The sequence below is a fragment of the Solanum lycopersicum genome, chromosome 11 (genome assembly GCF_036512215.1).
Source record: "Solanum lycopersicum chromosome 11, SLM_r2.1".
Lineage (NCBI taxonomy): Eukaryota > Viridiplantae > Streptophyta > Magnoliopsida > Solanales > Solanaceae > Solanum > Solanum lycopersicum.
Genome location: NC_090810.1, coordinates 17,853,390 through 17,925,478, shown reverse-complemented (window position 1 = coordinate 17,925,478; position 72,089 = coordinate 17,853,390). Strand labels below are relative to the sequence as shown.

Sequence of the window (72,089 nt, the reverse complement as noted above, 5' to 3'; positions counted from 1 at the left end):
AAGTTACCAAGTTTAATGAACCAGTGAAGAACAGAAGAATAGAAGAACTGAAATTAATTCACAAATCTAAAATTTGTAAAACACGTACAAGAATCTGGAAATTTTTTTAATAGGAAAAAGATCAAGTCCACTGAATTCACAGTGTCCCCTTAAGGAAATTATTCCCCTCTAGTATCCGAGGTTTGATTTGGAATATGACCTCCCAGGGTAAAATGATCTCAATCACCAGAGTATAGATACCAAAAACTCCGGTGTCAGCAAACCACTCAATGGCAGTAAAGTACACTTAGAATACTAGATTTAGTAGTTGAAGAAGAAGTCAACGAATTCTATTTTAAAATGAGAGGAAATCCCTCAATTTATAGAAGACAAAGGGTGATGCGAAAAGGTTCTTATTGTGCCTTACCGGAAAGGTCACAAACCTTTGGAAAAGTCACAATCTTTCAGAATGGTCGTCACCTTTCATAAAAGTCACAACTTTCCATAAAAGTCACAGTTTTTCATAAGAATTGCAACTTTTCATAAAAGTCACCACTTTTCATCAAAGTCGCAACTTTTCATAAAAGTCACAACTCTTCATAAAAGTCGCAACTCTTCATTTTCCATTCACACCTTTTTTTAAAATCCAACAATCCGCCGCATGAATGGGGAATGACTCGAAGACAAAGAAACGGACAAGTATGTGTACTTTACAAGCAAGAATTAATTGTATCTGGATAAGTAGGTTTCACCTTGGACTTTCCGTAGTGAACATTTGTCGGATATACTAGGTCAATCGGTAGATGCGATATCTTTGAACCGTCAAACTTTGGTGTATACCTAGACAACCATATGTCACACAATTAACCCTTTACCATTTATGGTTCTTACGGTTGTGTTCGTTTTAGCCATGAACACCTCCTGGTTTCATGAGTGTATAGAGAGATGGGCTTTTGACAATCATCTTCTTTGAAGCGGCTTACACTTCACACTCACATAGGTGATTTCTAACCGTGTTATCGCGTAGATACACTATTTGGTCAACTCTGCCAAACTTAGCAAATCATTAAAACCATTAAGCTTTATTAACTCATTAACAAGCCTTAATGTTGTATCCTTGTCCCTGAGCATTGTCTTCATCATGAGAATGAATGGAGTTTATTGACAATGCCGAACCGTCATTCATAACTTTCTTTTTATCCTTCAATCTAGCTCTTGGGATCTCCAGTCTGCTAGATAGAGTTACCGCCATGATGACTTGTCCTAAGCCGTAAATTCATTCCCTTAGATGATCTTTTAACTTTCTCTCTAGTTAGGCCTTTTTGTAAGTGGATCTGACACATTATCTTTTGACTTTACATAGCCAATTCTGATAATTCCACTAGAGAGTAGTTTTCTAACAGTATCATGTCTATGTCGTATATGACAAGACTTTCCGTTATACGTCATGCTCCATGCCCTACCTATTGCATCTTGACTTTGAAAGTGTATGCATACTAATTCCAATGGTTTGGGCCAAAATAGAATATCTATCAAGAAATTCCGGAGTCTTTTAACTTATTCACCGACCTTATCTAGAGCACCTAGCTCAAAGATCATTGTAGAGCTAGTGATTCATGTCTCTTTTGAAATATTTCTAAGAGGTTGCTCCTCTACCAATAGTAAATACATATGCACTCGTGAATTTTACTTCATTCTTCCGATGATTCAATTTGCATCACTATATCTTTCAATATTGTTGGATATTGTTATGATGCAAGACATAGTTTTAAGTATTATTTTAAATACTCCAAAACTCTATTTATTGTCATCTAATGAATTTATTTGGGATCACTTGTGAACGCACTCAGTTTAAAATAGCAAATGCTATATCTGATCGCACACACTATATGATATACATCATGCTTTCCAAAAATCTTGCACAATCCAATTGTGATTCACTTTTGTTTTCACTCTTTTGAAATGCAAAGCTCACATTTATTGGACACTTGACAATATTGACATTCAAATATTTGAACTAGTTAAGTACCTTTTGTCACGACCCAAAACCGGGCCGCGACTGGAACCCACACTTACCCTCCTATGTGAGCGAACCAACCAATCTAACCTTAACATTTCAATGCAATAACAACAGAAAATAATGCGGAAGACTTAAACTCATTAGTAAAATCAATAATCAACTTCTATAACTCAAAAACTTATCATTATCCCCAGAATCTGGAAGTCATCACCACAAGAACATCTACAATCAAATGACTAAACTAAGAGTATTCTAAAAGCTAAAAATACATAAGAAGCTAGTCCGTGCCGGAGGTTCAAGGCATCAAGACATGACGGAGGAGATCTAGTCCAAGCTAGAAGTGTTAGCTCACCCTGAAGATTCGGTGTGACGAGACTGGCTTGAATTACTGTTGAGTCGAAGATGACGGCACGTTTGCTGCATTCCACAATTAATCAAGAAGAAAACAATAAAAGTAGGGGTCAGTACAAAACACGGGTACTGAGTAGATATCATCGGCCAACTCAAAATAGGGAACAGTATATATATCAAGTATTATCATAAATCAACTATAAAACTCAACATGTAACAACAACAAGTACTATAATCATCAATAAGTACCATCAAGTTCATACGTGAGGACTCAAGCCCCAATACCATACTCATTTGGGAATCATGTTCGTTAGATTGAGTATATTAACATCTTTCAAGATTCATTATCTTTATTTCTCTTGTGTCGGTACGTGACACTCCGCTCCCTCATATTCATTATTCCTCTTGTGTCGGTACGTGACACTCCGATCCCCTAAATCTACGTGTCAGTTCGTGACACCCGATCCCCTAATTCTACGTGTCGGTTCGTGACACCCGATCCCCTAATTCTACGTGTCGGTTCGTGACACCCGATCCCCTAATTCTACGTGTCGGTTCGTGACACCCGATCCCCTAATTCTATGTGTCGGTTCGTGACACCGGATCCCCTAATTCTACGTGTCGGTTCGTGACACCCGATCCCCTACATGTGTCGGTACGTGACACTCCGATCCACTAATATCATTCTGTAAATCATCAAGCCTTCTCTATACCAAGGCATCCTCAATCCCATTACTTTAATTCATCAAGCCTTCTTCTATACCAAGGCATCATCAATCCCATTACTTTAATTCATCAAGCCTTCTTCTATACCAAGGCATCATCATTAATAATGTATATTAAAGTTTCTTTTCAAGATTTGGGATTCAATATTTTCATCATGCTTATCTTATCACAATCACATAATCATATTCATGCAAACATACAATTAAGCATATAGTAGGGTTTACAATACTACCAATACATATCATTCTCTATTAAGAGTTTACTACGAAAGCATGAAAACCATAACCTACCTCCACCGAAGAATTGAAATCAAACAAGCAAGTTCCCAAGCTTTGTTCTTCTTCTCGTTTCTCCTCTTTCTCGTTCGTTTCTCTTTCTTTTTCTGTCTCTCTTTGTTCTTTCTATTTTTCTTATTCCAACCCTCTTTCTTTTACCCTAATTAGTATATAATTAAGAATAAAAGGTGGCAATAATACCCCACTAATTAACTTAGGGTTACCTCTTTTAACCCTCAAGAATTTGAGTTATTAATATAAACCCACGAAATCTATAATTAAGGAAAGAATAGTCCAAAAACGTCCCTTAAAACTTCACCAAAAATCCGACTCTTCCTGGGATTTGCGCAACCTGTGACGGGCCGTTGTGCCTGCGACGGTCTGTCCTGCAGGTCGTCGCAGAGTTCAGAGACCCAAATTTCCACCAAGGGTCTGTGACGATCCGTCACACCTGTGACGGTCCGTCCTGCCATTCCGTCATAAAGTTCAGAGAGTTGATTTTCAGTACCCAATTTCAGATTTTCTAAGTGTTTTGAAACGTTGGATCACGACGGTCCGTCACACCTGTGACGGTCCGTCCTTCCATTCCGTCACAAAGTTCAGAGAGTTGATTTTCAATACCCAATTTCAGATTTTCTAAGTGTTTTGGGACGAGACACCCTTGACGGTCCGTCGTGCCCATGACGTTCCGTCGTGGGGTCCGTCGCTTCTGCCAGTTTTTCCAGAATTGAAGTCTGTTGCTCAAAACGACTAAACGGGTCGTTACACCTTTTCAATGCAATGAGACCGTGAAAATGCTAAACATTATGGAGTTCTACCAATTCTTTTATCTAAGATCGCATCAGCAACTCCAATAATTTTCATTCCACTTGCTTTATAGCATACGTTTAGTAGCATTTATGTCATTAGTGTCTCTATTGATGATCAACATATCACCAATATACAAACAAACAATGACCTTATGATTTTAATGTGAACACATTTATCACTTCCATCATTCTTCAATCCATTTGACGACATGGTTTGATTGAATTATGTCATTGTTTTGGTGCTTCCATAATGTGACTTAACAAGTTCACATACTTTCTTTTATTTACCAGGTAGCACAAAACCCTCGGGTTGTTCCATGTAAATTTCTTCCTCCAATTCTACATTTAAGAAAGTTCTTGTCACATTCATTTGATGAATTTGGAGGTCATATACCACAGTAATAATTTTTGCATCCGAATGGATGTAATTCTAATTACTAACGAGTATATATATCGACAAGATCAAAATCTTAATTAATTTTTTTTTCTAAAGCCTTTGACACAAAGTCTTGCTTAATATTTTGCAACAGTTCCAGCAACTGTTATTTTTCCTTCTAAAGATTCATTTTGAACCCAAAGGTTTATTTTCTTGAAGAAGATCAATTAACTTTCAATATTGTTTATTGACACCATCTTTCCAAAGGATGAATCTACAGAAGACACAGAAAATGTTACAAAATCATATTCGAAGGAAGTAAATGTACTTAACATTTTACTAAGCCTCTGAATCTCTTTATTAAGTATATTATCCTTTTCATTTCTTAGGCCTTTTAGACCCTTCTCTAGACTACTCAAGTCTAATTTTACAGTCCACAGTCATAGGTCCTATTTTAATTCTGTTAGGAATAGGATCTTTGACTTTGACTAGATACCCCCACACTTTGAAATATTTCAAGTTGTATTTCCTTTCTTTCCATTTCTCATATGGAAAAAAATCATATTCTGATCAAACAAAATCGCTTTCTTTCTAAAAGGACAAAATTTTTTATTGATCCCTTTTCAGTAAGGATAGTTCCTCCGCACAAGTTTTGTGTAAAATCGAACTTATAAATTATGCATCCATAATTTCTTTCAACGTTCGATTTTTCATTAGATTGAGGTGAATATGGCAGTAGTTTGATATTTCACTTTCCAAACATATTTCTGTACAATGAGATTTATACTCTCCATTCTTATCACTTCTTATATAATTTTTTCACACTGATTTTCAACTTCGATATTACATTGTCTAGACATTCCTATTGCTTCATCCTTACCATTTAGCAAATAGACATAGTCATTTCTAATGCAATTCTCAATAAAAGTAACAAATACTTTTTCCCACCATGAGATGGTGTTAACTTCATATCATAAATTTCAGTGTAAATCAATTCTAAGGGATTAGAATTTATTTCAACAGATTTATAAGAATGCTCAACATACTTAGATTCCACAAAAACTTGACATTTTTATTTATTGCACTCAAAGTTAAGCAAAACTTCTAAGTTGATCAGTTTTTCTTAGAAGGTTTTGTAATTGACATGCCCCAAGTGTTCATGTCACAAACATTGACTCAAGCAAGTAAGAACAAATAAAAACATTGAGTTTGAAAAGCTCTTTGCGAGGTAGCTTTTTCCTCACTAATATTTTGTTCCTATTTCTTACAAGTTTTGTGTGATATAAACATTGTTTAGATTGTCAAAAATCCTTTTCAGAAGGACATTTTCCATAACTTTCAATGTGATATGAACAAAGTTTCATTGGGTTCAATAAAGACAATATAGTCCAACTGTTATTTTTTACAAAAAACATAACAAATGACTATTCACCAATATTCATGTCTATGCAAATACTTTTATTATAATAGACATATCTTTTCATGAAAAATCACAACATTTTAAGTGATTTTTTTTTCATAAAAGAACACAATTATTTTGAACAAGTATATATATAATTTGGATGTTTCATACTAATCACATTATATACTAGTAATAGAGAAACTCAACAACCACAATATCAAATATACTCCAAGAATTTTGTGGGTGTAACATAATACAAAAGTATCATTAAATTTCATATCTTTTGCTCCAAAGTTAAATTAGACACCAAGTCTAATCATAAGCAAATAAGCCCCATATTTCAAATGTGATCTCAAAAATATTTTTCAAGTATTTGAAAATAGTTTTTCCACATATTTTAATGTTGGAAACATTATTCTACGAAAGAATTATAGTGCTGCAATTATCTTTGGAAATGTTTACACAATGTCAAAGTTCATTCCATAGAAATACAAAATCACAAATTCTAATTCACTGGTATTTTTTCTCTATCATAAATAGACATACCACTTAGTATTTTAAATACTAACAATAAGGACAAAAAGAAATTGTACAATTTATTTCTATATTACATTGAAGTTTATAGAAAATCAAAATTACAACATTGACTTATTATGTGAAATTTTTATATTCTTCAAACCAATTGCATAGTCCAATTTATCCAGAGTATAAAACTACAAAAGTTTTTAGTCTACAAAAATCAGACACATTAACATTTCTCATGGAGTATAAAACTACAAAAGTTTTTTTTTCTCCAAACAGAATAACACATATTCTTTATCACATAGAAATGTTTTTCTTATCAAATAGTCTTCCAGCTATAACATTTTGACATACTATTTTATCAAATAAAAAATATGCATCTCTTATTTTTGCAAACTTAAGAATTTTAAAAGCAACAATATTTGCGAAGTAAAATTCATACCACAACATATGGTTTGCAGATAAAAAAAAATTAAAAACCAAAGATGATAACTCTTAGAAACTATTTTCCTCCTTAGATAATTTAATAAGAAGGTTACCTGGTAATCTTTAAACAGAATACCATAAAAAAAATTTGTTACATTCTCACTTCGACCTTGCTAAACAAAGCAACGAATTATGAAGAAGTAATGCATTTATCTTCTACTTCCATAATAAGATTCTCTCAATCAGTAGAATACAAAAATACTAACAGTATAATAATTTCCTTAAGATTGTTGTTCATGTTGTATTCCGAACAAAGTTTAAGAACATTTTCACAACTAGAAAATTAAAACTAGTAGTGAAACTAGAATCAGAAACAGATTTAAAAAAAAATATATGAAATATTTTTCTTAAAGAGGAATTGTTGTTAATATGTGTCTAAAGAATCTTACTGATTCCAACAAACTTTGGAGAAACACGAAGTTACCAAGACAATTCTTTCACTTTAGACACCATTTCACAATTGAGTAAACCTTTCATTTTACACTTTATTATAAACGAGAGAAACTACTTTCAATCATTTAATATGTGTACAATAACATACATACATAATTCAATGTCTTAGGGTTAAAGGATGAGGAATACCTAGCATCAATATCACAACCACACATTAGACATAGAAGCATTACTATCTGAGTAACTCATAACTCACAATTGAATCCAAGGAGAACCAATAAACATACCTTCTTGCCCTCTTCAAGAACCCTCATACTTTCATTACCAAAATATAAACAATTTGGTAAACAAGGAAAATTCATGAAGTATATACATAATTAACAGTAACGTAGTCAATCTACTGGTTCATCATCTTCATAATTCATCCTAATAATTCAACTTCATGAAATTGGGGAAAAACATGGGTCTAGGGAAATCATATAGGAAATAATCAATTAACCATCAATACATACTTAAAAAATCATCAATAAATACTTAAACAACATTTATTTATCACAATTCATCACAATTGATTCATAATTTCGTTTTTCAAAGAATACCCACGTGACAAGAAAAACCCTTGTTTTGAGGGATTTAGAAATCATCTTTTGGAGGGATCTACTGGGAAAAGGGATCCCAAGAGTTAAAGAAATCATACCTTCAAGATGATAAAGCCACGAAATTGAGTTGGAAACTTGAATACTTGACCTTCTTCTTGGAGCTCTAATGGTCTTCAATGGAGGATTGGAGGAAGAGAGAATTTTAGAGAGATGAGAGTGATTTTTTATTTCAACTTTGGGATTTGATTTGTCTGTTAAAAGTGACTTAAAACTGACCAAAAAACATTATATAGTCACCCTTTAAATTACCCAAAAGACCACTCACTTAATTGAGCCTTTTTGTGAAGTCAAATTCTCTTAAAAACGACGCGAACGGATCTTGGACTTTGTTGTGCGTCGCGAGGTCAATTCAACATTTTTTTTCAAAAATCCGGATTGAGGAAGTGGATTTCCCACATCGTGTGTCAAAAGTTTTCCTCCTTGTGCTAGCTGCACGACGCGCAGTGACCTCCAATTCTTGGCTGGTCGCTGGCTGCTTTGACAGCCTGCTCGCCCAAGTTTGGGTCCTCCTCAAGGACCCTCCCAGTGGTCCTTGGGAAGTCGTGGCTATACGTTTTGACCCTATATGCTATATTATACCTATTTAAAGTATTTTTATAAGTTTTAGACTTAATATGACCCTCCCAAACCTTTACAAAACATAGTAACATCTACTAGTTCAATTTCGCTAGTTTTCGAACGTTAAGACCTTTCTTTGATGTGTTCGCTATAAGACTTTGCAAAAAAGTTATTTACATTTATTTATGTATAAAATCATAATTATAAACATATAATCCCCTAGTATAGGTCATGGAATTTACGGGGTGTTACAATTTCCCTTTATGTTGATGATCTCTTGGTGACAGGAAACAATGTGCGGCTGGTAGAAGAGTTTAGAAGGAAATGATGCAAGTCTTTTAAATTAAAGACATGGGGCTAATGAAATACTTTTTGGGAATTAAAGTCAAGCAAGGTTGTGATGAATTTTTTATCTGTCAAAAGAAGTATGCTGGAAAGATACTTAAGAAAATACGTATGGAAAATTTCAAGGCAACAACCACACCAATGAATCAAAACGATAGGTTAAGCAAAGAGGGTGGAACTGATCAGATTGATGAAGGAAATTTCAGAAGCTTGATTGGATGCTTGATGTATCTCACTGCTACAATGCCGATTATTCTATTTGTTGTAATTCTTTTATCTAGATTTATGCATTATGCTACTGAAATGCATTTGCGGGTAGCAAAAAGAATTATAAGATACATGAAAGGTACTAATATGGTGTCAAATTTAAGAAGTGTGAGACATTCAAGTTTTATGGATTCTTAGACAGTGATTGGGCTGGATTTATTGATGACATGAAAAGTACATGAAGATATTTATTAAGTCTGGGATCAGGGATGTGATCTTGGTGTTCAAAAAACAATAAACGGTGGCACAATCCGCGACAGAGGCTGAATTCATTGTTGCAACTGCAACAGTAAATCAAACCTTATGGAAGAGAAGAATATTTTTTGATTTGCATATGGAGCAAAAGTTTAATACTGAGGTTCATGTTGATAATCAAGTTGCAATAGACATTTAGCATAATCCGATGTTCTATACAAAGACTAAACACTTCAACATCAAGTTGTTTTTCTTGAGGTATGTGCAGAAAAAAGGAGAAGTGATTCTTGTTTACTGCAAATCTGAAGATCAACTAGCAGATGTATTTACGGAATCCTTTCATGTTAGCAAGTTCGAGTCCTAAGGGAACAGCTTGGAATTTGCAGCTCCTAATGCAAGGAGGAGTATTAGTTAGTTGCTTTAGGACTGCAGTGTCTATTTCTAAGCTTCCTGTATTTATTTTTTCAGTTGTTTTAGAAGTAGTTACCATGGTTGGCACCGGCCATGATCTATTTTAATTTTCTAATAATATGTTTTATATATTTTCTGGTTGTTTTTCACAATAAGATAACTCTCTGCATAAGTTTTTCTCGTTGTCATCTTCACATTAATATTTCCTTGTATTCTCCTACTTTCCTTTCTATAACAAACTAGACATTGTCTTCATCGTGTTATCAGTCATCAGTCTTATTAAAACTAAAATCAAGGATAACTTATCCTATGAAGAGGTTCTGGTTCAGATTTTAGATCCCCAAATTCGCAAGTTGAGGACAAAAGAAGTTGCATCACTCAATGTCCTTTGGAGGAACCGATTTATTGAAGAAGCCACTTGGGAAGCTGAAGAGGATATGAAGAAGAGATACCAACATCTCTTTGAATGTGGAGAAAATGTATACCAAGGTACTAATTCTCTTCTTAGCACTCTTTGAATTATGAGTGAACATGTTGTTTGTTGTATTTTCTTGTTGAGTGTTTGAACTAGAAGTTACCTCCCTTAGCCTAGTAATAGAAATCTCATTCGAGGACGCATGTTCCCAAGAGGAAGATACTGTAACATCTCGCAAATTGAGATATCTAGGAAGAAGCTTAAAAGTTTATATAGTCATTTTTGGAAATATGACAAATCTGTAAAAATGTCTAAGTTAGGAAAAAAATGAGTTCTGATCCTTTTCAAAAGGAAATAACTCCTATCTCATTAGGAGTTACGTTTACTTCCAAATATGATTGTAAATCTCTTGAATGATCTTTCCAACTTCGCCAAGTTTGCGTATTTACGAGTTCGTATCAGTGATTTATGCCTTTTAGAAGTTTGGATGTTTGAATAAGGAAAGTCTAAATCCGGATTTTTGAAGTTTAGTTTGGTATTTTACTTACCCACCTTACTTAATTCGTTATTCGTAATATTTTTAGGGCTACAGTGATAGGATTCAGTTTACGCTTTTACCAAATATAGTTAGGGTTTTTATAGAAACAACAGAAGAGAAAGGAGAAGACAAAAAGAAAGATTCGTCGTCTTCATAAGGAGTTGATTGCGGATTTCTTCAAGGATATGATCATACAAAGTATGTGAAACTTTCATAACTTTGGGTTTGTTCACCATGTGCCAAGAATGTTTGACTCAGTGTGAATTCATTCTACAATTATTGGAATTTGAATGTTCTTGATAGTTGTTCTTGAATTATTTTCATTCTTAAGCAAGAGTTGAGATTTAGGAGTTTCTTGATGATTAGAGTGTAGATTCTTGAGTTTTTAAGTGACATCCTTGTGTATATTAATTGGATACATAAATCTAAGTGAATTTGAGAAAAAGAATAGAGTTTAATCTATTCAATATCAGAAAACTAGGCCAAAAGATGGTCTGATTTTACTTGAAGGAACAAGTGGCACGACCCCCCTTTCTCATAGTGCTAGGTAGGCTAAGGCGCGCACCTGGAGTACCCCCAAAATGAGCCTCAGTCAAAAGAGTTCACCGCAACACACTCCAGATGCACTTCGATCGGCGTTTTCTCCGAGTTTTCATCATTAATCTATTTAAGCCATTCTAAAGTTAATTAACACTTCATATTGATTCTACATACTCTAAATGACTTCTAAACATCTAGAAATCATCCAAAAACATGAATTATGACCTTGAATTCCATAATTTCAAATTCAAGGAAAGTTAAGACCCAAGTTTAAAAGTTCTTAGAGTCTTGTCAAATATTCTTTTGTGAACACTTCTAACTTTGTTTTAAGACTTAAAGTTGAAGATGAGTAAAGAGTAAAGAGTAAGGTTTTGAAGTTCATTTCTTCAAAAGAAGTATATGGGGACTATGTGTTCCCAAAGAGATTTTAATTTTTCTCACATTTAAATAAGAACGAAAACTGAGATTTCCAAAGAGCCTTTAGGCTAGTTTTCAGAAAATAATGATAGCTTTCTAAATGAAGCAAGAAGGGAAACTGAGATTTCCAAGATAGACTTTGAGCTAAGTTTTTGAGCACTAATCTCAAATCACAAAAAAATTTGTTTTTAACATATATGATCTAAGTATATTATTGGAAGTAGCATTGAGCACCGATATGGAGATTCGAGTTCATATTAATTCAAGTCTCTGTAGACCATGAAACCATCATGGAAATAAAGACCTTTTAGATGAATCCTATTCGCATAGACTAGTGGATCCACTTAATGAGTTGGCTTCTTATGCCCCCGGCAAGATATAGGATGGTCCTTGGCAACGTGAGGTAAAGTGTTGTATCATCACTGTAGCTCTTAAGTGATGGTATTCGACTCGATAAAAACCCAACAATAGTAATTGTATGGTTCACAAGAGGATCTTCTTAGTATGAATTGGGGTATGAACTTCATACTGCCATGCACAAATAGATTTTGGGAGGAAGCATGGTATGTCTTTTATTATGATTATGAGTTTACATCATGGTTTAAAAAAAATTCTTTTCCTTATATTACACTTGTTTTAAATAGCTTTATAATAAAATCAGTTCAGTTAAGTATTCATGAGTTGAGAAGAGCCAAGGAAGTGTTTCGTTAAGAATATCTTCAAACGCTACATTGCTTTAGCTTTCCAACTCGCATACTCGTACATTCAATGTACTGATGTCAGTTGTTCTGCATCGTCTTATGATGCAGACACATGTAACTAGGATCGACATTCCAGCACACCATTGATCTAGCAAGCAGTTCACAGTCAGTTGATGAGCCTCCTTGCATTCCAGAGGATCTATTTCATTTCTTTCCTGTTAGTTCATTAGAATGTTTTGGGGGGTTTTCCAAAATCCATCCCAGTTATTAGAGAATTCTTATATAGTCGGTCAGATATAATTTTATTTGTCATCATTTTGTTATTGACTTATGTTAAATTTTGAGTTACCGCTTTGGCTAAGTTAAATGTTTATTTTTACAACATTTTGATTTCCATTCCAGACAGTTGAGTTAGGTAGCCTTTTAATCCTTGTATTAATGCTTTGATTCTTCCTCTGAGTTATGTAAGCCAGACCAAGGGTTCGCTTGGGGCCAACAATGGTTCTCAAGCCGGCCACGTCCAGGGTGGAGTTTTATTCAACAATGCTTTAGTAGGAAGCATATTTTGGAGAAATGATTCCGTATTAGCATACTCAACCCAAAAACATTTTGGCAAATCTATTTCATGCAACATGCGCTGCAACATCTCCATTATATATCTATTTCTCCTTTTCCTAACTCCATTGTGTCGCGGAGTGTATGGATCAGTAAACTGAGGACTAATACCTTCTTCATCACAAAATTTATTAAATTCGTCAGAATTATACTCTTTTTCATTGTCAGATTGCAAGGATTGGATTCTGCAACCATTTCGATTTTCCACCATCTTTTTGAACTTCAAGGAAATTCTAGCCACTTGTGATTTATATTTTATAAGGAGAATGCAGCAGAATTCTGTATAATCATCAATGAATGTAACATAGTATACCATTAAGGAATGGTGCTCTTTTAGGTACTGCAACATCTAGGTGAATCAGTTGCAACCTTCGAGAAGTATGCCACGTCGCTTTAGGAAATGACTTCCTATTCTGCTTACCAAGTTGTCAAGCTCGACAACTTGGTAACTAATTAACTAGAGTTGGTAGTCCTTTGGTCATATCTTCCTTCTGCAACAATAGTGCTTGTACATGACAATGTTCAAGTCTCTTATGCCAGGTTTCTATTACACTTGCCTTCATGAAAAAGCTAGTTGCTCGTTCTTTGTTGGATCAAAGGAAAAACTCCTTCCTCTCATATTCACCCTGAAAATTTCATTTCCATTAGTGTCACTTATTTTAGAGTGATGATCTTCTAAGAAAACCCTGAATCCTTTTTCCATTAGATGTCCTATTCTTAGCAAATTCTGATCAATATTAGGAACATAAAGAACCTCTAAAATTTTCTTTGTGTCAATGCTCTCTTGAAAGCTATGATTCCAATTCCTTTGACCGGCTGGTGATCTTTATTTCCTATTCGAACCTTGGAAATTTCAGTGGGCTTCAACTCCTCAAATAAACTCTCGTCATGAGTCATGTGGTTAGTTTAACCACTGTCAATTAACCAACAATATGTTGAGCTCTTACTTAAAAAGCATGTTGCAACAAAAAGATGATACACTTCTTCTTGATCAGCAACTTGAGCATTTCCTTCCTCCAGCGGGGACTTATTCTTGCAAATCCCTGCTTCCTGTCAAAGCTTATTGCATTTCTTGAATTTAGCATTATGTTTTTTCAAGCACTTGAATGGTGCATGACCTTTTCTTCCACAGTGGTGACAAGGGGGATAACTTTTCTTCGCGCTTCCTCCCTTAGTTTTGTTGTTGGATGATGTTTATCCTTCACACACTACTTGATTCTTTTTCTTATTTTGAATTTTGTTAACCTGATTCTTAGTGAAAAGAGTCCCCTCTTATGTTGTAACCTCCAGTCTCATCAGTCTTTTTTGCTCTAGAGCTTTCAAGGATTTGAGCAACTATGTCAAACAAATCTTTTACAAATCCTTAGTACTTTCTGAGGTTGTAATTGTTGCTTCACACATTTCAGGAACTCTTACAAGAATCTTCTCAACAATTCTCAAGACTAAAAATGTAAAGCTGAGTAGCCTCTTTTTATTTGCAATATTTACAAGTCTATCTGAATATTCCTTCACTTGTTCAGATTCGTTCATTTTTTGCGATTCAAACTCCCTAATTATGTTTAACACTTACATACCTTTTATTCTCTCATCTCAAGAATACTCCTCTTTAAGATAATCCTGTACTTCTTTAGTAGTTTTCAAAGAAATTATTCGCGTGAAAACTGTTGATAATAGAACAACAAATAAACATGCCTTAGCCTTCGATTTCCTTGTCTTCTTTTCCTTGTGCGCTTTAATCTGAGCAATGGTAAGATTATTTGGTAGGGATGAGATATCATAATCGTCTTCCACAGCTTCCCAGAGATCTAAAGAATCCAAGTACGTCTCCATTCGTACTGTCTAAATCTGAAAATCATCTCCATCAAAGACAGGCGGAGCAATTCGTGAGAAACTTGCTTCACCATCTATGGCTTCTCCAACTCGATCACAGATCTCTTAAGATGAAAGATCTAATACCAACTATTAGTTTTAATAAGACTGATGACAAATAGCATGATGAAGACAAAGTCTCGTTTGTTACAGAAAGGAAAGTAAGAGTACAAGAAATCTAAATGTGAAGATGACTAAGAGATAAACAAATTCAGAGAGTTATCTTACAGTAAAGAATAACAAGAAAATGCATAAAATATACAATTAAAAACTGAAATAGATCATGGTCCTACTTTTAAGTCATGGTGCTAACCATGGTAGCTGCTTCTAAAATAACTGAAAAATTAAATATATGAAACTTAGAAATAGACACTACAGTCCTAGAGTAACTAACTAATACTTGATCCCAATATTTTCAGTTTCTATGATCAATGATGGATCTTCCATGCACTTCTTCAACATGGAGACATGAAACATCGGATAGACTGCTGCTAACTTTGATGGTAGTTCTAACTTATAAGCTACATTGCTAACACTCTTGGATATTCTGTAAGGAAAGGTATACTGGGAGCTGAGCTTCCCTTCTTACCAAATCTCACAACACCCTTTTTGGGTGAAACTTTCAAGTTACTCCATCATCTACCATTGGTACACAAAACCTACCTTGATATGTCAACACACAATCTCCCCCTTGTTCAATATCCATCACTTTTAGCTTATGAACCTTTATCTTTAATTAATGAAAGATAGGGTCTTGATCTTGCTCGCCTATTACTTCTGACACTAATGATTATTCAAACCATCCATCACCACTATTACTCCTTCTGTGGGATGCATTATTCAAACCCCTAATTGTGCAAGTATCTGCACATTTTTTTGCTAACTCTTTCTTATCTTTCTTAAAATGGCACCTGTAGACAACCTTCTCATACATAAACGACAACACTAGTCTTACATGGGTTATAAACAATACTCATTACATAATCTTTGAGTAATTTTAACCATTCTTTCTTTTTACGACTAAACTCTTCTAACTAAACACACCCTGAAGACTCTTGAGATCGGTGAACACATCAACATGAATACCATACAAATTGTAAAGCCATATTTTTCAAAGCGAATAATACAACAACCAACTCTAAGTTATGGGTTAGATAATTCTTCTCATGAACTTTCAACTGTATGGAGGCATAAGCTATAACCTTACCATTCTGCATTAACACACAACCCAAACAAACTTTAGATACATCAAAAAACACCACAAAACCTTGAGTACCTTCTGGTAAACTCAAAACAGGGAAGTAGTCAACCTTTCTTTCAATTCCTAATAGTTTTTCTCTTTATCATCAAATGATTGAAACTTAACAGTCTTGTAAGTCAATTTGATCACATAAAACCCTTATCTAGAAAATCATTCAATTGTTCTTTTAACTCCATTTGTGCCAAAGTATGGTGGAAAAGACATAACACGATTATCTAAAATGATGTATATGTTGAAGTCTATTTCTCTCTCAAGAGGGACTACAGGTAGATCATCTGGAAAGACTTCTAGAAACTCTTTTACTATTGAAACTCAAATTGACTTAATAAGAGTTATCTCAACACTAGTCATTAACTCGGACTAAGTGATAGACACACCCCTTAGATAATAACTTACTTTCTTTAATGTACGAAATGGAACAACCCTTAGAAACTGTTGAATTGATTTTCCACTCTAAGACTTGATCATTTGGAAACTTAAACTTGACAACTCGAGTTATACAATCTATTGATGCATATCAGACATCAAGAAAGTCCATACCTAGAATGACATCGAAATATATCATGTCCGACTCACTTAAATTAGATATGACACTCTTGTGATTAATGGTAATGGGACAATGAAGATAAACTCATTTAGCTATAATAGACTCATTAAAAGGTGTCGAAGCACTAAAGGAATCAATAAGTTGCTCAGGAACAACATGAAAGTACATAGCAACATATGGAGTTACAAAAGATTAACACGCTCCTAAGTCTAGTAAAGCATAAAATTTAGAGTTAAATACTCGAACCATACCAGTGATACCATATGACGAATCTTCTTTCTCGTGGCGATTGTTGATAGCATATAAGCGATTTTTTCCTCCGCTAGTACCTTTGGCCCTGATGACCTTGTGTCACACTACCCTGAGATGTTCTGGTCTAGCTCCAAATTTGTGTGACTTTCGGCCTGTATATTCACCTTTATTCCTAGGTGCAGGTTCACTAAGATATCATGGAGTACGTCCCATGTGTTCTTGTTGGAAAGATGAACTGTTGGCATTACTCTTCTGCAGCTCGAAGTCATTCCCTGTCTTAGTCCTCTTGTTATTTAACTCCTCTATATCTAAGCGTCTCTTCCTCTACCTGATGCAGATAGACCATCGACCTTGAATGTTCATGTCCCCAATAAATGTTGTTGTTCAGCCCTCTTCGCTTGATAGACGAGATAACCCAACAATAAATAGACTCAACCTACTCCTCATATCTGCAAACATTTACGGAGCATAATCGTATAGTTGGGTGAACTTCAACCGATATTCATGAACACTTAGAGAATCCATCTTAAGTGTGGGGGACTCACGTACCTTGGCCTTTTTCTATTCCTGATGAAAGTAACGTCCTAAGAAAGTTTCCTCAAAACATGCCCAACTTGCAGGTGGTGCATCATCAACTCTACCCTCCTTACACTAGTCAAACCATGTTCTAGAAACATTTGTCTATTCATATGCAGCCAGTTTAACTCACTCAGTGTCGGCAGCATGCATAACATCATGTACCTTCTTCATCTCTTAATAATGTTCTCTAGATCCTCAGTAGTTCTTGAACTAGTGAAACTTGAGGGTTCATCCTCAAGAATTTACGAATCCTTGAAGTGTCATCCTCTTCTAGGCTTGCCCAACCTTATAAGTCATATCTTGGCTCAACATCCTGATTAGTTCTCTAAACTCAGCATTAGTGACTTTCCCTTGAGGTTGCATTTAAGGTGCATTTGGTAACTCTTGTTTCTCAATATTCTTCCTAGATGAACGACCTCTTACTACTCTTCGTGGAGGCCTTATCCTTTGAAAACACGTGCAAGAATTAATATGAAGGAAAATTGTAAGAGATCAAACTCTAATGCATGAAATGAGTATGAAAAAAGTAAAAGAATTCCTAAATATTGCAACCTTTTAATTATAGATATGGGTTCTTCATATCGATAACTAGGACTCTACATACACGACTTCATAGACTTCCTAGTACTCTTGAACTCTAAGATCTGATACCAACTTTATCACACCCCAATCCTACACCCTAGGCGTGGCTGATATTCGAGACCATTGGTGGCCCCTAATGAACCCTTTTCTTGGCTTACTTGACTCAGCGAAAGACTCAAAACATTAATACAAGGATTAAAAATGTAAGTAACTCAATTGTCTAGAACTAAAATCAAAATGTTTTTAAAATAAATTTAATTCAGCCAAAGTAGGACCGCAAAACTGAACATATGTCAATAACAAAATGATGACGAATAAACTAACATATGACTGGCTACTTATGAAGCCTCTAATAACTGGGATGGATGTTGGAACGAACCTCACCACTTCCTAATGTAAACTTGAAAGCAATGAAAACAAATCCTCCGAAATACAGGGAGGCTCACCGACTGACTTTGAACTACTCACTGGATCAACACTACGCTGGAATGCCGATCTTAGTTACTTGTGTATGCATCATAATACAACGGAGGACAACTGGTATCAATACATTTAATGTACGAGTATGCGAGTTGGATTGCTAAGACAACATAGTCTTGAAAGAGATTCTGAAAAACACACTTACCTTAGCTCTTCTCAATTCATGAATATTTAACTGAACTCATTTCTTTATAAAGCAGTTAAAACAAGTGCAATATAAGTAAAAGAATTTTTTTAAAACATGATGTCAAGTCATAATCATAATAAAAGACATACCATGCTTCCTGTCAAAATCATCTTGTGCAATGCATGAATGAAGTCTCAAACCCCATTCATACTAAGTAGTTTCTCTTAAGGAACCATGCAACTAATGATGTGGGGGTTTCTATAACCGACAATCATCACCTAAAATCTATAGTGATGATACAACACTTAACCTTACGATTCAAAGGATCAGCTTATACCTTGGCGGGGGTATATGATGCTAACTCACTAAGTAGATCCACTAGTATATGAAAAAATGATTTATCTAAAAAGTGTGACTATATTATACCCATGAAGGCTACATGGTTTATGGAGACTTTAGTTAATATGAACTCGCATCCCCATATCGGTACTCAACACTACTACCAAAAATATTCTTAGCTCATATGTTTAAAAACAACTTCTTTCTTTGATTTCTGAATAGTGCTAAAAAACTAGCTCAAAGGCTATCTTGGAAATCTCGGTTTCAGTTCTTGCTTCATTTAGAAAGTTATTACTCTTTTCTGAAAACTATCACAAAGTCTCTTGGAAATATCAGTTTTAATGTCAAAGCAATTTAAATCTCTTTGGGAATACATATTCCCCATATACGACTTTTGAAGAAATGAACTTCAGAACCTTAATCTTTACTCGTTGCTTAACTTGAACTTTAAGTCTTAAAACAAAGTTAAAAGCGTTTGCAAAAGTCTTCTTTAAAAGACTCTAAGAACTTCCTAAACTTGGTTCTTAACTTTCCTTGAATTTAAAGTTATGGAATTCAAGGTCATTATTCATGTTTCTCGATGATTTCTAGATGTTTATATGTCATTTAGAGTAGTTAAAACCAATAAAAGTTTTAATACACTTTAGAAAGGCATAAACAAACTAAATAATGAAAAACTGGGTGAAAATGCCAATCTAGGCGCAATCGAGGCACGTTAATACACTTCACAAAGGCTTAAATGGACTCAATAACAAAAAGTGGGTGAAATATGTCAACCTAGGTGCAATCGAGGCACGTCGCGCCAGCCCTTTTTAACTTAGGCTCATTTTGGGAATACTGCAGGCGCGCCACCCCAACCTTTCTGGCGCTATGAAGCCGCGTCGCACCACCTGTTCCTTCAGGTAAAATCTGATAAATTTTTGGCCTCGTTTTATGATAATAAATTTATTTAACACGGTTTGTTTTTTCAAATTCACTTTAGATCTATGTACCCAATTTATATATGCAAGGATCTAACTTAGAGAATCAAGAAAAAACACTTTAATCAGTAAGAAAATCCAAAATCTTAGCTCATGTTCAAGAACGAAAACTATTCAAAAGTAACTATCAACAACATTAAAATTTCAATCTTTGTAGAATGAATTCACGTTGAATCAAACATGCTTGGCACGTGGGTGAACAAACCCAATGTTATGAAAGGCTCACATACCTTGTATAGTCAAGTTCTTCAAGAAAATCACAATCAACTCCCTACGAAGACGACGAATCTTGCTTTTTCTCTTTTCTTTTCTCTTCCATTCTTTTTCCAGAAACCCTAATTCTATTTGGTAAAAGCGTAATTTGAATCATATCAGTTTAGCCCCTTACTGTAAATTGAATCCTATGAGTTTAGCCCCTAAGCATAAACTAAATCGTATCAGTTTAGCGCCTATAGATCATCTCAACCATATTTTGAAGTACACCTAACTCCTCATGAGTTAGGAGTTATGGTTATTTGAAAATGACCAAAAATCAACTTTTTTTTAAACAAATTCTCTAGATTTGTCATATTTCAAAAAATGACTAATTTAACTTCTAAGTTTTTTCCTAACTATTTCAATTTGCGAGATGTTACAATAAGAGAGAAGAGTTGGTTATTGTATTTCATATTGGATTTGAGTTGAGCTGAGTATTGTCTTTACATTGTTATGAGATCATCTATATGTGTGTTAGTTATATTTTAGATGCTCGTACATCAAATGGAATGACATCATTCAATCTACATCTTATTTATTATGCGGATACCTGTGTTGGGTCTTTAACATGCGCTTTGTTATCCCATTTGCACTCTAGTCAGCTTTGGTGAGCCTCATTGCTTTCTAGAGGGCTTCACCTATTTTTTTCTTTTTTAAGTTTTCGGGGGTCTTGTACTGGCATCTATCATAATATTTAGAGCTTTCATATATAGATACAAATTGAGGAGTATCTCCCTATTATCCCATGTGATGTTTTGAGACTTTGAGTTGCGTTTCTTACGGTTATTTGAGTATTGACCAGAAATTCTTTGACTTAAGTTATTGTTGAGACCTTATGAGTTAAAATTTGCATTTGAGTTTCCTATTTTAGTTGAGTAAGTCTACCGTAAAGTAGTCAAACAAACTATTTGCTTTGCGACCAGCAATGGTTCTTGAATTTCGGCCACATTCAGGGTGTAGGATCGAGGCATGATAGCTTGTCCTAAAAAATTTAGAACCAAAGAATCAAGAACCTATTCACTTCAAGCACACCTATTATACCTTAAGCATAATTAAACAACATGACTTCGGTGGTACTACCAAAATAGTCACCACATGCAATACTTCACAAAAAGACTCCCCTTATTACTGCATCACAATTTCAAGAACCGTGAATAATCAAGTGGCAACAAATCAATATCAAGAAGTGACTCAAAATAATTAGTTCCTTCACATGATCATTTCACTAACTTAGGACTTTCCAAAATTATAACTTTCTCAATTTACATGCCCTCACAAGATAGAACGTCTTGAAATACTTAGAAAGTATTTAAAAAATGGGGGGCAAAGGCACAAACACTCACACTCTTTGCAAAACAGTGGGCAACGACACAAGCACTCACACTCCCAAAGAACATATCATGAACACAAACACCACACAGTAGGCCTTCCTTTATTTTCTATCATCATTGGCTCAAAAGCATTAGGCCAAAAATCACAAAGGACATTATCAAGCTTTCAATGTAGGCTTGTGAAAGGTTATTATAACATTTGGGTACAAGTGACTACGATATCCTTGAATACTATATAATAATATTTTTCAGTTTTCAACTTTACCACTTTCTTCATTTATCAACCCAATACATACTTTTTCTCATTTAACTCAAATGCCCCACATGCAACAATATCATACTTGGGAGGATTTAATTTTCTTTTATTCTTTTACTTTCTTTTTCCATGTTTTTCATTCTTTAACACTTTTTCCTCCATTCTTTAATTCAACTTTTTATTGCTTAAAATTTAAACCTCGTGTGATAAGAATTTCCTCTATGGGTTTTTAACAACACACCCAAACTTAGGCTTTTAGCCTCAACTTTCACAATTTTTGAGTTCAATAAAGGAAGGGTTCAAAAGATAATTACTTCTTTAAATTGGTAAAGGCTTGTAATGAGGTTTCCAAGAAAACATTATTAATCTCAAAGGAGTCGACTAGGGAAACAGTATGTGCAAAGCTTGACATTTAGGCCAAGTGATTTTCCAAAAAATCACATAAAATCACTAAAAATGCCAAGGGTCATTGCTCCAATCAAACTCAATCAAGGCTCACATTGAAAGACTAACCGGACAAGTTCTAGATAGTACAAGTGAACACAAGGAATAATTCAACAACTCACCACACATGGCATCCAAATAAAAAAAATCTTTCTTTTTCAAGTTCAAATGAATCACACTCAAAACTATTAACTAATAAAGTTATGCAAGACGGGGTGGACGGATTCAAAATTTTGCGGGTTAAACTCAACTCGCCCCGCCGCCATCCCTAAGCTCTATTGTTCGAGGAAGAATTGTAATGGGTTTTGGTGGCCCTAAAATGGTTATTTTCTAGTTAAGTTGGAGATGAAGGGCTAGACTGAACTATTTCTTCTAGGAAATTTTTCAGAAAAAGTATAGGAGACCCGAGGTCACTGATTTTATGCCAATGGGGATGAAATATGGGTCGCTCTTTTATACTTATGTACACGATATTTCTATATACAAAATTCTACATGTTATCAATGAAGGATGGGATCATTTAAATAGACCTCACTCTCATGGAATATTTTATAATTCTTAGTTGGTTTTTCTCTATTCAGTACTAGCTTAGATATTTTGTAGAACACTTTTTTGCAGATAAATGGGACAGTTCGGTTCTACTTGTGACCATGAATCGTCTAACTTATTGCTTTGGCTAAACCGTTAAAGGATGAAAACAACTTTGTGATGATGCCAAAAGATGGAAGATATAGGTTGTGCAGAGCTTATAACTCACTGACTAACTTATTTAATTCTACTATTCCATTCCTTAGTGCTTGCATGTAAAAGTATTTGAATGCACAAATAAGAGATTTTTGATCATCAAACTGGGAGATTTATTAGGTTCTATGCAGTTTGGATGATTGACAAAGTGGTATGAAACATGTATGTCAAGCTGGTTTACAAATACAATGTCTGAAGGAGCTAAATTAATAGAAAAATCACAAAAGAACAAAGACAAGTGTGTAATAATCAAAGAATAGATACTTGAATGAATATACCAAATGAGGCTTGGACAAGCTCTATAAACTTTCAGAATTTTCTGTTCACAAATGCGAAGGTTTTGAAGAAATTCATCATTATATCAAAGAGAACAAAGATGGAGAGCAGTTGCGGATCTAAATATTTGTTTCAACTTGCTGATAAATGGTTATGTTTCCCAAGATCCTCTACCAAGTCTATAATTATGTTTTTTTCAGGATTGAGCTTTCTATGATTAGATTGCAAGTAGACTTTAAAAAAAATTAAGATTTCTATTCAGTTTAACAGAGATCTTTGCATAATTAAGCTTTTGATTACTGTTGATGAAAATCATGAACTTGTCCATGTAACTAATAACTATTTTTTCTGTTATCATGCCATTATGACATGCCAAATGTTATGGTTATTTGGACTATCATTAAGCTTTTTATCGTGTCTCCTTGTTGATGTTGAAGACATGTTTTGGAGTTTATTCATTGGATTTTTCCCTTGAAATTTGTGAAGATTGGAAGATCTAGAAGCTACACTCTTCAATGATAATTAGGTCATCAAATGTTACCTTTCTCCATAAGACATTAAAGTATTATGATGATTACCTTTTTGCCGTTTCTTGGAAAGTATAGATTTGGATTGTTTTTTTTATCTCATGTGATATGTAGCTTTTTAAAAAGTAAAAAATAAAATAAATTTAAGCCATCACCATCACCGTGTGGGCGATTAGGCTTGAACCCCCTATCATGTCTATAGTGTAAACTCTGTTTTCCTCATGTGGTGCTTCATATTTTCTGACATTATAAATGACTATTCCCGTGCAGTATGGATATTTTGTTAATTGAGAAAGAGGTGTCACATATGATGTTGATTTTCTAGCCATGGTTGCAAAACAATAGAATAAACAAGTTAAAATTTTTTAAAGTGATAATGAGAAGGAATATACATGCATGAAAATTATTTTCTTGAACAGGGAATTGTTTTTCAAAGTTCTTGTGTTGGAACCCCACAACAAAATGTTAGGGTAGAGAGGAAACACATGCACATTTTGAATATAGCACGGGCACTACACTTTCATGGACATATTCCAATTAATTTTTAGGGAGAATGTGTGTTGGCTGCAGGTTGCTTGATAAATAGAACTCTTTTGATTAATTTAAAATGGAAAAAGTCCGTATGAAAATATGCATGGAAACCATCCTTTTTATCAAAACTTGAGGGTGTTAATGCTCATAATTGGGGAAGAAAAGGACAATTGTTTTTCAAAGTTCTTATGTTGGAACCCCACAACAAAATGGTAGGGTGGAGAGAAAACAATAACAAATCTTCAATATAGCACGAGCACTACTCTTTTAGGGACATTTTCCAATTAATTATTGGGGAGAATGTGTGTTGGTTGAAGGTTACTTGATAAATAGAAATCCTTCATTGATTTTAAATGGAAAAACTTTGTATGAAGTTTTGCATGGAGAGCGTCCTTCTTATGAGAGCTTGAGGATCTTTGGTTCATTGTCTTATGGTCATAGTCACGGAAGAAAAGGAGATAAAATTACTAGTAAGAGTCGTAAATATATTTTTGTTGGATACCTATACCGGAAAAAGAGTTGGAAATTATATAATCTTGAAACAAATTGAGTACGTTTTTTCTAGAGATGTTGTATTTTTTCAGAATGAATTCCTATTTATCCAACAAGTTCCCAATTCTTATGAGAATATTGAAAAAATTGTTGTTTATGGATTTGTTGATGATGATTTTAATATAGATATTGGAGTTGAGCCAGCGAACACCAAGCAGTGATTAATATGTTTGATTCACAAGTTAATGAGGTGCAAGATGCTCAAGAAATGAGGGAAGAAGACATGTCTTGTATCCAAGGGGTAGAGGGAAGTGAAGAACAAAATAATGAACCTCAATTGGGTCGTGGACATCGAATAAAACAACAGCCTGATCATCTATTATTATGTTAATAATATCATCCAAAAATTGAGTCCTTCTAGTTCATCTTCTACAATGCATACCTCAGGTACACCTTACCCAATAATACATTTCTGAATTGTGACAAATTTTCTTGGCGATATCAAAATTTTCTTGTAGCTATTACTACAGATCATGAGCCATCATCCTTCTCAGAAGTAGTGAAACATGAAAGGTGGAGACAAGAAATGCAGATTCAAATTGAGCCTCTTGAACAGAATAAGACATGGGTAATTGAAAAAACTACCAGCTGGAATGAAAGAACTCGGGTGCAAGTAGATTATAAAACATCACCACACAACCCAAAAATTCAAGATTTATTTGAGTGATTGTTTTCACATGAAAAATTTAGGTGCATTGAAGTATTTTTTGGGCATTGAAGTTGCGAAAAATTCAGAAGGAACTTTAATATGTAAACGTAAGTATGCTTTGGATAATATTTAGGAAGTTTGATTACTAGGAGTGAAACCTGCAAATGTTCCTATGAAGAAAAACCAGGAGTTAGCCTTAGAGGAAGGAAGTCCACTTGCTGATCTAGAGAGCTATCGTTGATTAGTAGGTTGTCTCATATATTTGTGCTTCATTAGACCAGAGTTGTCCTATTCTGTGCATGTACTATCCCAATTTACGAATTGCCCACAAGCAGAACACAGGGAAGCATCGCTACAACTTGTTCAATTTTTGAAACGAAAACATGGACAAAGTATATATATTTGCGTAGTGCATGTGATTTAAAGCTATATGAATGATGCGATTCAGATTAGGCAGGTTTTCCTTTAACATAACGATCTGTCACTCGATGGTTTGTTCTCTTAGACAAATCATCAATATCTTGGAAGACTAGGAAGCAACAAGCGGTGTCCAGGTCATCTGCTGGAACACTCTCCTTTTCAATGAATTAATTTTTTATTTGTCATGTTGACTGCTGGGTATGTAGCAAGAATTAATGGGAAATGGAGGAAAAATGAAAAGAGAGTAACTTGGAAAGTCCTTTTATGCTTTAGTGAAAAGACATTTGTCACTCATCGGCGGGGGAAAGAAAAATAGGAGAGTTAAATTGGAAAGAGGGACACCCCTCGCACCGTCTTCATCGTTGCTCGGCTCGGCTTTGCTTTGGTTCGGAAAATGATCGAGAGATTATTTTTTGGACAAAGATTGTTTTAATTATTTAGTTAACTAAAGTAAATTAAATGGCCAAAACATTTTTAGTTAATTAGTTGATAACATAAATTTTTTCATTTATTTCGTTGAGATTAACCGAAATGTTTTAACTTTTTAGTTGATTAACCCAACCCGACTCGGATTTCCGTGACCCGTTTTATTTAAAATCTTTCCCATTTTATATAAATTTCCCACCTTTTGGAATTAAGTTCTGAAAGTCTGAAACGTTTCAACTTTCAGGAGCAGCTAGGACCGTTCACAAAGGTTACAAATTTTCATTAATGGTCGTGTGGATTCTGAAAGGGTTGCAACCTTTTGAAATCTGTTCCTCTTTCCTATAAATACCATTTATTCTTTAAAAAATTTTCTTACGAATTTTTCTTATTTCTTCTTCTTCTTCTTCTTTTGCACAAAATTTTCTTCGTACTTTAATGTTGTATAGTGGTTCGCTGGCACCAGAGTTTTGAGTGTTAATAAGCTGGTGATAGAGATCATTCTATCCTGAGAGGACATATTCCAATTCAAACCTCAGATACTAGGGGGAATAATTTCCTTAACAGGACACTGTGCATTCATTTGGCTTGATCTTTTTCTGTTCTAAGTTTCAGAATTCTGGTACATTTACATATTTTTGTTTTTTCTAAATTAATTTTTGTTTATCTTTATTACTGGTTTAACAAACTTTGGTTACTTCGTGTTTCTGAAAAGTTTTGTTGGAATCAGTAATTCTATTTTTCAAACACAGATTGGCAATATTGACTAACTCTACGGTAAAGAGTTATTGACCCTTGGACAAACAACTTTGTCCATTCTGATTGGTGTAGTACGTTGACGTCTCACCAACCTTTGTACCCCATTATAGAACCGGATGATAGAACTCAATCAGGGAACAGGTTTCTGCATTTGTAAGGATTATAAAAACAACTAGAATATAACATATTTTCGTACACCAATTATTTGAATGCCTGAAAAGTAACGAGATGTAAGCAAAAACCCGCACTGAGAAACAGATAATGGAGACCTCCTCGATAAGGTCTTTGCAGAAATTTAAGACGAAGAAGCAAAAATAACATAGATCTACAGTACACAGGAAGGATTACAAATTCAACCCCTTGAAGTTATGGAACCTAACGTTACAATTGGAGTAATAGTAAGCATTCTACTGAGAGTTTTCCAATATCAAGGAAAAATGTTGGGATCTCCTCGTCCAGATTCATGTATATATATATATATATATATATATATATATATATATATATATATATATATATAGCAAACTGCAAACCTTCTTTGCTTCTACTTCATTTCAGTAGCTGGGTGGGGCATTTAGCAGAAGTAATTGATCTGTAATGGGTTCTTTGGCCAAAATCTGTAGGATTTTACAGAGCCTTAAGGGGTAGTTTTCTGAACTATTTTGTTGAGATTTATAATTATAATGTCTTCTGGAATTGACCCTCACAAACCTTAAGTTGTTTAAACTGTAGTTTATGTTTGTAAAAAAAGGTTCAAGTGTTACATAGATGAATTCATAGTCTATCAAAGCAGTAAAAAAGAACATAGGCCATTTAGGTGAAAAAGTGTACCTCTGAAAGCTATTTATCATTTATTTTAACACCTTCCGGAAGTGTCTTCAGAAGTGGCACAACACCAATAAGTAAATGCAGGAGTATCTGGTAAAGCACGTGCCTAGAAAAACTAACTTGAATGGCAAACTTCTTGAAATTTCCTTCTTCTCGTTTAGTTCTGTTGATTACATTCTCCATCTCCACATAAGATCTAAGAGATTTTTTCTTCATTTTCTGAAACTCATCATCTTTTATTTTTAGGAGTTCTTCCTTCTCAACCACTAATTTCACTAAGTCATCCCTAGAAAGATCATCTATATCTAAATCAGAATCAGAAGATACAGCTAGTTTAATATGTCTTTTTCTCGTTTTTCATTTTCATTTGTGTTATCTTTGGATTCTAAATTAGGACCTCATTAATTATTCTCATCTTGACCCTGAGAATCAGAAAAAACTGAAGCTTCATATTGTACTCTCACTTCACCATTATCTTTTCTGCTTCCTGTTTGCTTTGTGATTGAGATGCAGAAAATGAAATTCCAAGCCGTTGCAAGACATATTCACGGAATAGAGTAACTTGATTCGCTATTAGCAGAACCAGCAATATAAAGGTGCATATGAAAATTGAACATTCCTTCTTTTCACAAGTACAGAATAACTCAAACATAATTCCTCAAGGCATCAAACATAGTGGAACGTTGATTTTACAGCTCGAGCAAGTTAAAAGATCTAATTACGGCCAAACGAACATGTTAACCAGGTAACTATTTTCCAAATTATATAGGTCTAGATGTCCCTTTGAAATCTGACAGAGCCAATCCAACTAATAAACATCCTACAACTCCATAACCCACTCCATACCAATCATCCCAGGAACAAGCTCCAAATATTGCAAACTATCTCAAAATAGTTGTTTATAAAATTAAGTAAGCTGCTAGAAGCTAATTAAGGTACTCCAACATCTGGCACCATTAGATTCTCGAAGTTCCAGTAAAGGTTTCAAGTGATTGTTTTGCATCCTGAATTCTCTATAATGTTCTGTTGATACAGCAGCTAAAGTAACACTAATATCAACAATTCATATAGAAGCCTTTGATACGGCTAAATTACGAGTCCTGCTTAAACCCTAGCAAAACCATACACGTTATAAATCGACGAAAAATGAACAACTTCAAAAGTATTAAGGCATAACATCAAACCTTCTCTTTGAATTCACAAATGAGTTGAACTCAGATGCAAAAATGTGAACGTATCGTTGTTGTTGCTGTTCTAGGAAATAGAGGAGCAACGAGCTCCGGTACTAAGCTGCGACATATTTTTGGAAACGAGATGAAATTCTACCAACCTAAATCTCCAAATTCGCAGTTTGAGCTCAGATTTGGAGAAATGGAGAGGTGAGAAATATGGAGAAGAGAGGTAAATAGAAGTGTTCAGTTCATGGCTTTAGAAATTAATAAAAGAATATTAGAAGGTACCACTTCCACATGGACTAATTAGAGGACTAACCATAGATTATTGATGGACTAATTAGCTATGCAATCATATAGGAAATTGATGAAAGAATAATAGATCTCCTTATGTTTGGATATATATAACTCATATATTCTTAAGTATTGTGTTTTATGTTTGGATATCTATAATTATTATACTATTTAGTGTATATATATATATATATATATATATATATATATAGATATATATATATTCCAGATTCGATTACACTTCTTGAAAACTAATAGCCTAAAAACTCTAACTGAATAGTACAAAATCAAACCTAAAATCAGCATGCACACCTAGGCCTGATTAATGTCTTGAATGATTCCTTTCAACTTCAATTTTTGGGCGTCCTTGTGTTTGATCGTGTTGTCTACTAACATAAAATCAAGTTCCAAGTCATATTCCTTATAGCCCAAGTCGAAATAGAAACACTCGTAAGCACCACTAGCCTGATCATCGGTTGAACATAAGTAGGTCCCGATATTCATTCCTTACTAAAATATGAAGGTGGCAGTCTCAATCTAGCGGTGTGTCCAGAACAAGCTTTTTCCTCTTGCTTGCACCATCTGGTTACTTATAATGCTGCCATAGCTTCAACATGATTGTTGGTCTTGCATTGAGCAACGACTCAAAATGCCATGATACGATTACCAGTGGCATCCTAATGATTCCTCCTATACCAGGTCTAGAGTTTTCATGGATGTAGCTCACTGTTAAATATGTTGTAAATATCTTGTATTATGGTAAATTAGTTACTAATATATACTCATTCCTAAATTGTAGTCTTTGACTCCTAGTTTTGTAGCCTTATTTGTTGCTATCTTTGTGTATATAAGGATCAGTAAAATAGAGAGATGGAATCGAGGAAAATATTCTTTCATGGTATCAGTTTCTTAGGGTGCTTCTTCATCATACGCTCTTGATTTCGCCCCCTTTCTTCTTCCCTTTCTTCTGTTTTGTCGTTGACAATCTCACAATGTCGGACAAATATTTTCATCCGTCTTTGGCCGTCTCCAATATAAAGAACCATATTTCCATCACTCTTGAGATGGAAAATGTTCAATACTCTACGTGGTCGGTATTATTCAAAATTCATGCTCGTTCTCACAAAGTACTAGCCTATATTATCTTTCTGAAAGAAGGTAGTCCAAACTAGCTTCAATTGATCAAGAGCAGGAATTGTGGACTACTCTGGATTCCATGGCTCTTTCATGGATATATGCCCCTATCTCTAATGATCTCTTGCATACCATTATTGAGCTTTATTCGATTACTATGGAGGCCTGGGATAGGTCGCGAGACATATTCCAGGACAACTAACATTCCCGTGCCGTTGCTCTTGAACAAGAATTCTCCACCACTTCAATGGAGAATTTTTCCAATGCATCCTCTTACTGTCAGCATCTTAAGTCTCTCGGTGATCAGTTGAAGAATGTCGCAGCGTCAGTTTCTGATAGCCGGATGCTGTTACACTTGTTGGTGACCTTACCCGAGCCTACCGTGGTGTGGGAACGCTTATTCATCAAAAGCAATCCATTTCCTCCCTTTTACAAGAATCGCTCCACGCTTGTTCTTGATAAAACCGGAATTGAAAAGGAGGCGGCAACCGAATCTGCCATGGTCGAAGCCTCGTCAGATGACTCCTCCGGTCATTTGACAAACATGAGTCAGTTGAAGAGCAAATATTCCAGTTCATCGAACAACAAGCGCAACCTGTTGGGCGAGGCTCCGGTGCTGCTCAAGCTTTGAACATGTCCCCTGCTTTTCGGTAGCAAGTGTATCCTTGGGGATATGGCTGGCCCATTCCTCCTTGACCTTACCCAACTCAAGCATGGACCAGGCCTTGTACTCCAAACAAGCATGATAGACTATTGGTCCCAAGGCCACGAAATCAGCAGTCTTAGATGACGTTTGGACAACAGCAACAGTCCGGTTCGATGACTCCTACAGATATTCAGGCTGCAATGCATACTATGTCCCTTAATCCGCTTGATCCGTCTTGGTACATGGACACCAGGGCTACTTCTCATATGACTTCCTCATCAGGTAAATTCTCGTCTTATTTTAATTTGAGCACTCACTCAAATAATAATATAATTGTTGGTAATGGTCATAAAATTCCTATTCTTATTACGGTCACACTTGTTTGACTTCATCTGGCCCGACCCTTTCTATAAATACTGTCCTTCATTCTCCTAAAATCATAAAAATTCTCATCTCTGTTAGAAAATTCACTACTAATAATTCCGTAACTGTTGCATTTGATCCTTTTGGTTTTTCTGTAAAAGATTTTCAAACGGGGAAGCCAATAATGAGGTGTGATAGCTGGGGAGACCTTTACCCAATTACTACTCTAATCAACAATCAAGCTACCTGTACTTTTGCCGCAATTTCTCCTAAACTTTGGCATGATCGGTTGGGTTATCCGGGTGCTCCTATTTTAGATGCTCTTAGGCACCATAAAAATATTGATTGTAATAGACTTTCAAGTTCTAGTATTTGTGGTTCATGTGTTTTGGGGAAACATGTGAAGTTGTCGTTTGTTTCTTCAATTTCTAGTACGACTTTGCCATTTGATATAATACATAGTGATCTTTGGTCATCTCCCTTTTTGAGTTCTGCAGTACATCGTTACTATGTTGTATTACTTAATTGATTTTCTATTTTTTTGTGGACTTTTCCTTTAGCCCGAAAATCTGATGTATATGACACATTCTTGGTTTTAAGGAATCACATTCTCACCCAATTTGAACGTAATATTAAAAACGTACAATGTGATAATGGGAGGGAGTTTGATGATGGTCCATTTTGGGAATTCTGTAAAAAACATGGCATGGTCTTTCCGTCTCTCTTGTCCTCATAATTCTTCACAAAATGGGAAAGCCGAAAGAAAAATTCGTATTATCAATAACATTAGTCGTACTCTTCTTGTCCATGCCTCACTTCCACCTTCTTTTTGGCATCATTCCTTACAAATGGCAACCTACCTCCTAAATATTCTTCAGAGAAAATTGTTTGGTAATAAATCTCCTTTGGAAATTCTTTATGAAAGGGAGCCTTTTTATTCCCATTTACGGGTTTTTGGGTGTTTGTGTTATCCACTTTTTCCATCTCCCACAATTAATAAATTGCAACCCGGATCTACTTCGTGTGTATTTTTAGGGATTTCCCCCGAATCACTGTGGCTACAAATTCTATGATTTATCCTCTCGTAAAATTATTATTTGTAGACATGTTATTTTTTATGAGAATTCCTTCCCCTTCGCAAAGTTACATACTCCTTCTTCTCCACAAAGTAATATTTTAGACTCTGGACTAAATTCTTATGTTATTCAACATTTTACAAATTCTATTGTTGCGTCCAACGACCCTCCACATCCTGCGGCCCATTCCCCGGCCCAATCTACTCCACCTGGAAGCGCCTCTTCCCAGCAAGCTCAACCCGCTTCTCTCTCTACTGAATTTCCCCAACCTCCCTATGGGACATCCTCCCTTGACAGCCCGTCACCTCATTCCTCACCCCATACTTCCCCGTTGGCCCAAACACATTCCACACCATCAAACAACTAAGCACCACAACCCACTCAAATTCCTCTCCAGCGGCAAAGAGTTGTGACTCGTAGTCAAAATAGGATATTTCAACCAAATAAGAAATATTCTTTTGTTTCTGAGATTACAAGGTAACCTTTGACTTGTAATACGATTGCGGATCTCTGTGATCCAAATTGGAAAATGGCCATGGATGATGAATATGATGCTCTTATTAAAAATAAGACGTGGGAGTTAGTGCCCCGTCCACCTAATGTGAATGTGATTCGGTCTATGTGGATTTTTACTCATAAAGTCAAATCAAAATGGTGTTTTTGATAGGCATAGAGCACGTCTTGCAGGTGATGGCAAAACACAACAGGTTGGTATTGATTGTGGTGAGACATTTTGTCCGGTGGTCAAACCGGCTGCAATCCGGACTGTTCTTAGTCTATCTCTGTCCAAGGCATGTCCAATTCATCAATTGGATGTCAAAAATTCTTTTATTCATGGTGAGCTTCAGGAAACTATTTATATGCATCAACCCCTGGGGTATAGGGATCGTACTCATCCTGATTATGTTTGTCTGTTACGTAAGTCTTTGTATGGCCTTAAGCAAGCTCCCTGGGCTTAGTATAAGCATTTTGCTGATTATGTTTTGTCCATTGGTTTCACTAAAAGCCGGTGTGACAATTCTCTATTCATCTACAACTAGGGTTTGAACATGGCTTACATTTTATTATATGTTGATGATATTATTCTTACTGCTTCTTCTAATGCTCTTCGGTGTTCTATCATAGCTCTTCTAAGTTATGAATTTGCTATGAAAAATTTGGGTCGTTTAAATTATTTTCTTGGTATTGTTGTCACTATACATAAGGGTGGTATGTTTCTTTCACAGCGGAATTATGCTGTAGAAATAATTGAACGAGCCGGCATGTCCTCATGTAAACCGACTCTTACTCCGATTGACTCCAAACCCAAACTTAGTGCTAATTCTAATGTTCCTTATGCTGATCCCACTCTTTACAGAAGTCTTGCAGGGGCCCTTCATATCTAACTTTTACCCGTCCGGATATATCTTATGCTGTTCAACAAATTTGTCTCCATATGCATAATTCGCGTATTGATCATTTTAATGCTCTCAAACGAATAATCCGGTATGTTAAGGGTACTTTGGATCATGGACTTCACCTTTATCCCTTTTCATTCTCCACTCTTGTGTCTTAAACTAATGGAGATTAGAGAGGGTGCCCGGACACCCGACACTCTACATCCGGGTATTGTGTGTTTTTGGGAGACAACTTTGTCTCATGGTCATCAAAACTACAACCCACATTGTCTCATTTTAGTGCCGAGGCCAAATATCGTGGGGTGGCCAATGTCGTCTCTGAATCATGTTGGATTCGTAATCTTCTCTTAGAGTTGCATTGTCCGATTAAGAAAGCCACACTTGTATGCTGTGACAATGTAAGTGCTATTTATTTATTGGGTAATCCAGTATAACATCAGCGTACAAAACATATTGAAATGGATATCCACATTTTTCGAGAAAAGGTTGCTCGTGGACAGGTTCGTGTTTTACATGTTCCATCCCGTTATCAAATAGCGGACATTCTCACAAAAGGTCTTCCACATGTCTGTTAGAAGAATTTCGGGACAATCTTAGCATCCGCAAACCTCCCGCTTCGATTGTGGGGGTGTGTTAAATATATAGTAAATATCTTGTATTATGGTAAATTAGTTAGGAGTATATATTCATTCCTAAATTGTAGTTTCTGACTCCTAATTTTGTAGCCTTATTTGTTGCTATCTTTGTGTATATAAGGATCAGTAAAATAGAGAGATGGAATTGAGGAAAATATTCTTTCACTCACATATGTGTTGTTTTTTATCTTACCTATCACAGGTTTGATCCACCGACAACAAGTTTGTACCTTTCAATTCTTGCACAAAGTTCATCCCATGTACCTCTAGTGTCACAGTTTGGAGAGGCAGTGGAAATGCTTCCTTGCTATTCCACAGGATATATCTTGGTTGAAGTCACAATTTGTAATGATCTCCATATTTATGAGTTGTCCAGCCTTTCCATATTTCCCAAGAAACACAAATTTGTTGCATGTACATTGTTGGTGGTGCTTAAGTTCCATCAAGTACTGGAAATTCTTTGAACATCTCTCCCTCGGTCATTATCCAAGAGTATTTGGCCATATCACTATCACTGAAAACATGTTGCAAGGATTCACATACAACTGGAAACTAAACATTTTCCAAACCTGTGAAGGACTTCATCAAAAGTTATATGTAGCTAATTGTGATTGAGGCTCACAATGCGCTTGAATGCTGTTATGTGCACTTCATGATGATTCTATTGCTTGATTCACCAAAATTTTTCATAAATCAGGCACATATTTTAGTCGATTTGAATAAAATTAAAATCATTTAATTTATTTACCAAAGAATTACAGGTTTGACTAAAAGCATAAGAAGATTATAGAAAATAAACAAGGAGAAAATATAATTAGAGAACACTTTCATTTGAATAAATTTTGGGCAACAACAACACACAGACCTTTGCAGGTAAAGAATAAAGAGTATATGCATGCAAACTGATGTAATTTGTGCAGAGCAGGAAAAAAATGAACGCAAGAATGTAACACAAAATTGCAAAGTCAATATGCCAAATTATTGATGTTGTAACAAAAATATGCCAAATTATTGATGTTGTAACAAAAAATCAACCAAGCACAATTTACTCATATTCCATGATTATTTCTTATTGTTTTACCTTCTACGATTTACTAAAAACATGGGTACCAATAATTTTTCAATTCTAATTCAACACAACGGATGATGGGACACTTCAGTTATTTGAACAAAATCACGATTGGTCTTCCCCATGCTATGGTGTATGTGTTTTTTCTTGTATTCTTGCTACACCTCATTTTGAATGATGCTAATGTAAAGTACTATTTGGATCACTTTCAGTCTTAAAATTACAATTTTTTTCCTATGGAGGGACAAAGAAAAAGAGGATACAAGATCAAGTTTTATCCTTCCAAAATTTGTGAACAAAATCAATGATTTGAAAGCAAAAATTAATGTTTTTTTTGATGATTTACTAGGTTTAGAATAATCTAATCAAGAAACACACATTTGACAATATGAGAGGTTGATATCGTTCACATGATAAATATATTATGGTGTATTCAGGGGTGCTTATGGAAAATGATATGGAGGAACAAGGAAACCTAGCTTCTACTAGCTAAAGAAAGAATAATATATCATCATATTGAGTATCTTATACTTCACATGCACATGTACCAAACAATAGAGAAAGTGATAATTGATAAACTCCATTAAATAGTAAGAATTTTACAATCTTTCAAGTTCTTATATATGTGACAATACCAAATTTCTAGCAATCGAATATTAAAAATAATCGTTCCAAATCTTAATGAGATCATAGACTACCGTGTGAGGTGTCTGTAATATAAGTTATCTACTTTTAAACAAAAACATATATTCATGTGTTTTATACATGTGGGCATTATTTCTTTGTTCGTATATCATCGGTTAAAAATCATTTACATTCGAGAAATTGGTATTAACAACTAATCGAGTATAGTGGCGGAGTCAGAAATTAATATATCCCATATAAATTATGTAGTATTTCTATGTCATAATTTACTCGACAAAAGCTAAGAGAATTTTTGGCTCACTTGACATAAGTTTCATACAGAATAAGTTGTGTTTCGTGCAACATAAATTATGGGTTCTTAAATCAAACTTTTTCCTTGCTCAACATAAGTTTGATTGAAATTAAGTTATATGTCTCTTACGACATAACTTGTGGATTCTGAATTTGAATGTTTATCTCACATGGCATAAGTGCATTAGGAATAAAGTTATGCATTACAACACAAGTTGTTATGTTTTTCAGGCGTAACTTGTGGTAGATTATGATACAAAAATATAAACTTATACCGAACATTTTTTTGTTGCTGTTATTTGGTTTCAAAGATATAGTTGATCATATATCTTTTACATAAAATATTGATGGATAAAAACTAAAACTCATCATATTTGAGGATAAAAATTAAGATGACCCCAAAATATAGACTTATGAGTCCATTTATACTGGACAGTCCACACGATTGGCATACATATATTGGTATATCTAAATAAACAAAATGATGCTTTTAATTCGGAAAGAATAAGTTCAATCTTAAACTTTTCGATTTATCCTTAAAAGCGATGATATATATGTAATTTTATATAGATTTATAATTTGTTTTAGGCTTTTCTATTTCTTTTTTAAAAATTCTATACTTAATCAAATAATATCACATTATGATATGGAACAACGAGAGTAATATAATAATTATAATTAGTTGTCCAATAGACGTGAAAATGAAACTTAAGAAAACTTTAGAAACAAAGAAACACATTTTGTCATCCAAGATAAAAAAAAATGAGAGCGAGTTGTGAGAAAATTTTAATCATGATGACAATTGTCATTATTTTGTTATTATTGTCATTATTCACTATCATAAATTATAATGATCGTCACACATATGAAAACTTAAAATGATTTTATTATTAAAATAGTCATTCAATTATTAAAAATTATGTGATTAAGTCATACTTCTTTTGTCATAGAAAAATCACTCTTCCATTAGTATTTCTCTCTAAATCATTTTGATCAATTATTTAATGTTTGAGCCCTAAATTTTTTATTTGGCATTTGGAGTTAAATAATCTCAAATAAAAAACAAATGCCTCCTACTTCATTGACAACCCTGTAGTACTTGAAAAAACATGACTACTAGTGAAAAATAAAAAGGAAAATGCACAAGTATCCCCCAAATTATGCTCGAAATCTCATAGACACCTTATACTATACTAAAGTCATATTACCCTCCTGAACTTATTTTATAAATAATTTTTTATCCTTTTTCGGCGTACATGGTACTATCTTGTGGGTCTAACGCGTGTTAATATTTTTTTCAAGCTAGTACCACGTAGGTCAAAAAGGGGTAGAAAATTATTTATAAAATAAGTTGGGGTCAGGGGTAATAGGATCTTAGTATAGTATAAGTGTGTCTCTGAAATTTCGGGTATAGGTTGAGGGGTACTATGAATTTTTTCCAAAATAAAATAAAGAATATAATTTCATACTAAATTTGCAATCAATTTGAGTAACAATAAGTCAAAATAATATTACGACAATAGAACTTTTGTTGTTTGTTCGGTTATATTACTCTCAAACACAAATACTGCAACATTGATTTACAAAATAAATAATTGCATTCGATTGACATTATAGCATATTAATACCTAATCAAACATATGAAAACTTTAATCCAGATCCTTGAAACTTTTCTTCTATGGTATGATTGAGTTTATCACTCATATTTGTAGTAAAATAATTCTTCCAATCTCCAATCTCTCCTTTACGAAAGAACAGATTATATGCCTCTCCAGTTGAAAACCGTCCATTTGTATTCACTTCCAAATTTCTCAAATTCTTAAAACTACACATTTTTAATATCTCATCCACCACTCCACAATTTTCTTCCTCTGTGGAAATTGGACATTCCAAGAATTCAGCCAAGCGTTTAAGCTGAACTTTTGGTTTCTTTTTAATTTCTTCATACATTAAAAAAAGTATTTTGGTAGGCATTTCTATGCTTTTTTTCCAATAATCTAACACGTGATTCCAAAATGGACCATAAAGGCTCACCCCCTCACAGAAAAGATCAAACTTTTCTTCAATAGAATTGGTATCGTTGTGATGAAGTAATAAATTGTTTGTGAAATGCCACATAGAAATAAAAGTGTCCCTAGGATTTCTACATAAGTAGACAAGTTTGGTTTTTGAATCCTGGACTGATTTTGGCAATGAAGCAAAGGGCACATGAGTTGCCAAGAGTTTAGGTGAAGTGAAGGTTGAAAAATCAGGGACTCGACCATCAATATAGAGATCATGCTCCAAGAATGGAACAAGAACATGAGGGTTATTCACAAGTAAAGGGTGATTAGGTTCAAAAATAGGATGTTTCACTCGATTTATCAGAGCAAATAAAAGTGATTTTAACCAAGTAGTTCCTGATTTTGGAGTTGTAACAAGAATGATATCACTATCTTCGGCTTGAAATTGTTGTTGAAATGCAATCACACCTTGAAGAAATCGTGGTGGTGTCCAAAAACCTTGATAATTGTAGATATATGATCCAACCCATCCTTTATCTTTTGGCAAGATGGAGAGCAATTTCTTACATTCTTCACTAAGATTATCCTCCTGTAAATATTTTGGAGAAGAAGTTGTCATGATTTGTGAGGATTGAGTGTTTTCTTAAAGTTTGAGGCTTTTATAATAGATACGCATGAATAATACACTTACTATCCATGTGAATGTGTGGTCATACTCATACATTTCATGTGACCTCACTACCTCACATATTTCTTGTCTTACTATCAGTAATAGTTACACTTTGATTCACTGATTTGATTTGTCAAGAGAATGCTATTAATGTGAGTGTAAGAATAGTTAACGAGGCACTCAAAATTCATGCAGTGTTTTGTCATCTTTTTCAAGTAATGATTTTAATTTCAAGAAGAATTTTTTGGTGTTTATTAAATCACTAATCTTTTTAACTTATGACCATGAAAATCTAATTTAAACATAAAAAATTAATTTAACTATATACCTCCTCCAAAGCTTTTAATTATCCCTGATAAAGGTTGCACTCTTTTTAAGAGAACATAAATAACGTGAATATTTTACTATAGTATCCGTATTAAGTAATACACAGTTTTAACGGACTTGTGAGTGATTTGTGAAAACAAATAGTCAATGTTAAGTATAATTTTCTTTTACAAAAAATATCTTTCTCTTAATAAGCTAAAGTAATCAAATTGTCACACCTCAGACCTTGGAGGTGACCAGACCTCGAAAATTATTAATGGCTCCCGAGCAAAATAACCTTAGCCTGACTGTCTTATTAGAGGATGACCTATTCAATATTGATAAGTTTAAAACACTAAAGAAAAAATTTAAGTTAAATGTTGCGTCTCAACTATTTGAAAATTATATATATATATATATATATATATATATATATATATATATATATATATATAAAATTTTAAGATAAGGACCGACAAGAACTACCGAAAGTTAATTAAAGACTAGAGTCCTCTGAAAGCTAGGAGGCATCATCAAAAGTTTATAGACAAGTTGGTGATCTCAATGAATTGCATGTTGATGATCCTGAACACTTACATATGCATCGCATAATGATGCATATTGAATGACATTAGTGTATTGAATGTACGACTATGTGCTACGGTTGAGTGAAATAATAACTGAAGTGAAAGGCTGAAATATAATTTAACTAAAGTAACGTATAAATATGAGATAAAATCATTAAGCTTCGAAAATATGAGCCTTGTGATGATACAAATTGTAAATTACTACAAATTATAAGTTCTTTAATATTTAATGTTTAATCATAAAAAATAATTAAAAAAAGTTGTGAATTTAAGGTAATTGTTTAAATTATTCAACTTTTATCTAGTTTAAAAATAATAATAATAGAATATATAGCGAAAAAGTATGAAAAAAGAAAAGAAAAGAAGAAGTCTTGAAAATTTCAAATTCTCTATCTTTATCCTAATTATCTCCAACTTCCTTAATTTATTTCCTAAAAAATCCTCCTTCCATCAAACTTATTTTAATTTTTTATTCTATCTATTTATTTATAAAAAAATTTCTCTCTATTGGACGATGTTTTTTCTTTTTACACGTTTTTTTTCTTCTTCTTTTCTCTTTTTTTTGGTTTGTTTAATTTATTTTATTTTTATTTTTATTATTTGATTTGTTAATATCATATTACTTTTGTTTAATTTATTCCCTTATCTAAACCCTAAAATTCTTAACTAGATTTCAAACTAAACTTTTCACACTCTCACGTTCATTTAAATTTACACCAAACTCTCATCCAAATGATTATAAAAAAATACACGCTCAATAGGAAAAACATAGACAGAAATACACGATAACTCAAAAAGAGACGGACATAAAAAAAATACACAGATTCAAATACACAGAGAAAAAAAGCAAGAGAGAAAAGATAATAAAAAATAAGTTTTGTTTTGAGAATTAAGTTAGTTCGAGTTTCGTTTGATGTTTCAGAGTCGTGGCTCCTGAAAGTTAATATTGGTTATTGACTTTGGAAATCAGTAGATCGTAACAGTTATTTTGTGGTATCAATATTCACATCGAGGTAACTCAATTCTTGCATGATTTAAATTGAATACTTGTATGAAAATATGATTTCAATAATATGATGTTCTTCAAATCGCATGGATTATGTTTATTATCATTATATTATTATTATGCGCTTTAGATGGAATTTGCAATTTATATTGAAATCAGTGTCATGATATTGAATTGTTAAGCTTGAATAGATTAGTATTTCTTTCAGTCTACTCTTCACTTCATAGATTTTGTACTTGTAGATTCGGATTTAAGCTATCCTTAATTGATTAGTGACTAAGAAAAATAAATAAATTATGTGTAATATGTTTTAATGTTTTTAATATATTATTTCGATTAAAAATTTATTCTTTAGAATAAGCATAAGATGGTTATCACTTTAATTCGAATTATTAAAGTTTTTCATTAAGAGGTTATATGGATATTATTTAGAGTTATAGTTTAAAAACTAAAATAAAATAAAATAAATACGTTAACAAATAATGAGGAAGAATGATTAAAAGAATAATAATAAAACATAAGAAAGGGAAAAAAAAAGAAACAACAAACTGTAACAAAAAAAAGTAATAAAAAAAATACAAGAAATATATATATATATATATATATATATATATATATATATATATATATGCGTAAAAAATAAATTAAAAATAAAAAATATACAAGAAACAAGACGTGTAGAAAAATATACGAAACAGAAAAAAAATAAAAATAAAAAATAATATTCCTAAAAAATAGTCCTAACCTCTTTAGGATTTTTTGCTATAACTTATTATAAATCTAATGAAAATTTATCACCTATTTTAAATTAAACTAAAAATTAAAGACAATGTTAAAATTATCTAAACTCTAAAAATCTCATTTCTAGGTGAATTCTTATTCCTAGCAATTATATACATCTATATATTCTATCTATAGTAATATACAAAATAATAATATAAATATATACAAATAGAAAAAAAAATTGCGGACTTTCAAAAGTTCAAATTTGTAAATGTTCATTTTTTGACTTTACTTTATTTAGTTTGAATAAGTTTATGTGCATATACATATTTTTAATTAATGGATATATATTAAAATAAATAAGACATTTTAAAATATGTTTAAAATAAATGAGAAAATTAAAGTAAATAGTATTTGTATTATTAAGTTCAATAATATAATATCCAAAAATTAAGTCATATCATACTAAAGTCAATAATGAGATCGTGCTAGAAGCACGGGACTCGAGGGGTGTCGAATACCTTCGTCTCGGTCAACAAAATTCCTTACCCGAATTTCTAGTTTGGAGACCAATAAAAATAGAGTCAACATTTCTTTTGATTAGGCATCTAAATAAGGTGAATTGGAACACCAAAATTTAATTCCAAGTGGTGACTCTTAATAATAAAATAATCCTTTTCAAAATGTGATTTTAAGTGGAAAAACTCTTTTTCTTTCAAAATATTTAAAAAATTAAATTTTGAGGAAAAAAAGGGCGTGATATCTGTATGGAATTTTTCACCAGGCATGTGGGATTTTACTAATGAGTATATTTAACACACTAGGTCCCTATTTTTCAGTCAAATTCTTGATTCCCTTAATATTATTTAGACCAAGGGTTTCTTGAATGTTAGAAATTGTGGGGTTAGCAGTCAGAATGATCCAAATCATATTATCATGAATTTCGTATCGTTTTCTGTAAGTTCTTTCATAGATTTAGAACCCTAGCTATGTAGTTCTTTCAGTTTATTTATTACATATACTAAATCAGTTATTTTAGATATATACACATACATGCCTTAGTTTTTATATGTTTATTTAATGTAAGTATTTTGAGCTATCCAATATTACATTAAGTTAGTCATAAATTGATAATTACATAATCAATTGGATTAGCTTAATATCGAGTGGACTAGGGTCAGTCACCCTCATAGTCCCAGAACTACGTGCCCCGTAGATAAAACCCTTATATGGGCACTATATTTAGTGATCACAATAGTCATGCCTCTATACCTATGGTAGGGTATATTATTTCCTCTCGAATTGACGTATACATCGGCCTCAACATTTAGCTCGTGTGATTTTATGTTGCTTATTACTATCTCCCACAGTTCAACCAAATTTTATTGCATTGACCATGTTACCAGTTACAGTCAGATTTCAGTCCCAACATGTTATAAACTTGATCATTGCATTCCATTAGTTCATGTTCTGTATCCTCAGTATGTTATCATGCTTATCTTTTATCATTGGTCATATATATGCTTTGGTTCAGTTACTTCAACTTTATTCTATCTTGCATGATTAGTAATACTCAAGTACAGACACATACTCTGCGCGATATCTTCTTCTAATGTAGGCTCAGATTCTCAACTTTCAGATCACACATAAATCAGTTCCCGATCTTCAGTTCAATAGCATCACTAGTGAGCCCTCATTCTTCTAGGAAGAGTGACATGATTATCTTCCTTTGCTTTTAGCTTTATTTTCACTTTTTCTAGATTTTAGATGGGGCATTTCAGAACACTTCTAGTCTGATAGAGGTTATTTTCAGACATAGTTACTTTCGGCTTTATTACTTGAGTTTGACTTTTCAATTGTCATTAAAGTATCTTTTTTCCTTTATTCAGATTTAGTATGGGGTATTCTCCATTATTTCAGATTATCTTATGATTAGCTTCCTCATAATGATTCTTTACTTCAGTTCAATTTAGTATGCTTATGATATGTCATAAAGTTTAGTTTTGTGTCACTCGTGATCCTATGTTCCGTGTCCGCGTCCTAGGGGTAGCTTCGGGGCGTGATAAATAAAGTGTTTGGCGAAACATGACGAACACTTGAAAACCCTAGGTTTATCATCTTGGATCTTTGCTCTAAGGCTTGAAAGCATTAATAAGAGTAAAAGGGTTCATTTACATATTTTAGAACCTTATTCACGTGTAAAAGAGTTAGGGTTTAGGTTTAGAAGGAGTGGGAATACTCTGAAACACCTCTTGTAAAAGTTGTCAAAAAACATTCATACAGCCATATATAGTTCGTGGCTTGATATATGGACCGTGGATCTCATCCGTTGAATTCATATTGAAATTTTAAGTTTCAAAGGTTTATTCTACAAGTCCAAACTACGACCGGTAGAATTTATTACTTGTAGATGGGTCAGTAAGAAATAAATCCAAAATTTGTCTCTTATTACTTTATTCACAAGTGAACAATATGGGCCGTTGAATGTTCTATGACCCGTTGAAGTGATTTGTAAGTCACTAACTCAAAAACTTTGTTGTGGCAGTCCCTGATAAAGTGGTCATAATTTTTACTACTAACTTGAAATGAGAAAAACTTGGTTGTGTTCTAAAGAGGAAACATAGAACATTTAATAGGTAATGGGCTACCTAATTCATTTTATGCTAACAGAAATAATTGTTTAATGTTGATGCAACATCTCGCAACTAGAAACGACTAGAAAAGAGATTAAAATCTGAAAATATTTTTGGAAAGAATACGAAAAATCTGGAAAATTATTTAAGTTAGGAAAGTGAGTTTTGGTCATTTTCAAACGACCATAAATTCTACCTCAGGATGAGTTAGAGGTATTTTTTTATATGATTGGAAAACCCATTGTAAGATCTTTCCAATACCACCGAGTTTGCACAACTTTGATACTGTATGAGCGAGTTATGCCTTTCGGAAGTTGAGATGTTGGATTAAGGAAAATCCAATCCAATTTTGAGAAGGGCAAAGTTGTCTTTACCTTAATTTAATTAATTCATTTTCAGATATTTATTAGGGGTAAAGCTAAATTTATTGTAGTTCGGAAAAATAAGAATTACGCTTAGGGCTTCGAGAAGAGAGAAAAGAAGAGGAAGATAGAGAGAAGTCAAGAATTCGCCAAGAACGCCAAGCTTTGCGAGTGGAATTCATCGAGGGTGATCCCTATAAAGGTATGTGAGATCATTTAGTGTTAGGTCAGTTCAACCACACACCATACTTCTCTCAATTAAGTGATTGGTGAGTTGTTTACATGTTAATATGTGAAGTTCTTGAAGAACATTGTCGAATTCTTGTTGGTTGAGTTATTGAATGCTTAGTGTTTTTTTGATTCGTGCTTCTAGGTTGTTTTTCGAGTTAAATCTATTGGTTATTGAGGGTGCTAATGATCCTAAGTGTTTGGTGAAAGAACCATGGAAGTCTAGAGGGTTTAGAGATGAAAAACAAAGGAGAAAAGTCGAGAACACCTAGGTAGAAGGGTTGGAGTCGCGCCTCTCATAGCCCCAAAGGAAAATCTCTATCCGTAGGGACTTGGGGCATCGCACCATCCACCCCACACCTCTTAGAGCGCCAAGGACGCCAATTGACCCCATTCATTCCTCACCTTTTCATACTAGTTTCTAAGTGATGTACCCATGTTTTTTAGTTGATTCCAACACTCTAAAATACATCTGAACATGATGAAATCATGCATAAACATGAGATCATGAATCTTGAATCCATAATCCAAATAAAGAAAAGGTAAGATCAAAGTCAAAGAAGTTAAGAGTCAAGTCTTGAAGTTAAGAAGCAAGTCAAATCAATGTTCTTAAAAGTTTTGTAGGGTCTTTAAGAAATATTTTAACTTTCTTTTAAGACATAAGTTTCAAGTTAAGTAACAAGTAAAAAGTTGAGTTCATTTCTAAAAAAGTTATAGGGAACTAAGTATTCCCTAAGAGTTGTTTTAAGACTCAAGTTTCAAGTTAAGTAAAGAGTAAAAATTTCAGTTCATTTCTCAAAAGATATAAGGGAACTAATTATTCCCTAAAAGTTAAAAATGTTTTTTTCACATTTAGATAAGAGGAAACTAAGATTTCCTAAAAGAGAATTTAGCAAGAAAAGGGAACATCGATTCTAAGAGTGCTTATAAAGATAAGTGTTGAGCAATTATCTCGACCCAGAGAAAGAAGTTCTTTTAAAAAAACATGAGCTAGTTATATTTTTGGAAGTATTATTGAGAACGGTATGGGGATGCGAGTTCATAATAACTCAAGTCTCCATAAACCATGTAGCTATCATGGGTATTAAAGGATCATACTTTTTAGATGATTACTTAAGTTAAACTAGTGGATCCATAAAGTTAAAAAGGTCCTATACCAATGCAAGGTATAGGGATGATCCTCGGCAGCGTAAAGTAAAACATTGTACCATCACTTAGGCTAATAGTGATGGTTGTCGATTAGAAAATCTCCCACTAAAATTATATTACTTTAAATGAGTAAATTTAAGTTTGTTAATGCTTTATATTCAATGAACTAAGATTGTTTTCAGTAAATTTAAGTTTGTTATTTCTTTATAGTCGAATGCAAAACCTTTATACTCCTCTAACTTTGAATTTAAGCCACCAGTGAGTTAATATCAAATCAAGTTTATTACCGCCAAGTATCCTACTTCCTCATGTTTGTATGTATTTTTCATGATCAAAACAAGAAGTTTTAAAATTCCCTAATACCTGGTTAGAACCCACACAACAATTTGGGCTTCTTAGCTAGTTCCTTTGATCCACATTCTAAACCCTTTAAACAAAATTATTTTTTAGGCAATATGTAATATTTTGTCAGAATAGTCCCAAATTAAGTTAGTTCTCCAATCTTACAATTAGTAAATATATAAATATTGTCAGTCCTATTATTTTTAAGCTTAATTTTTATATATTATTAATACCCTAAACTATTTGAGGGTCCTACTACCCTCTTGAAATAATTGTCAAAATTGTAGTGTTTGTTGTGTTTAACCAGCTAAGTACACTTTTGCACTCATTTTTGTATTTATGAAACTAAATAAATCATTTTGATATTTTAAAATTATTCTTGTTCATTCACACATGTTTTTTTATATACGAAATTTTCATGTCCTTGTAAAGCTATTGATTCTTTGCACAAGTTCCTTTAATTTATTTGGTATATAAAACTGGAGCAAAAACTACAATTAGACAAAAATAATTTAAGGAATTAAATGATATGTAATAATTAAGTTTAGTGGGTAATAGCACACTTATATAGTTTAGAAGTGTAAATAATACATAAAACTTATATTTAAAGGGATAACATGACATTTTCATAATTTAAAGGTATAATTAATAATTTTGTGAAAATTCAAGGGTAATGAAAAAGTGGCCACTGACTCGCCACTGACTCACCCTGTTCACATAGCTTTCATCAGCATGACATAATAATAAAAAATATAAATCTCAATTAGGAAGTACAAAAATAAACATGAATAATTTGAACTTATGTTGCGAAGGGTCCATTCGAGAGAAACACTGCCTCATAAAGAAAGATAATAAGTATATCTCCACTTTGAGATATCTGATTGGAGAAGACTAATCCCTTAAAGGAAAATAATTAATGGTAGTGAAAAGATTTGTCATCTTTTATTATTGATATGGAAAAAAATTAATTTCAATATCATAACTTTTATGTTTATGATAGTGAAAAGATTATATAAGAATCCGGTGAATGCATATAATGTACCGAAAAGGGCCTAAAATATCCTCAAAATATTGAAAATGGTACAAAATTACCCTTCATCCACCTATTGGCTCCAAAATACCCTTCCCACCCACCTATTAGGTCCAAAATACCCTTGTCATCCACATTTAGGTTCAAAATTGACCACTTATTTAACTTTTTTATATTTAAACTATTTAAATATTTTTTAACATACGTGGCGCTCAACTATTTCTTATAATTTAACTTATTAGTGTAATTTATAAATCAATCTAGTAACCACCCATTACTAATTAAATCCCTCTAAATTAAAGAACCCGTCACATTATTAATTCAAGCTACTGTCAATTGAGTGTTTTTAAAAAATATAGAAGTAAATTATCATACATTCAAGTGGCTACATAAAAATCACCGATAAACATAAAAGTCTGACTATGTTCGTCTTAATTATTGTTACGTCTCAATTATGTGATGTTACTTCATAGGTAACTTTTTTTCAAAATAATATATTAAAGGTTTTAAAATAAATTATAAATATTTATAAAATTATATTTAAAAAAGTGCATGAAATAATTCGGGATGTATTATTTCTTTACCTTTAATCATAAATTTCTAATTCAATATTGAAAGAAATTGTCCTCCTAAATAAGCGGCTCAACCTAAATTTAATTGGGGCTTCGATTCGGACTCGAATAAGTTTGAATTTTATTTTCAGTAATCTATAATTTCGTCGTGTTTTAGTAGTGTTTATGACGATTTTGATAATATAATAGAATTATTAATTGAGTGAGATTTAGTTAGTAATGAGTGGGTAGTGGATTGGTTTATAAATTATATTAATAAATTGAAATTATAATAAATAGTTGAACGCCCAGTATTTAAAAAAATATTTAAAGATTTTTTTAAAACAATTAAAAATGGTCAATTTTGAACCCAAAGGTGAATGACAAGGGTATTTTGGAGCCAATAGGTGGATGAAAAGGGAATTTTGGAGCCAATAGGTGGATGAAGGGTAATTTTGTACAATTTTCAATACTTTAAGGGTATTTTTGGCCCTTGTCCATATAATTTATTAGTTATAATGTTTTGAAATCATTCTTATTGATTAACTTTGTATTTGGTAAAACTAATATCCATAAAATCAGACAAATATGGAAAATAATTTACAACATGCTAGTCTTTCATTTATCCTTTTCAAATCTTGAAACAAAGTACAAAGGGATACATCCTCCTATGAGTGTATATACGTATCTAAGAACATAGATATATTACTTTTCCATAAAATTTCATACTTTATATTCATATTTTGCACCAACTGTTAATTTCCTTCACCCGTTTCTTACAAAACCATTTTTTTCTCAAGTATTTTTTCTTTATAAATCCTAATTTGTAATATATGGAGGGTCATCTTCCTCAACAGCAATTTAAAAGTAATCAACAAAAATAACATAACATACCTGGTATATTTTCACAAGTGAATTATATGAGTGGTGGTATTTATACATCCTTAGCCCAACTTTGTGAAGGTGTGAACGGTAATACAAATGGTGGAGATAAGTTGTTCGCAAACAGAGTCTTGTACAACCAACTGATTCCTTGATGAGTCAAGATCAACATCAATTTAAGACTCATCAAGATGTGAATATTGATAAACATGGTGGAGATAATTTGTTTGCACAATGGATTGTTGTAAAGCCAAACGATTTTCTGATGAATTGTGACCAACATCAGTTGATTGATCATCAATGTGTTAACACAGATACAAGTGTAACATCCCATAACTAAAAAGAGACAATTTTTGGAAATAATAAAAATCTCGAAATTTGTTAAGTGTGTTAAAGTTGAGTTTTGGTCAACTTTAAATGATCATAACTTCTAGCTCAGGATGAGTTATGTGTACTTTCTGATATGGTTGGAAAACTCTTGTAATAATTTTTCCAACGCCGCAAAGCTTGCGTTATTTCGAGTTCGTATTAGTGATATATGACCATTGGAAATTGGGTTGTTCAAATAAGAAAATGTCCAATAAGAATTTTTAGAGGGAATTGTGGTCTTTTCCATGTCTTAATATAATAATTCGTCTTTATTGAATTAATTAAAGGTCAAAACTAAATTGGTTTTTTTTAGGCAATTGGAGATTTACACTAGGGTTTTTGGAGAAAGAATGCAAGAGGAGAATGAGAAAATATAATCGTTCTTAGAGGTGAAGCATGTGGATTTCGACAAGGGTGGATTATTAAATAGGTATGTGAGTCTTTCCTAGCGTTGGGTTTGTTCACCCACGGGCCAAGCATGTTTATTTCAGCAAAGTTCATTCTGAAAATTTGAAAGTTGAAGAATCTTGAATGGTGTTCTTGAATATGTTTTTCGTTCTTGAATTGGGCTGAATTGAGGAGTTTCTAATATCTTTACATCAGTTTTAGAGTTTTTTGTAGTTCGGTTCATGGGTACATATGCTGGGTACCAGAATCTAAGGGAAAGTGAGAAGAATAGTCGAGTTTAGCTGAATTGGGGCTGTAAAACGAAGAAGGAAAAAGTCGGACAAGGAATAATAGAAGGTTCACGTCGCGGACCTGTTCCTTTAGGGTGAATATTTTATGCGTGTAGCACAGAAGATGCGGGCTCCTCTATTTCAAAATTAAATTTCGCGATCAGTTATTGAAAAGCATCTCTGCGTCGCGGACTTGTTTCAAGCTAATGATTTCTAGAGCGTTTCTCATGGTTAGCTATCTAAAATCAATCCAAAATATCATCAAATCTTTTCTATAACAAATCATAATCCTTGAATCTATAATTCAATTCATAGAAAATTAAGAGTTAAGTTAAGAGAAGTTAAGAGTCATGTCAAGAGAATTTAAGAGTCAAGTCAAGAGAAGTTTATAAAGTTTTCAAAAGTCTTTTAAAAATTTTTAACCTTATTTTATGACTTAAGTTTTGAGTTGACTCAAGAGTAAAGCATGAAGCTATTTCTTCAAAAGAGTATGTCGGGACTATGTATTCAAATAATAAATGTTTTTACATTTCAACAAGAAATCAAACTGAGATTTAAAAAGAGCCTCTGTGCTAGTTTTTCATTAAAAAGGGAACTTTGATTTTCAAAAGAGACTGAGCTAGTTTTTCAGTAAAGAGGAACTGAGATTTCAATGAGAGAATTTAAGCTAAGTTTTTAGTAATTATCTTAAACCAAAGAAAGTTTTTTTTTAAAGAAAAATTAATGAGCTAAAGTATAATTTTGGAGAAGTATTGAGCAATGCTATGGGGATGAGTTTGAGTTAAGATAATTTGTCTCCATAAACCATGTATCCACCATAGGTAGTAAAGATTCATACTTCGATTACTCCTTCAGATGCTTTTAGCAAAATCAAGTGGATCCATTAAGGTAAGTGTTCTATATGACGACAAAGTATAGGAAAGTTCTCGCAGCGTTGGAAAGACACTGTATCACTAGTTAAAATCTTAGTGGTGGTTGTCGATTAGACAAACTTCCAAAGAACTATATTACTTTGTTATATGAGTAAATTTGAGTCGGTTACTGAATTTTCTTTAACGATCTAAGTTGCTTTTACTATTTCTATAAATTTTTTCATATATTTCATGTGTTCAATTGCTTTATATTGAGTTAAGTTATTCATGAGTCGAGAAGTGCCAATGTCAGTGTTTCTTTGATAATATTTTCAAGCTTATGTTATGTTTAGCATTCAAACTCACATACTCGTACATTCATTGTACTGATGCCAGTTCACCTGCATCTAGGTAACCAACATAAACATTCAGCACATTGTTGATCCAATTGAGCACGTAGAGTGTTGTGATGAGATTCCTTGCTTCCGAAGGATCCCTTTTTCTCATTCCTTTCAGTATGAGTCAGTTCATTAGGATGTCATTGGCCTATCCCAACATCCATCATATTGAATAAAGGCTTCATAGATAGACAATTAGCAGTCAATTATCTTTACATTGTTATTTATTATGTATTAAGACTTGAGTTGCCAGTTTGGTCAAACTAAATGTTTTATCTTTAAAAACGCTCTAAATTATCTTTTGAGACAGTTGATTTATCTAACAGGTCACAACACAAATCATCATATATACAACTTCATAATTAATGCACCAAACTTACAAGGAACACCAACTTCACATCATTATATGCTCTAAGCAACACAAACAATTTGGAACTATTTCCACAATTCACAGTGTACATATTTCATCATTTTCATTGCATTATGGAGGAACTACCTTCTCCAATGTGAGAAATTCTCATCATTTCATTCTAAGGATCAACATGCAATAACTTTTAAATCACACATAGGCATAATCAACATATCAACTCTTGAGGCTATTAAGCAAATCTCGTTAGATTCACCTTGACATGAGAAATATAGATTAACTACTAATCTTCCCGTGTAATCATATAATATCATAAAGACCATACAATATATTATAAAAATGTTACTCTTAACATAAATATACATTAAACTCTTTATCTTAAGAAAGATTCCAAGGCATAACAAAACCACTAAGAATTTTGGTTTCAAGCTTGAATAAGAATAGAAGGAAAAAATAAGGATATGAGCCACCATACTACTCAATTCTTTCTCCCTCACTTAGGGTAAATACATCTAATAAAAAATCAAAACAAACATAAAAAACTACGAATCATTGGGCCTTTATTCCGGATAAGCTCGTTTGTTAGCTTCTGGCACATAGAAACAGGTCTTCTTTTGAGTGTTAGGATTCAGACCATCATGAGGATCTTGGTTGGTATCCTTCCCTTTTGTTGAAAGGTTTGGGAAATTTCTCATCTTATGACCCTTCTTTCCACACACTAAAAATAGCAATCTGTTTCGGCAAGACACTTACCAAATGTTGGTTTTCACATGTAGTACATATAGACCACTCGAAAGTAGAGATACCTCCACTACCTCCTTGAGAATTTGGGTTGGACACACTATCCTTGCTCTCCATGGGGGAATCTTTATTGTAAAAACATCCTCTTAGACGTAGGTTCACTTGGTTCATCCGTCCTAGCCCTCTTCCCATCTCTATTAATCTTCCTAAGCATGGTCTCCTCAATTTGTTGGGCATACACCATGAGTCTACAGATATCCATATCATGATGGAGCATTGCTGTACGACACTCTTCTTCAACCAAACTAGCCACCCCCATCACAAACTTATTCATTCTTGCCCTAGAGTTTGCTACAAAGGCTGGTGCATATTTAGACAGTTGGGTAAAATTTCGAGAGTATTCCTTCACACTCATTCCCCTGTGAATGAGGTTCATGAATCCAATGACTTTTCTCCATCAACTCTAAGGGAAAAAACCTATCAATAAAGGCCTTCTTAAACACTCCCCAATCTGTTGGGCCTTCGGTCACGTGTCTCTCATTTCTCCATCGCTCAAACTACACTTGTGCCAGATAGTTTAGTTGGTAGTCGGATAGCTCCTCTTTTTCCCTAGAAGTTACCCCTATAGCATCAACCACCTGAAAAACCTCATCAATGAAGCGTTTTAGATCCTCATCCACCTTAGTTCAATTAAAAGTAGGAGGATTAATTCTCATGAAATCTTAGATTCTCGAAGCAGGAATACTTGCATTTCGGTTCACATAGGGACTAACTCCTTGATTAGCTTGAGCCTTCATGGCTTCATCTTGTGTAGTGAAGACTTGAGCTTGAGTAGTCATGAGTTAGGTCAAAGTTTGGAAAGCATCCCTTATCTTCACATTAGTCGTGGCCCCTTCCTCATTGGGATCTTGTTGACCTTGGGGCACTTAAGGGGAAACCTCCTCATGCACATTCTCTTCTTGAGCCCTCCTTGAATTAGCCCCTTTTGTATTCATGTTCCTAGATCACAAGCGTAAAATTAAGAACTCATAGACAAACACATTAAGGAACGACTTCAAAAATATAAAGGAAGTGTAACTTCTATCGTCCTATAGCCTCTCGCTCATACATGTGTCATGACTTACACCAATGAACAAGACTCTACTAGACATGTCTTATGAGACTTTGGATCCTAAGACTTTTTCCATAACTTTATGCTCTGATACTAGATTTTCATGACCCTATAGCACCCCAAATTTGCGACACATCATACTCGACCTCTTGTAGATCTTATACAAGACTCTTAGCATTCATTAATCACATAGGTTTTAAATGTAGTGCGTAAATTAAAACTTTTTCACAAAAAAATAAATAAGGAAATTCTTTTATAAAATGTCGAAGAACTAAGTTTCATCACAAGCTATCATAGACATATCTCATTATCAAAGGGTCACAACCCTTACATTGAAAGAAACTTACTAGTCTTTATATTGTCTTTAATGAGAGAAAACTAGAAATAACATCCACGTCCTCAAATATATGAGGACATACAAAGAGTCTTAAGAGAACAATCTAACTCCCAAGGTCCAAGTCAAAGATCCTAACATTCCTCTACCTAAACTTATAGAAATAAAGAATAATATGAAGTGTAGTACAATTAAACACTAAGTATGACAATCATGCAAAAACATGCTTTAAAGAGGATAGTTTAGTTGAAACACGCTTTTCATGCTATTTTGATAAAACTTTATGAACAAAGTGTAAAAAACATCATACAAGTCAATCTTCATTATAAAAAGCAATACTCCCGTAATTTTGAACATATAACCATATCAATTAAGTAACCCATTAACCATTTAGACCTTCTATCCAAACTTATCCAAAGACCCACCTAGGCAAGACATAAAGAGACCTCCCATACAACCTTCAATAAAAACCTAAGTGTTCCTTAAGTCTACCAAAGATAAGGACATTTCGTTTCCATCACAACTCAAAAAATCAATAGTTATGTCACATCCGGGGAGCACCCCTAGACGTAACCAGCCTCGTCGTCCTCATCAAGGACTAAGACTAACCTCTTAGCTTACATCATATTACATTCATAGGTCAAAATGCGGAAATTTAAAAACTTTTCTTCTATCTATCATAAGGTTTACATAGACCTCTCCGATACACATAATATATTCATATCGAGTATACATTGACCCTTCGTATACATATATATATATATATATATATATATATATATATATATATATATATAAAAGATATAATATAGTCTTAAAACCGAATGTCTCATTTCATAACCATCTAAACAAGAGTGTAGCAATTGGGCATAACCCATACATCAATATCATAAACTCCACATATAGGCTATAAAATATTTAGTATTCAAATGAAAAGAAATGAACATATTGTCTTTAATACTAATCAATATCCGAAGCTAAAAATTGGCATTGTCTTCAAAGTAGTGAGGACCTGCTTCCTTCTTAACTTGGAGAGTGAGAACCCAAGTCCTTCTTCAAATGTCGTCACAAGCCTTCAATGACCGGAACCTAATGTTGGGGAAAAGGGGAGAAAATGGGGTTATTACATTACGTGTACTAAGTATTACACCATATACACACATATAATAAAATAATGCAAAAATGAGACCTTTCATTAAAACATGCAATTTCCTTTGAAAAACCTTATGCATGTACGAGAACTAATACAAGTCAAGAATATATATTCATTAAGTCAATACCATATTCATCACAATAACAATAACCTTAAGTCTAGACAAGTCAACATATATATCCACATGAAAGACAACTCTATCATCAAGTTATTTTATCAACAAGCATAAATAAGAATTCATAACATCATAAACAAAGCAGGACTATTACTCATGAACCCTCATTATTCCACTAGTGCAATAATTAAGCAGAGTCCCACAACCTTACTCAATTAAGTAAACCTAACAAGAACCATAACCAATGTCCAACTCCACCTATCATATCATTAAGAGTACATAACATCATACTTTAGAAATAGATACCAAACATATATTTTCATAAGTGAATTCAACATCATATGGTGACATCAACATGTAAGATCATAATAATATCATTTACCTATATAAGCATATGCATACATAAGAAAATCCTTCTAATTCTCCCTTCAAAGATAACTAGTGCAATATATAGATAGAGTCCCATACTCCTACCTAGACTAAGTTAAACCCTTTAGGTCATCCTGGTTAGAATTAATTCATTACTTCATTTTAGCTTTTGGGAATATCTTGACTTAACCGACATAGACAACATGAGATAATGTGGAATCCATAGTCATGGAACCCTCCACAAAAGAAGGGAGACTGCTTGCCAAGGAAGTACAAAAACATGAACATAACAACTACGTGGATCCACTAGGTAGTATTCCTATTGGGGCAACATAGTTCAAGAAATAGGAGATATAATTGGATCCTCTTTATGCTAAATGAATTATAGCCTCCAATCTCAATAGAACATTAGTGATCCTACCTTTCCAAAGTGGGAAAGGACACTGCTCACTATATATCACTCGGTGGTGATCTAAAGTCCCTTTGTAAATGTCTTTTTTCCTTTTATTAATGACCATAGCTTAATGTAGGTCATAGGGTCTTCCCTTATATAATCATCATCATCATCATCATCATAGATCAAGAAGAATTACATGAGTATTTTCCTTTCATTACAATTCATACAAGTGAGGTTAGCACATTTACATAATCACATCATAATAAGACACATTTGCAAGTTATCACCATCCTTATAACATTTACCTCTTATCCAATGACTCATAATCCATGGTTCAAGACATTCCAATTAAACATCATACTAACCCTATCAATCATAATATAAGGTATACTTCAATACAACATCATTCTTCAATCACAAGTAAATCATAATTGAAATAAATAATAGAGATCATAAGACTTACTAAAAATCCTTCACAATGTCCTCATCAAGGTCTTACCATCAACTACAAGTAGCATCAGATAATATAAAACAACATAATAACAAGGCCAATTTAATAATTATGCAACAATCAACCACTAGTTCATAGCTTAGAATTAGAGACTTAGGTTAAGTTCATAACCTAATTCACAACCTAGGTTAATTACTCAGAAACTGGTATAATTTGATTAAAATATATCACAATCTAATCATCGGTAAAATAATAACAACATAGGATAGTAATTCACACACTAACCAAACCAATTAAATCAATACTATACAATTCAATTCAAGATCACAACCTAGGGTTAAGGGGAAAAGGTCATGTTCTATAATTTAGACCAATATATCTAGAATTAGTACAATTGAATCATAATTCATGTTAATATACTCATAATATCCAAAATAAATCATAACAATAGATATTCACAAGATCAATTTCGTATTGTCAGAAAACCCGCTTGAATTTCATATTTTTTAAATCATATTGAAGGAACCCTTTGGGGAAAGAGATCCCAAAGGTGAAAGGGATAACATACCTTGTTGATTGATGATGTTTGATGGAAAAAATTGACCTCTAGAATCCCTAGAACCCTCTTTACCTTAACTTCTATGATCTTCTTCTACTTGGGAGAGAGAAAGAAGACAGAAGGAAGAGTAATTTGGTTTTGAGAATTATGAGGGCTTAGATTAGTTTAATTAGGTTAAGGTCTTTATATAGGTCATTAATAAATCCCTAAATAATTAACTAACACCTAATTAGTTAATTTAAAAAACTTAGAAACGTGTAGAAAATCAGTGAGCTCAAAGACGAGACCTCGACAGGCGGGCCCGTATGTCAAACGAAGGCCAAGGGACCAATTGTCCTGTTGGTTCGTATTTTTTCTCAGAGATTGTCAAAAACAGGAGCTTCTCAAATTTGGATAACTGTCCATCGATGCCCCGTCGATTGGCCCATGATCCGTTGTTTGCACTCGTTTGTGGTCACTGTGTTTTGGCAGTTTTATGCCAAATTGCAAAGGTCCTCCTCAAGGGACCTTAGTTGTTCCTTGGAGATTCGTACCCGAATATTTAGACTATAAAAAAACTCTAATACATGTTAGGCACCCTTCCACGAAATCCATCATTTTACGACTCCTAAAACTTAGTCAAATAAGGTAAGGCACACTAGTACCTCATTGAACTAGTTTCCGGACGTCATGGAAGTTCTTTGGCATCTTGATTCTAAAATATACGAAATGACTTATACACACTATTTTGGTTCTTATGTGTGTGTCATGAAATTATAATGTCCATATATGAGTAAAAATAGTGTTTATAGGAAGTGTGTTAAGTTTCATAAAGTTTGGAGGTCAAAAGTCCAAGAATGTCAATGACGTTCGAAAGATTTGCCTTGAAATGGCCTTGTGTGTCTTAAAATGTTTCGTCGTGTTTCACATGTTCGTTTTGGATGAAATTGATATGAGAGATCCTAATCTAGTATACAAATATATTTGGGTTTGAAATGTCTAGGAAAACATCCCCAAGGACAAACTAAGGGTCCTTGAGGAAGGACCCTTCACAGGAGCCTAAGGTTGTCTAGACAAGCCCAAATGACTGAGGCAATCGATGGCCAGTAGGCTGGTCGACGCCCCGTCGATGGTGGACATGGGTCAAGAGGTAGCCTATGTATCTTAAGCTCCTAAAAGTCCACACTCTGAAACAAACGAGGACCAGCCATGACGGTCCGTCGTCTGGCTGATGGTCCGTAGGTGACCAGTCGTATATTGAGGCTCTCAACTTCGCAACTTAATGTAAAATGCAAGGGTGAACTGTTAAATTCTCCCAACATCCAAATAATTAATTTGGAGGTGTCCTAAGGGTATTTTAGGTAGTTTAAGTGGGTTTGTAATTCCTAAACACCTATATGAATTCTTTATTCTAAAATCAACACCTAAAATGTCTAAAGTGCTCTCTAGAACTCCATTGAAGCTTAAAGGTTGATTTCACATTCTAACAATTTTCGTGTATTAACATCAGTTAAGGTATGGTTTTTAATCATTGGATCTCTTTTCTTCAAGGAGTCAATCTTCAAAGTGTTTTTCAAAGACTTCTCAAAAGATAAGTTTTCTAAATTGAAATATATTCATGAGTTCTTGCATTAAAGGTTTTGAATACTTGAATATTGATTGAATTATTGTTAATTAGATGATTTTAACTTATAGTCTTCACGAATTCATGAAAAACCTAGATTCTTCAAATTTTTATATTATGGGTGATATGACAATGCTTATGAATTCAGTGTAGTTTTACTTGAGTTTTTAATGATGTAAGAATTGTAGTAGATTGATGTATAAGTTGTATTACATTGATAAATCTATATTAATGTGATTTAGATTCGTTGTATATTATGATGTTTGTATTGAATTGATGAACATGACCATGTGTAAGGGCCTTTTTTTTGCAATGTATTGGATGATTTAGCTATGGATTGAAGTAGTGAGAATGGTGGTGGTATGCTGCCGTAATTCTCTTTATATTATGTAAATTAGATCTTGAGTTATGTTGTGATAGGTAAGGTCCACTTATGGTGGAAGTGCTATGTGCTTTACTTGTGAATTATGTAGCCTCGTTGACGTTACTTTATGAATTATAATGATCACGGCCTTGTCGGCAATTACTTGATATATTATGATGAGTTGTGTAGTGATTCATGTATAGTCTGATTATAACTATCTACTTGTAATTAAGGTGAAAGTATGTGTTTTTCTATTGATGTTGTTAGGTGATCGATCATGTTAGACTATGATTATGTCCTTATATGTGTAGTCTTAGGGTTGGATGCATGATTCTTCATAATTGACTATGTGAGTCTTATGATGATTATATTAATGATATTATGGAAGTGTGTAATATTACTAGTAAGTATGCTAGTTAACCCTATGTGCTTCAAAAAATGATGTGTTATATGTGAAGTATGTTGTGTCTTGTTTTGGTAGATTTATGTCCCTTACTTGATGCATGTATAGTAAAAATATGACTTCTTGACTTAGGATGCTAGAGATTATTAGTCTTGTATGTATGAATGACATGTGACCTTGAATGTTTCTAAGAGGGTCTTTTATGTGAAGCCTTCAACCCAGTTGTAAGGTTATGATATCTTTGAAGTTTAAACCCTAATGTTATCCTTTGTGTGTGAATGGTGGACTTAGGGATTGATTGGTTGGAACGACATGAAATCATGCGTAGGAAAATCATTAAGCTATCCTCTTAACCATTGTAAGGCAACCCTTGGGGACCTCTTTGGTAAGATGAATGTGATTGAGTTATGACTAGATATGGAACCTCTTCGTGTACTTCTTTATCAAAATAATCTATGAGAAAAAAGGCTATCACTTAGTGAGTATGGATAGGGAAGTAGACCTATTTATGTATGACACTTGATTACAAATGATCCCTTCATATTCCTTAACCTTGTGCCAACATGGGATGTGTCCAAGTTCTACCATTGTCAAGTGGAACACCCTCCATCAGAGTAGGTTACAACTCCGGATTCCATGCTTTGCTACCATGGTCTATTTTGGTTATTGCCTATTCTCATCATATTGGATAATTTTTAGTATTGAAGAAGTTCTATGAAGTTTAGGTGGTGGTATGGGACACTATCTAGACATTGCGCAATAGTGTTTGAAGATGTTAGTGAGTGAGTCCCTAGGTCTTCTCCAAGACATTAATTGAATGTACTTATGTGATGAATGTCTTTTTAATAAACTAATGAAGATAATGACTTAAGTTGGAAAGAATGTAAATAAATAAGTACTTACCTAGAGTAGTTAAGGGTTGTCTAGTTAAGGTGTGAAGGGGCATATGAGTGGTCACTTCATGTCTTACCTAGGAAAATCTTAAGAATGACTCTAGATATGAAATTTGGTTTATACATTAAACATGATATAAACTTATGAGGTCTTAAGGATTATTTAGGTAATCTTAGAGAGGGTGTATGGGCGTTCTCTTCTTGATTTACTTAAGTAAGTCTTTTGATATTCTTTGGAAGGAGAATTTCATATTATATATATGTTATGTTATAAAATGAGATGATTCTATCTAAGGTATTCTAAAGGATCTCTTACGTGTGTGTGAAGGGATTGTATGGGCGGTCACTTCACAACTCACTCAAGTGAACCTTAGAATCACCTTTTGTAGGAGGATCTCATGTTATGTGTTTTGGTTTGTTGTAAGAGTATTTTTCTCAATATAAGTGGTCTTCAGGATCATTTACATGTTCTTAGAGAGGGTGTATGGGTGGTATCTGTTTGTCTTACTTAAGTGAGTCTTAGGATAGCCTTTAGTTAGAGGGTTTTATGTTAAATGAGTTCACTATAAAGTTGGGTGTAGTTCACTCTAAAGTGACTTAGTTCACTTGAATGTTCCTTAAAAAGTGATAAAATGCTTATGTGATATCTTATATGTTTCTAATATGTTAACTATGATTCTTATACTTATGATATGATTTTTTAATAAAAAAGAGCATAATTCCAATAAAATATTTTTTTTCATGATTTTATACATTAAACCATACTTAGTACAAGTGTTTATACTAATTTCATACATTTTTTTTATATCTAAAGGTGTAGGTGGAAGATGAGAAGGATCTTGAAGGAAAGATTTGAATCTAGTTATCGTTCAAGCAAAGTTGAAGCATGTCTTCACTTGACTTGAGGGCATAATCGTCTTTAGATGAATTTTAATTCAAAGTACTTTAATAGACTAAGTATTTCTATATCCGTATTTTATGGGCCGTGTCAAAAATATTCTAGAGTCTCAAAATGCCATATGTTGAGACTTAGTGTTTTCTATGACTTTAATATGAAAGACGTTTTAAGATACTTCGTGTGAAAGTTTTTAGTTCCACACTACTTTTCATACATGTGTGAAATGATTGATGTCAAAGGGCTTGTACAAGACCTTTGAGAGGTTAAGTATTCCGTGCCATGACCTAAGAATACCCTAACTCCTAGCGTATATTGATACACTTAAATTACACAATAAAGAAGTATAAGCGGTCGTATCAAGTAAAGAATTCAACTATTAGGTTGGGGTTGATCCCACGAGGAAACTGGTTTAGACTTAACTTTAATATACGGTTACTTCTATTCGGTCAAGTCCTTTCCAAAACTAGTAATTAAGGGGGGGGGATTTTTTGAAACAAAAGTATTGTAATATTGCGAAATCATGCAAGTAGCGAGAGTAAATTATTGGTGTTTATCAAATTGTAAGAGAAACTAGGGAGTAAGTATTCCCCATAGGTTCATAACGCCATAATGCTAGCTATAACAGTTCTTCCCTAATGTTTTTCATGCGAAGTGATAAGTTATGTATCTCTAAATCTTTGGTCTAGAATTCAGAGAATTTCACCCCGTACCTTGGTCCATCTACATGTGTCTAAGTTACAAGCCTTTACCTTTACTTTATGTTAAACATCATATTCGATGTATGGATTCGATACTACTTCGCACCAATTTAAACTAGCCTATTAGATAGTATCCCACTAAATCTATGTCGATAATTCATTTCCTATTAACTACCCCCTTGGTCCGTCAAGTAGCAATAAGGAGATTTCTAACGCGTGCACTCGTTAAAAAGACTTCTAAACGAAAGAACATCGACGCACGCAATAACCTATTTGAGAATTGTTACTAAGCTAGGTTTATTTTTTTAACCACCCATGATTCCCATAACCCTAGTTGTAGATTTAGTTACCCATTCTTAGAAGAACACAATTCATAGTTGATAAACAATAAATCATGAACTTAGTTTGACAAATTCAAAAAAAAATCAAGCATTTCAACTTGAAATCAAAAAATTATCTTGAAAACCATATCCAAAAATTTGAATTAATGTCGAAGTTGCAAAGACAAATCTCCAAGAACAAAATTAACAAACTAGTAATAGAATCCAACCCCCAAAACGAGGTTTTACACTTTACTTATAAAACCACAGAATCCTAAACTAAAAGGAATTCAAATAAGGAAAGTTTGTCCAAAACACGGCTTCAATCGATGACCGCCACAGATGATCCGTCGATCAAACGATGGACTGTCGACTGCCTCTATCGGTCCATACTTAGAATCTTTATTCAGCCTTCAGTTTGCATCTTCTCTGATCCAATTGACGGACCAACAACACAGTCCTTCGATTCACCTATGATCCGTGGATGCTTTTCGTCGTTCCATACTTAACTTTTCTTCAACATCGGGGAGTGGGACATTCACTGATCCAATCGACGTTTTTCCAGGATGATTCATCGACAAACCGACAGACCGTTGATCCTTACGTATCCCCTCACTTGGTCAGAATTCCCCGAGTTGCTTCCACATGCCTGAGCCTCCAATCGACGGTCATAACCTACGGGCCGTCGATGGGACTACGGGACATCAATGGCCTTGGTGGGTCACTTCTGCACTAATTCTTCACAGCCTTCTACATTTTTGTTTCGGTCAACTTTCCTGCAAAATAAGGATAAAAACATATTAAAATTACTACAAAAAGGTTCTAGACACACACCAATCTTAAGTAAAAAGCATTAAAAGTACGGTGAAACCGCTGTACATCAACACCCTCAAATTAAATTCGTTGTTTGTCCTCAAGCGACGCACTATGACTGAACACAACACTTTGTACACAAATATCCTCTTTCAAGCTTCCGCAATCACATGGCCATCAATTTCAAATTTTTTTGTTGCTTTAGTGCATGTTTCTTCTTTTAGGCTTGGTAGACTTACTCATGTGGATCAGACCGTGAAACAGACTCACCATGCACTGACACCTCTACTCTTTTCTCTCTTGCCAAGCTACCAACTTTTTGATATTGAAACTAGTGCTCTTATTTCAAAAGATACCCTCCTTTTTTGCACAGTAATTTCAACTTCGAGTATAAGGATCATTTTTCAGCACTCACGCTCTAAACTAATTCACACCTAGTTGGTATTTGTCGCCACAGGCTTGCCCTTATTTTCACTACTTAAGTTCACCATATTAGACTCTTAGGATCACGATAGGACTTTCTTAGCTTGTAATGTAGGCTCAGGGTCAGGTATGGTGCATATGGGTACATTTAGTGACTTGTTCCCTCCTTGAAATTACTACTAAGAGTCCTACCTCTTTCATTATCTATTATACCCTACTTTTTCTCGTCATCTTTGCCGCATTTTCTCATTTATTTCTCTTTTGTGGAAGTGACTCTTACTTCTTTTGGTTAAACACTCATTTTCTCTTTTTTTTTCAATCTTCTAAATTATTTTTCATTGTTCAATTGAAAATTTTGACTCAGTCACTTCTCTTGTTCACTATTCCTTTTTTTTTCCACATTACTCTTTTAACACCTATTTTTCGGGTTATCACTCATAATAGCCACCCTCAACTTATGGCTTTGCCATTAGTCATTGTACACATTACCCAAGGTTGGGTCAGGGCCGAGACGAGGTTAGTTTCAAAATTTGTCACCCTAAACTTATGCTTTTGGCGTAAGTTGAGGTGAACATGCCTAAGAAGGGACCAGGGCCAACACATTATACCCAGGGAAATTAAGTTGGTGAAGAAAAGAGAGGTCTATTATAAGCTCAAACTATTTGGATCTAAAAGGGATAACAATTTCATTTGGCTAACTTCACTTTGGGCTAGATGTTTGCTAATTTGAACAAAGGACTGTGATTCTTTCCTAATTATCTAACACAAATTCCTTTTGCATGACCAACCGGGCAAGTTCTAGCTAGGTACCAACAGAGGAACAATCAATTCCTATCATACTCTCTTGACACCTCATTACACTATCAGATTATCGATCACCTAGTTTTAGTGTTAGAGTGAGGATCATGTTGTTGGCGCATCTATAAATCATGATTAAAGACAACATTCAACATTCATTATATCTATTTATGCAAGCACTTTCTTAGAACGAGATATCATTCATGATTTGCCATCAAGCTTCATTTTCACTTTCATACTTTGTACAAATTACGGCATATGCCGGTTAAATAGTGAAGTAATGAGTCTCTTGAGAAAAAAGAATACACACAAGAAAACCACCAAGAGAGAATTGTGAGTTGGGCTACTCAGACTTCACCCTAGCACTCACTTTCCATTTATCTCACCCCCAACAAAAAAATATGTAATTGTACCCAATGCATATGAAATATAAAGATAGGGTGGTAGGTGAAGCAAACCTGAGGCGCATAGCGCTGATGATCAACAAGCAGGTGGGTTTGGTTTCGAGGAATCCGCACCCTCAGTAGTACCAAAAGATGTATCCGCACCCTCAGTGGTGCTCCTCTCAACATCCTGCACTCTGGAGCTAGACGCCTCAACAGCTAACTCTCGAGCCTTCATCTGGCGGGTCTACTCATCAATCAATGAGGCTCTCCTCACCATCTAAAGATCTATCCTCTCTTTTTTCCTAGCATGAGCCTCATCTCCCTCAGATTTGCGGCTCGAACGATACTTCTTGTCACGCTCATGAGGCTCAGGTAATAGTGCAATAGGGGCAGTGGGAAGTGAAACAAACACTGTATACTCTGTTGTCTCAACTAGTGCAATCTAATGCTCCGGTCCCCTCAAATCTAGTATAGTGTCAACATCTGCCTATAGACTCGCCATAACCTTCTAAAGAGTAGTCAAATCAATAGTGGGTGCTGGGCGTGTTAGCACTCGCAGCTCAAATGCATCTGGGCGTGGGTGGACAGCCGAATTCTTCCGCTCCATCTACTTAGCCAATTTCTTATCAATATGGTCCTCAGCATCGATAATGGATTTTGGCATCCAAGGATGGATATGATGGAGCAAGGTGACCATCTGTGCCTCTAGCTTCTAGACCCTAGCAATCAGGACCAGTGTTGCTGATGGTGATGTAGACCGTGAGGAACTAGGTGCCTTACTAGTGATAATCCTCTTGGTCTTGCTCTGTTGTATCCACCAAATTCTCACTCAGCTACTACAAATCAACTAGTGGCCCTTGCCGTGGTGCCTCCACATCGGTCTCATCCCTGATAAGATAAATATCCACAATCCCGGTCGGAGTACAAAGGACATCACAGTGCCAGAGGGGAACTCCATCATCCTTGTATAATAGGAAAATCATACAGGCGAACGGGTAAGTGGTATAGGACTTAAAATCCCTCTCATGAATCATAGAGATCAACAACTTCGCGAAGTCGATCTCCAACTCATCTACCAGTGCTGCTACAAGGACCGCTCTATCCCAGGTAAGTAAATTATTTGATGCCATGGCGGAAAAGGTGAGGTTGACATTCTTGATAAGGACTCTCGAGTCCAACACCGAGTCTGCTCTCTCATTGTCAATGGAGATTTGATGGGCAATCCACCTCTTAGTGGACTCTCTCTGATCTCTACTTCGGTGACACTGGCTGCTCTTGACCAAGTCCTACGTGTAGCCGAACTGTGGACTGAGGAAAATCATTGTGGCATTAGGGGACCCACCGTACAGAAAGCAGGGGATAAAAGTAGAAGAAGTGTCCACCCGGCAACCTTAAACTCGAACATCAGTGAGTGGGTCGTGTTTGGCGGGGTTCGACCGCCTGTCCAAAGCACCTCAAAAAGTTGCTACGTATGAGTCATAGAACTCTCGCACAATCTCCTCTCTGTATGACCCCACACTCCTCGCCATCCACTCAAGCATGTGGCGGGTAAATAAGTTATGCACTTAAGGGTTTGTGTGTAGGATACCTTTAAGAAGTTTCCACTCGACAGTCACCAACTGAGTCATCACCCCCTTATCATTCAGCACCTTTGCATCCCTGTAGACCGGGTACTGGACATCTACGCATCATCGGTTGGGCTCATAAAAAATCAGTGCGGGGACCTAATGCTGGGGTGCCGGAGAAGACTGAACTCTGGGCCCATCAGACGAGGCATTGCTGGTACGAACATCTGGGAGGGTGGCTCCTTGTGATCCGAAATCAGAGGAAGTGGACTTATTCGACTCGTAGAGTGGGACAACTCTAAACCTGAAGTCTCCTTAGATAGAGATGCTCTCGCAGTTTCCGAGGCAGACCTAGACAGTGTGCCGGTTAGTGTGCGCTCCTCATCAGACTGGGATGCAGTGACTACGCAAGACGCCACCTTCTAGGGGGTGCCCCAGGTGTCTCTAGCAGCTTGTTTAGACATTCGAGTGCCGGGGGAACGTATTACGAATCTTTCTCATCATCAGACATGCCTATCAATCGGCGGAAGGTGCCACGGTCTTGGACCTAACGTTAAAGTAAACAAGGTCTTGTTTCGGGGCCATAAGCACTTGAAAAGAAAATTGTTAGTCTCAATGTAATCAAACTACACAAGCAAAATGATAAAAACAGAGCATGGATACACAAGATCCAAACAAATGCAGAATTTTAGATTTGGGAGACGGGCACTATCAACGGCCAGACGATAGTGACCATCGATGGGCACTTAGAAAAATCTTAAAATTCCACTTTCCATAGACCTCTCAGTTAGAAATGACGGACGAACAGAATCACCCGTCGATCAATTGATGAATCATAGTCCACTTCCGTCATCTAAAACTTAGAATAATTCAGAATTTCTACATTATCCCTCTAACACAACAAATCATGAAGTTTAATATATTTTACATGATTAGTACATACAAAAATGTTTAGAGATACGAGAAAGGAGAGTATACAAGTTTTTTGTGTAGCCAGTCCAGTGAATTAGAAGATTTGTCATATTACAACTGATGTTAGATGTCAGTCCCAATAGTGCACATAAAGCATTAAAACATAAACAATCATATTACATACTAGATACTTGAGAATTTGACCATGGTTCTACACTAAGCATTAAAATCTTATTTCTATCAAGGAGATGACATTAACTGCACAGATAGTCTTAGTGAAATATTCCACAAATAATTACTCTAATAAGGTACTAACCAACACATTATTTTCAACTCAGAAAAACAACAAGAACACAAAGCAACAAAAAAAAAACAGAAAAAACACAAGCCACACACATCAATGGAGATATGCAATATGAAATACTAAAGATGACAGATAGACAAAAAAATTTAGAATATGCATACCCTATTTTTTTTTCCAAAAAACAATAAAAGTTTCAAATTGCATAAAATATTCGAACCCTAACAATACAAAGTCAAATATACTCCTTTGTAGGAAAAAAATTGACACATACCTAAAAACCAAGATATGAAGATCGAGAAATTTAGATCTGAGCGAGGTTTCTCTTTCTTTTTATTTGAACAAACAATGAGAAAAGCTGAAAGAAAAATTCAAGATCTACACAGATTCTCGTTCAAGAATCTATCTATTATTTAGTTTTATTACTCAGTTCAATGGAGAAGATAACGTATGACCTAAAATGCTAAAAGAAATAAAGAGGTTATACTTTTAGGAATTAAATATTTACTATTTTTGTGAAATTAAAAGAGGGAAAATATTGAGGGAGTAGACAAGTGCTGCAGTAGATAAAATTTTTGAAAAGCGTTGCTATTAATGGATTTATTGAAACACTTGAAACTACTGTTGCATTAAGGGTCTCTACTGCAAAATATGTTTTGCTAAGGCAACAATTTCATTACATTATATTCTAATAGAACCAAGAATTTTTTGCAAAGGTCAATAATTGTTGTGATAGTCTATCTATAGAAGCAGTCACATAACTTTTGCTAAGAAAGCGTTGCAATAGACTCAATTTCTAGTAGTGTGGAGACCAATAATATGTCGCTGCTGAAGGTGTTTTTGGCGACTTTATTGCTACTAAATGTTCATGTATAGTAGCGACATTTTTTGCCGTAACTATTAGTTTCTTTTGATATTTCAGCGTTCTTTATAACAACTGTGGTGAATATATCCTATATTTTGATCCTTTTGTTAGTAATAATAAAATTGATACGTATCGCAATTTCATATTTAAACACATGAAAAAAAACAGCAAAATTTTAATAAGTAGTTTAGAGTACGTGTGCACAGTGTGTAATATAAATCAAAATAACTGTAAAAAATAAATAAATATTTTTTTTAAAATAAAAATTCACATTAAAATAAATATTATATCTACTGGAATAATAAAAATTTCTTATATGAAGGTCAAAGCTTATTTTAAAAAATGTGAGCCTCTTTATTTAATATATTTTATTTACCATATTATATTGCCATAAAGAAATTCCAAAAACAAATGTATTTGAGCTATTAGATACTAGAAAAGTAAAATGTGGATTTTGTAGTGCAAAATTTAGTCCTAATAATGTTGGCGATTTTCTTATTGTTTTCTATCGTGATTTTATATTACTTTCTATCTTCTGTGATGCATTTTGTTTTAAAGATATTTTCTTTTATCATATAGTTTTGAACTTGATAATTTTAAATATCATAAATATAATTAATTAATTTAAGAAAATAATTAATAATAATTTTATATATTGTTAATTTTTTAACTGAAGTAAAAATTTCAATCAACATTATAAGGTCTTCCGTGTTTTTAAAGTAATATAAATTATAGTGTGGAGTTAGTTAATAAAATTATAAAGTAATTTTGATAATAGTTAGCGACTTATGTTGTTTTTACTATGTTGTTCATTAAGAATCATTTTAATATATTAAGATAGATAATTTAAAAAATAATAATAAAAGGAGAAAATAAACAAATAAAAATAATTAAAAACAACCCCAAAATAATTGCTCCTCCAATGTCAAAACGGAGATTTCCATATAACACTTCTCCCTTTTTCTCCAATTCCCTGCTCTGCTCGCACCAAATTCGTCCCTAAAATTTATGGCTATCACGTCAAATTCGCCGCTTCCACTTATCTTTTTCATAGTTTCTCTTTGATAGTGAGGGATTGCAAATTTGCTGAGATGATTTCTACTATTCCTAAATGCCAAACCCTTGTTAACTTTGTCCATCTCAGAAGTTAGATAGGAAGCAACAAGAATTGACATGCTTACTCTCTTGCAACGGGTGAAAGGTATCTTTTTTGGGTTTTTTTTTCCGACAAATATGTTGGACGAATTTATTCCTCGTTTTTGTCAGTTTTCCTTTTGTGTTAGAAATAATATTTCAATGAATATGTTAGAGTTGTATGCTACTTGTCGAAATGGAGTGAGTAATTACACGTGGAGGATGCCAAAAAGAATGGCAAGATGTTGAGAATATTGTGGTAAAAGTAAACAACTAAGACTTTCAATGTCTGCTACTGAACATGAAGAGTCCGTTGATGAGTAATTTTTTGTGCTCCTATGTTGGTCCTCAATATATTGCTAGAGTATCAGTCATTTCACTCATAGTATATTTATTTCGGTTTCTAGAATTACATAATATGGATCCTATATCTTAAAATAAAAATGTTTATTTTCTAACTTCATCGTGGTCACTCGTTTCTACTTAATATTCTATTTGTTTACTTGTTTTCACTCATCTTCCCATTTTTCTAAGCTTGTTGATATAGTACTTTCATATTTTGGAGTTAATTGATTCTATGACCATGGGAGAATTGACTTAGGGACTTGAGAGTTGTAAAACTTAGAGGACTCATAAAGAATTAAGTTTGTCTTCTGTCCCACTGTTTAGAAGAGCACGCATGCAAAACTTCTATTTTAGCATATTAAACTTGTATAGGCCTATGTCTTCCATTTTATGTTTTCAAGTGTTTGAAACAGTTGTATGTTTCTTTTTGGAGAAAATCATTTCTATTTATACTTTCTTTATAAATCAGGCAATGATAATAATCAAATAGATAATCCTTTTTAGTGTTAGCTAAACCAAGTTTAAAGACTATTTTTGGAGAATCGTTGAGGGATGCTTGTTACCTTCTTTTTGGAGTAAATAAAACTTACCTAGAATCTCAAAAGTTTTACAGATTAAAACAGAGTAGACATATCAACAAAGGTCATTCTTGAAATGAGTTAAGAATTTTAGTGTCAAACAACTATCTGAGTCCTTTACAGATGTATGATGAGATTTACAATATATGTTTGGAAGAATAAATCCTAAGATCACTAAGCTTGCAACTCTATTTTATTCGAATTTGATCTAGTCTTTGCAAGAGTTCATGAGATTTTTTTCAAGTTCCAAAATCTAAGGTTGTGACTATTGGACATTAGGTTAATGAAGAATAATCACAACCTTCGAGACCACCCCATTGTTCAAGGTCTCTGTCGTTTCTGCCACGGTGGGAGATTGTGCACCAACCAATTGTACTTTTCAAGCCTCCCATTGAGGAATATGTCAAACTGTGGACTAGGTCAAGGGATATGGGTTGTCATATGTTGGAGACTGTGCACCAAACCACTTTGTACTTTTTACAGCCTGGTAGTGCTGAGTGTATATATCGCATTATGAACCATGTCCCTTTACAAGGTCCCAGACTTTGTCCAATAATTAAAACTATAAATAACATTTTCCCCCTTTTTAATGATGAAAAACCATACATTGGTGCCTGCAATTTCTTCCTCCTTACGAGTAGACATATTCCCTACTTATTCTTTCCTTCCCCTTTCGCTCAAATCATGTTTAAGATTATCACCCTAAGCACACGGAACAGCCCCAATTGATTCCCCCTTTTGGCATCACAAAAAAGTAGTGCAGTAAACCAACAAAACAAGTAAGATTTATAAGACATATCACAATCTAAGAGGACACCAACATAGTTATTAAGACACGAGGTAATATAAATTAACCACAACAAAACAAGAATCCATTTCATAAGAACAAGAGTTAACATTTGATACATTTAAGTGAAACTGATATCTGAGAACCCCATGCACCGTCAACACAAATATAAGCTACGGGAAGGATCATGAGGAGGGAGGCGGATGAGCGAGGGAGTTCATAACAAAAGTAAGCCTTGAATTTTTCTGCATCATTATCCTTGATCCTCTTCTTTTAAAGAGCATCAACCTTTGCTATGAGCTCATCATTCTGCTTCTATAGCTCCTTAAAAACCCTAGTACCATGTCTCTCTACTTGTGCTTTGATACTTTCGTCCTTTAGAAGAGAAATGTCAGAATCTTTGTGGCTCACACACACCATCATCTCCTCCGGTTCAGTCTTCAAATGGTCTTGTTACATAACAAACTAAGATATCTTACTCAGACGACAAACTTTTCCTTCAATGCACTCGTATTTAATAAGAGTATTCAGAGTAAAAGCTTGTTTAGTTGACCCCACAGGAATGTGGAGGTGGTCAAACTCTTTCATCAGAAAGTAGACATACCACATGCCATACGTGCCCTCGCGTTCAATCACAGTTTTGAACAAATGTTCAATTATGAGAGTCGAAAGATCTATGGGCTCGAATTTGCTCAGGGTCTCAATGAGGTATTTATCATATGAAGTGGCAACAATCTTTGTTTCTTTCCGAGGAAAGAGGACTCTGTTTACAAACTTGAACAACAAAATATACTCTAATTTCATGATCTTTTTTTGAAACCCAACCTGAAGAGTGTTAGGGATCTTGGAGCATTCCTACACAAACTCAGTGGTACATGTTCTTCCACCCAAGGATCTGATCCATCC

General features: G+C 34.0%; 3 protein-coding genes across 3 annotated transcripts; 1 reads left to right on the top strand and 2 right to left on the bottom strand.

The window, feature by feature from the left end:
• Positions 1-28,023: 28,023 nt before the first annotated feature.
• On the bottom strand, positions 28,024-30,523 carry LOC101259401 (grpE protein homolog 2, mitochondrial-like). Its single transcript, XM_010314873.2, has 3 exons — positions 30,409-30,523; positions 28,476-28,581; positions 28,024-28,297 (listed from the first exon to the last, which is right to left on the bottom strand). The coding sequence occupies exons 1-3, from the start codon at positions 30,521-30,523 to the stop codon at positions 28,024-28,026; spliced, it is 495 nt and encodes a 164-aa protein (XP_010313175.1).
• Positions 30,524-30,858: 335 nt separating this feature from the next.
• LOC101259116 (uncharacterized) lies at positions 30,859-31,242 on the top strand. The gene has a single exon (XM_004250802.2). It carries the CDS (start codon positions 30,859-30,861, stop codon positions 31,240-31,242), a length of 384 nt encoding a protein of 127 aa, XP_004250850.2.
• Positions 31,243-38,312: 7,070 nt separating this feature from the next.
• LOC101258523 (cytosolic sulfotransferase 12-like) lies at positions 38,313-39,355 on the bottom strand. The gene has a single exon (XM_004250801.4). The coding sequence runs from the start codon at positions 39,353-39,355 to the stop codon at positions 38,366-38,368; it is 990 nt and encodes a 329-aa protein (XP_004250849.2). The 3' UTR covers positions 38,313-38,365.
• Positions 39,356-72,089: the final 32,734 nt, after the last annotated feature.

Coding starts and splice junctions, on each gene's coding strand:
- LOC101259401 (XM_010314873.2), bottom strand. CDS start 30,523: ATGGTTCTTTATATTGGAGACGGCCAAAGACGGATGAAAATATTTGTC. Junction 28,582..30,408: donor AAGGGGGCGAAATCAAGAGC/GTATGATGAAGA, acceptor TTCTGCTAATAG/CGAATCAAGTTACTCTATTC. Junction 28,298..28,475: donor GCAGAAAAGATAATGGTGAA/GTGAGAGTACAA, acceptor TGATCTTTCTAG/GGATGACTTAGTGAAATTAG.
- LOC101259116 (XM_004250802.2), top strand. CDS start 30,859: ATGGAGAATTTTTCCAATGCATCCTCTTACTGTCAGCATCTTAAGTCT.
- LOC101258523 (XM_004250801.4), bottom strand. CDS start 39,355: ATGACAACTTCTTCTCCAAAATATTTACAGGAGGATAATCTTAGTGAA.